The sequence below is a fragment of the Loxodonta africana genome, chromosome 6 (genome assembly GCF_030014295.1).
Source record: "Loxodonta africana isolate mLoxAfr1 chromosome 6, mLoxAfr1.hap2, whole genome shotgun sequence".
NCBI lineage: Eukaryota > Metazoa > Chordata > Mammalia > Proboscidea > Elephantidae > Loxodonta > Loxodonta africana.
Window position 1 is genome coordinate 130,339,668 of NC_087347.1, and position 72,089 is coordinate 130,411,756.

Genomic DNA, 72,089 nt, shown 5'->3' on the forward strand with positions numbered 1-72,089 from the left:
GTGTTTTATTTTGGACACCTACTGGAACCATCCTGTACTTTTTTTTTTTAATTAATGTTTGATACTGTCTGCTGTCTTTGGGACATTCAGTAGTTTTTTTTTTCTCATTTATTGGTTATAGATTTGTTTGTTGTGTCTTACTTTTTTGTTTTATTTGGTTATGTCTGAGCAGGTGGGCTGTGAGTTCTTTGTTCATTGTTCATCTGTGGGCATGATACTCTTCGCCTCCTTTTCCAGTGGACAGGGCCAATCACTGAGCTATGGTGCAGCAGGGTAGGTCCAGATGAAGCGGAGGGGCTGGGGGTTGTTTGTGGCATGTACAAGGGCTGACAGGGTGGGCTGGGAATCAGTGCAGGGCAGGTTCTGGTAGGCCATGCCTGTGCTGCTTGGAGTTGTGATGTTCAGCACATGGTGCAAGTAAGCAGGAAGAAGGGGGAGGTTGTGATATTTGGACATGTGCTGGGCATGGGAAAGACTAGAGAGAAGAGAAAGAAACAGGAGCCAAAAACAAACAAAGTGCTAAGGGAGCTTGCCATTGGAGTGGAGAGACGAGAAACCAAGAAATGGAGAAAAAAAAAAAAAAGAAAAAGGGAAGAAGGAAAAAAAAATTAGAAAAGAAAAGAAAAGCCTCCAGAGATCCCACTGGTGTGGCTGCGAAGACTGGGGAAGTGGCTCTCAGTCTATGCAGTACCGCGTGGCTGGAAGGGATAGAGACATCACACAGCACCAGGTATTCAGGAGACAGGAAAGAAGATGAGTATAAAGAGATGAGGAACTGAGAAATGAAGAAAGATAAAAAGTAAAAAGTGATGCCCCCAGGGATTTAACTTGCTTGGTTGTTTAGACCCAGAAAGTGGCTCCCAAGCTGTGCAGTACAGCCCAGCTAGCAGGGGATCCCAAGCCGTGAAAAGAAAACAAACAAAACAAAACAGAACAAAACAATAAAAAAAAAAAATCCCCGGGGATCCCACAAGCCTGGCGGCACATGCTGGTAAAGCAGTTCCCCAGTCAAGTGGCGCTTCACGGCCTTTCAAGAAGAAGCAAAGATGGCACATGGAGCCAGGTGTTTAAGGAAAGGGGGGAGGTGGTGAGAGGAACAGAAGAAATTCAAAGAAGTGGAAAAAAGCAGCATCAGCAACAAACAAGTGGCACTCAGGGAGCCGGCAAGTGTGGGCGGGGCAAATCCAAGTGGTGCAGGGTCAAAGTTGGTGCTTCCCAGTCAAAAGACTGCAGCTGGTGGGAAGCAGAGGAGGCCGAGAGGGCGGGAAGAAGTATGGGGGCAGGAAAGCATAAATTGCCAGTTACTTGGTGGTCTGTCTCCTGCTGGGAGCTCCATGAAGCTAATTTCCTGTACTCCCTGTCCATGGATCTCTGACATGAGTCCAAGATGGTGAGTCTGTGCTATATTAGCTCCCTGTTCTCTGTCAGTTTTTCAAATTTTTTTATCATGCTTTAAGTGAAAGTATACAATTCATGTCAGTTTCTCATACAAAAACTTATACACACATGGTTATGTGACCCTAGTTACTCTCCCTGTAACGTGACAGCACATTCCTCTTCTCCACCCTGTATTTCCTGTGTCCATTCAGCCAGCTCCTGTCCCCCTCTGCCTTCTCATCTCACCTCCAGACAGGAGCTGCCCACATAGTCTCATGTGTCTGCTTGAGCTAAGAAGCACACTCCTCATCAGTATCATTTTTTGTCTTACAGTCTAGTCTAATCTTTGTCTGAAGAGTTGGCTTTGGGCATAGTTTTAGTTCTGGGCTAACAGGGAGTCCTGGGGCCATGTCCTCTGAGGTGCCTCCAGTCTCAGTCAGACCATTAAGTCTGGTCTTTTTACTAGAATTTGAGGTCTGCATCTCACTTTTCTCCTGCTCCATCAGGGATCTCTGTTGTGTTTCCTTCAGGGCACTCATTGGTTGTAGCCAGGCATCATCTAGTTCTTCCAGCCTCAGGCTGATGGAGTCTCTGGTTCTGTGGCCCTTTCTGTCTCTTGGGCTCATATTTTCCTTGTGTCTTTGGTGTTCGTCATTCTCCTTTGCCCCAGGTGGGTTGAGACCAATTGATGCATCTTAGATGGCTGCTTGCTAGCTTTTAAGACCCCAGATGCCACTTACCAAAGTGGGATGTAGAACATTTTCTTAATACACTTTGTTAAGCCAGTTGAGCTGGATGTCCCCTGGAACCATGGTCCCCAGACTCCCATCCCTGCTACTCTGTCCTTGAAGTGTTTGGTTGTGTTTAGGAAACTTCTTTGCTTTTGGTTTAGTCCAGTTGTGCTGACTTCACCTGTATTGTGTGTTGTCCTTCCCTTCGCCTAAAATAATTCTCGTCTACTATCTAGCTATTGAATGCCTCTCCTTCCCTCCCCACCCTCGTAATCATCAAAGAATGTTTTTTTCTGTATTTAAAACTTTTCTTGATTTCTTATAATAGTTCATACAATATTTGTCCTTTTGCAACTGACTAATTTCACTCAGCATAATGCCTTACAGATTCCCCCATATTATGAGATGTTTCACGGATTCATCATTGTTCTTTATAGTTGTGTAGTATTCCATTGTGTAAATATGCCATAATTTGTCCATTCATCCATTGATTAGCACCTAGTTGTTTCCATCTTTTTGCTATTGTAAACAGTACTGCAGTGAACATGGATGTACATATATCTATTCGTGTGAGGGCTCTTATTTCTCTAGGATATAGTCCAACGACTGGGATTGCTGGATTGTGTGGTATTTCTAGCTTTTCAAGGAAGTGCCAAATCGATTTCCAAAGTGGTTGTACCATTTTACATTCCCACCAGCAATGTATAGGTGTTCCAGTCTCTCCACATCCTCTTCAACGTTTATTATTTTGTGTTTTTTGGATTAATGCTAGCCTAGTTGGGGTGAGATGGGGTGGCATAGTGATTAAGTGCTACGGCTGCTAACCAAGAGGTCAGCAGTTCAAATCCACCAGGCGCTCCTTGGAAACTCTATGGGGCAGTTCTACTCTGTCCTATAGGCTCACTATGAGCCGGAATTGACTCGATGGCAGTGGGTTTTTTTTTTTGTTTGTTTTAGTGGGGGTGAGATGGTATCTCATTGTAGTTTCAGTTTGCATTTCTCTAATAGCTATTTATTGTGAACATTTACTCATGTATCTCTTAGCCGCCTGAATATCTTCTTTAGTGAAGTGCCTGTTCATATCCTTTGCACATTTTTTAATTGGATTATTTGTCTCTTTGTTGTCAAGGTTTTACAGTATCTTATATATTTTAGAGATTAGTGCTGATCAGATTTGTCATAGTCAAATTTTTTTTCCCAGTCTGTAGATTGTCTTTTTACTCTTTTGATGAAGTCTTTGGATGAGCATAAGTGTTTGATTATCAGGAGCTCCCAGTTATCTAGTTTCTCTTCTCGTGTTTGTCCATTGTTAGTAGTGTTTTGTATACTGTTTACGGTGTGTATTAGGGCTCCTAGCATTGTCTCTATTTTTTCTTCCATGAGCTTTATTGTTTTAGATTTTATATTTAGGTCTTTGATCCATTTTGAGTTTGTTTTTGTGCATGGTGTAAGGTATAGGTCTTGTTTCATTTTTTTTGCAGGTGGATATCCAGTTACGCCAGCACCATTTGTTAAAGAGACTATCTTTTACTCAATTAATGGACTTTGGGCCTTTGTCGAATATTGGCTGCTCATAAGTGAATGGATTTATGTCTGGATTCTCAATTCTGTTCCACTGGTTTATGAATTTGTTGTTGTACCAGTACCAGGCCGTTTTGACTACCACGGCGATATAACAGGTTCTGAAATCAGGTAGTGCAAGGGCCTCTCACTTTGTTCTTTCTTCTTTTTCAGTAATGCTTTGCTTATCTGCAGCCTCATCTGTCAGTTTCTTATTCCAATCTGTGCTCGGCTGAGTTCTTTATCTCTTCATTTGATGTTTAGGGTTCCAGGATTGACGTTTATCTCAGCCAAGCTTATTGTTCCTCCCATAAGCCAAGACCTTTCCTGGCTCTCAGTTTTTTGTTTATGCTGAGCCCTTGGCTTGGGATGCTCTTCCCTAGCTCCTCCTCTTGGCTGGTATCTCTTCACCCTTCTGGTCTCAGGTTAAATGTCAACTCTCCAAAGAAGCCTTTTCTGATCACCCCCTCAAACTTGACCACTGCTCCTTGTGACAGTGACCTTCCTTCTCTGTGTAAGGAAGCTAGGTCTGAGTAGTTTACATCCCAGAGTAACATCTTCTCACTTAGGAAAGGACAACACATCAAATCTCAGACATCTTCATCTAGTGTGAGAGAGCAATTCAGATGAGTCCCTGTGTAATGGGTTGACTCAGCTGTACATAAAAAGATCCAAGAGTTGGCCCAGAAATGTGTGGCTAAGAAGACTAGGGAAGGCAGTCCTGGGCTAGAATCTAAGCTCTGCCACTTCCTTGTGTGACAAGCGGAAAAGGGAATTCTGGGAAACAGAATTTGACATAAACCATCCCTGATTGTTTATTTGACACAAACCATCCCTATTTCTGCCTACCTAAGCTGTCACATTAAACAGTCACTACAGTTAATTTCAACCAGTCTCCATGCGCCTATTGATAAGCCTGCTGAGGATGCCAAGTTGTGTGACAGTGACTGTTGTGTGACAGTGATCAAATCATCTAAGTGTTCTAAGCCTCAGTTTTCTCATGTATAAAATGGGGATAAAAAGAGCAGCCATCTGATAGGGCTTTTGTGGCATGGATTAGGTGGCATCATTGGTGAAAGGCTCTGTGGCTGTCCCTGGCACATAGAAGTACTCAATGCACTAGTGATCATTGCCATCCAGAGGTTCCAGGAAGACATGATTGATGGGGCATAGAGCTGTGGCCTGACCTAGTCCCTAGAAAATGTGTGTGAAAACAACTCGTGGTAGGGATGGAGTGTGGAGGAGGGTGAGCTGAACGGTCTAGAGGGTAGGACTGCATTTTAATCCTCAGGACTGGTTGGTGTTTCCAGAGAAGATAGGCTGAGGCAGCCAGCTGTGCAGGCACTAGTCACCAAGGACACCCCATCAACCCCCTTTGCCCTGACCCTCGCACTCTGAGCCTGGCAGTTATGATTCTTCCTTTACATGAGTAAATTGGTGTTGTGTTCATACATGTGTCACCTGTGAGTTTGGTTAATGTATCAGTCACTCAGGATTCAATCAGGGACACAGAATCACTGCTATCTATTCTATAAGGCATTTGACTTTATGTAACTATGGAAGCTAGTCAAATAGTCTCAGTAAATCTCTTGTCTTCTTTGATGCTGAAGTTGTATGTTCACAGGGCAGGCAGTTAGGAAGGGAAGGTGGATGTAAAGTGGGGGAGAACAAAGACAATCTAGAATCCACCGGAATGGATGGAAATCTACATCACTTGTCACTGCCTCCGATCTCCATGATGTGGGTGTCTTGCAGTAGAAGCTGGTACCCTTTGTCGCAGAGATAAATATACACCTGAGCTGAAGGAAGAGCCAGCAGAAGGTGAAGCAGTTGCAAATCCAGTGGCTGCCTAAAGCCAGCAAGGCAAGTCAGTTAATAAATGACATTGGTTAACTTCAAAACTGCCAGCCGTGACCTTACCAACGTAAAACACAAAATGGCTGCTGATTTAGTTTTGCCCTTCAAATCTGTGCAAAATATTTCTTGTTACCCATCTTAACCAGAAACATGCAGAAAAGGAAATTTTGGGAAACAGAATTTGACATAAACCATTCCTGATTCTGCCTATTCAGGCTGATGTGTTAAAAAGTCGGTACAGTTTATTTCAATCAGTCTCACTTCATATGCCTATTGGTAAGTCTTCTGAGGATGCCAAGTGTCTCAACTTGCAAAAAGGAGTGTCAGGTGTGAAGTTTATGTGATACACCAAGGCCTTGCTGCTCTGTGAGCTGGTTCCATCTTGTTTTCTTATAGTCATAACCCAATGCTCAGTGATTTGGCAAATGAGACCCTGGAATCACCACTAGTAATCAGTGAAAAGCAGGAGAATTGTTCTGAAGATGGGACAATGTCATTCTGATTTTCAGATGGAAGAAGGAAGTAGATTGCCCAAACATAAGCCAGTGAGTTGCAGTCATGATCTGTATGGTGGATTACTCAATCATTTTTGGTGCATTTTTGGGTAGGAAGAAGTGTACTGAGGCAGGAGTGAGACAAGGGTACAGGATGCAGCCAGCAGGACAATCAATGAGCCCAGTGGAATTTACTGATCCAGGTTAGCTTTTAGCCCAAGGGTGTGGGGAGTGGAGACTTCAATGCTGTAGCCATTTTGAGCATTGGCTTTGAGTGACGAGATTGGAGCCAAAGATGCCTGCCTGGGTTGAAGAGCTGGTATTGAGTGTAGGCTCAATTTCCTTCCAGATCTAGGGGTGGGGAGAATGGGCATCAGGAATTGAGTGAGAGGATTTGAGGTGAGGCTGCTGCCCCTGCTGGAGCCTGATGTGGAGAGCAGGAAAAAGGACAAAATGCTGCTGACATTAATAAACAGCGAAGCCATATTTCACCAATGTTTTATTTGCACAGCAGGGTAAGATCTTTCCCTAGTTTCATCACCTCACAGGACTGGGAGCAACAGGTTGGGCCTGGAGGCCTGACCTCAGCCTTTTGCTCCACAGATGGTTGCCCCACCCATCCTAGGAGGAACTTTCATGCATAAGAGTGCCTGTCCCATCCAAAACCAAGGTTACATTTTCTGAAACCAGGAAGATTTCCTTGCTGGTAATAGACCCATACTAAGACTTCTTGAGAACCGATCTCCTCCATCTGAGCCTCACGTGCACCTTGTGCATTCTCTTTCCTCCCCAGATCCAGAGGGTGGATTTCTGCAACACCCTCAGAATGGGTGAGACACTCACCAACTCAAAAATTGCTCTCTATGCTCTGGGTTAAGATCAGCCATCCTTTTCACATGAAGCCAGGTGGCACTCCTGCCTCTGGGTTTCGTGACACTTCCACCCCCAGCATACTCTCAGTAACACTTTTCTTCTTACTAGAGCTGATTCATTGAGGCCAAATTCTCAATGTACTGATTGGGAAGAAAACCCTTAATCTACTGATAAGAACATGAATGCCTGGTGAGGTAGAGATGTTTGTTTAAAGTTACAAAGCCTGTGGTTGGGCCTGGCCACTTGACCCTTGCCCTTTGCTCTGAAGCTGGACACCTAACCTATCCCAGGAAGGAATTTGATGTGTAGGAGTTCCCATCTTAACCAAAACTGGGAGTTAAGTTTTCCACTGTCAGGCAACTTTCCCTGCTGTTCCTTTCCTGATCAGTTTGACATCCATTTGAATGAATTGATTAATGAATTCAATCAAATAAGTTATCAAATCAGTGAAAAAACAAACAGTGAAAATACTTATTCATTTATTCACTTACTCAAAAAATATTAATTGAGCCCCAACTACCTGTTAAGCATGTCACTAGGAACTGGAGACATAGAAGGGTGGAAGACAGGGAAGACTCTGACCTTCAGAGAACTTACATTCTGAATTATGGTGCAGACAGACAACACCTAGCAGATGCAGTGTTATTTCATTTCAGTGGTGGTGACTCTACAAGGAGCAGTGGAGTGGGGAAGGCTTTGTGTAGTAGGAGTCTTCTGTGGTCTGGGAGGTTCGGTAAGGGCCTCTTAGAGAAACTAGGAGTTTAGCTGAGTAGGAATTATGTAGATGAAGGGGGCATAGAGGAAAAGAGTGGTGCAGGCATCTAAGGAATTAAAAATAGTCCAAGTGACATCACACAAAATGGCAGAGCAGGAAGCTCCAAGAAAGCAAAAGCAACAATTGAACTGGAAAGAATAATTGAAATAAACTATTTCGGAACTATGGAATCAGATTGGACATTTATAATAACCATAGGAATACCCGATGAAGCAACTGGTTGTTGATCTTGCCTAAGTGACCTAAGTGTACAAACCAGCCATCAACCCCATTCTTTGGTCCTGCGTTGGTGATGGGGATAGCAGCTAGCATTCCTGGAGTTTATGGCTGGTGCCAGGGCGTGCAGTGTGGACCTTGTCCTTCAAGGGTTTGGAGTTGTGCATTCAGGTTGGACTGGTGGTGCACTGAGGGATCAGTGCAGATACTTGCCATGATTTCAGGACTGCTGGCAGTAGCAGCTTCTCCTGGCAGCGTTTGTCAGAAGATTTAAAGGGCATGCACTCACCAACCCTACTTTTTTTTTTTTTGCTAAAGTCTATGTCAGATCACTGGATGGTTGTAGAGGAAACAAACAGAAACTCCAATGACCACACACAACTAGGAACATATACTTGAAAAATAGTTTGGAAAAACTGCTAAGCAAATAAATGATTGCAGCCTTCATTAAGTAACAACAGCAATCCCAGAGGAGTAGGAGAATTAGATTCTCATAGCTACCACACTATAATGCTCAGAATGTCTAATTCTCAACAAAAAATTATATAACATACAAAGAAAAGTATGCCCCATTCATAGGAAGAAAGAATTTGACATAAACCTTCCCTGCGGAAGCCCAGATATTGGAATTAACTGATCAACGATATTAAATTAACTGTCTTAAATATATTCAACGAGCTAAAAGAAACCATGGAAAATGAACAAAGAGTATGAGGATAATGATGAATGAACAAAATGAGAATATCAATAAAGAGATACAGATTATGAAAAGTAATCAAATAAAAATTCCAGAGCTGAAAAACACAATAACTGAAATAAAAAATTTACTAGAGGGATTCAACAGCAGATTGGAGCAGGTAGAAAAAGGATCAGCGAACCAGAAGATAAGACAATTGAAATTATTGAGTCTGAAGAGCAGAAAGAAAAAAGAATGAAGAAAAATGAACAGAGCCGTAGAGACCCATGGGACATCACCAAGAATACCAACATACATGATACTGGAGTATGAGAAGAAAAAGAAAGAGAAAGGGGAAGAAAAAAAAAATTGAAGACACAATGGTTGAAAACTCCCCAAATGTGATGACAAACATTAATCTACACAACAGAGAAGCCCAATAAACTCCAGGCAGGATAAACTCAAAAAGACCCACATCGAGAAATGTGTAGTCAAATTGTCAAAGCCCAAAGACGAAGAAAACAATTTGAAACCAGCAAGAGAGAATGACTTGTCATGTACAAAAGATCTTCAAAAAGATTAACAGCTAATTTCTCACCAGAAACTATGGAGGCCAGAAGGCAGTGGGATGTCAGAAAGTCCTGAAAGGTAAAGAAAAACAAAAGAAAAACAAAAAAACTGCTGTCAACTACGAAGTCTATATCTCGCAAAGCTATTCCTTAAAGAACAAAGGAGAAATTAAGAGATTTGCAGATAAATAAAAGCTGAGGGATTGCATTACCAGTAGACCTGCTGTACAAGTAATACTAAAGACAGCCTTTCAGGCAAAAATGAAAAGACGCTAGATAGTATATTGAAGCAATAGAAGAAATGAAGAACACTGGTAAAGGCAACTACATAGGTAAATATAAAAGCTAGTATTATTGTAGTTTTGGTTTGTAACTGCTCCTTTTTTTCCTATATGATGTAAAAGTCAAATGTATAAAAAAATATATAAAATGTTATGAACAATATATATTATATTTATATATACTAATGAGCACATAATATATAAAGATATAATCTGTGACAACTATATAAAGAGGGAGGAAGACATATAGGAACAGAATGTATACCCAAGTTGGTATTATTCAAGCTAGGTTGTAACACATATAAGATGTTATTTTTAATCTCCAAGGCAACCGCTAAGAACATAACTAGAAAATATAAGGAAAAAACAAGGGAATCAAAATGATACTAAAAAAATTCTTTCTGAATACAAAAAAGGCAGTAATGGAAGAATTATTGTTGTTAGGTGCCGTTGAGTCGGTTCCAACTCATAGCGACCCTATGCACAACAGAACGAAGCACTGCCCACTCCTGCACCATCCTTACAATCGTTGTTATGCTTGAGCTCATTGTTGCAGCCACTGTGTCAAGCTACCTCATTGAGGGTCTTCCTCTTTTCTGCTGACCCTGTACTCTGCCAAGCATGATGTCCTTCTCTAGGAACTGACCCCTCCTGACAACATGTCCAAAGTATGTAAGATGCAGTCTCACCATCCTTGCCTCTAAGGAGCATTCTGGACGCACTTCTTCCAAGACAGATTTGTTTGTTCTTTTGGCAGTCCATGGTATATTCAATATTCTTCACCAACGCCACAATTCAAAGGTGTCAACTCTTCTTCGGTCTTCCTTATTCATTGTCCAGCTTTCACACGCATATGATGTGACTGAAAATACCATGGCTTGGGTCAGGCGCACCTTAGTCTTCAGGGTGACTTCTTTGCTTGTCAACACTTTAAAGAGGTCCTTTGAAGCAGATTTGCCCAGTGCAACGCGTCTTTTGATTTCTTGACTGCTGCGTCCATGGCTGTTCATTGTGGATCCAAGTAAAATGAAATCCTTGACAACTTCAACCTTTTCTCTGTTTATCATGATGTTGCTTATTGGTCCAGTTGTGAGGATTTTTGTTTTCTTTATGTTGAGATGTAATGCATACTGAAGGCTGTGGTCTTTGATCTTCATTAGTAAGTGCTTCAACTCTTCTTCACTTTCAGGAAGCAGGGTTGTGTCATCTGCATAATGCAGGTTGTTAATGAGTCTTCCTCCAATCCTGATACCCCGTTCTTCATATAGGCCATTTCTTGGATTATTTGTTCAGCATACAGATTAAATAGGTATAGTGAAAGAATACAACCCTGACGCACGCCTTTCCTCACTTTAAACAAAGAGCTAAGTGGTAGAAGTAAATCCTTCTTTATTGGTAATTACTTTAAATGTAAATGGATTAAACTCACCTATTAAAAGTCATAGATAGGCAGCTTGTCAAAACAAACAAACGAAAAACAACCAAGGTTTGTCTATATGCTGTTTTCAAGAGACTCACTATAGATACAAAGATACATAAAGAGGTCAAAAGTAAAAGGGTAGAAGAAGACATTGCATGCAAATAGTAACTAAAAGTGAGCTGAAGTGACTATTTTGTTGCCATAAAAAATAGACTAAGGAGGTGGAGCCAAGATGTCGGAATAGACAGACCTTTCCGGCGGGCCCTTGTTACAACAAAAACCCAAAAAAAACAAGTGAAATGAGTATATTTGTGACAAGCTGGGAGCTCTGAGCTTCACAGGCAAGCTGAGAAAATGAATTGAGGGGCAGGGGGAGGAAAAGGCCTTTCAGAAGGAGAGGACTTACCAGACCTGAATTGCGGGGAGCCCTCAGGCACCACTCCCAGAGCGCAGCAGCTGTGGTCTGGTATTAGCGTTCAGCCACAGTTTCCTCAGGGAGAAGCAGCCAGCCACACAGCCTACTCACACCTCCAGAACCTGAGAAGAATGGTGCTCTTGGCAAAGCCAAGTACTTGCATATATTTTGCTGTCCCTCCCCCCAAGCTGGCTTCAGCAGCTGAAATCCCTGGGCCTGAGATAGGCACCTGGAGCCGTCCTCCCAACTGGGGAAAAGATAATTTTCTAGCTCCATTTACTGGGGGAGCTAAGGACAGAAGTGGCTCCTGTCCAGGCATAAACTGTCTGTGGGCTTTGAGCACCTTCTCCTTCTGCATGGACCTGTGTGGGCCTATTTTAGGAGAATAGGCCCTTGTGGGCAGACTCCAACTGTTTCAGCTGTGTGGTGGAGAGGCGGGTGTTTGACGTTCGACATTGCTTTGCCTATTAAACAAGGTCCTCGCCTAGCCACATCAGGGACCTAAGGACTGGTAGCTCCACTCAGGTCACCCAGCCACCTGTGACAGGGGTCCAAGGATAACTGGTACCTCCCAGTCCTTACAACCAAAAACATTGGGTGCCCATGGTGTGTCTGCAGAACCCACCAACCTGCACGCTATAGGGAACAGGGATGCACTTTCCTCACAGACACTCAGGGTCAGTTCTCAGCCCCCTCCTTTGTTTAGAGCATGACCCCCTGCTGCAATCAGATACCAGCATATATGCCAATCACCTCTGCCCCTCTAACACTGTAGGACAGAGCTTGTCCACACACATGATGATCAGCTACCTGGAAACCTGAGCTGAATTCATACAAGAAAAGTGAATGGACTCCTAGACTGATATACCTGATAACAGCTGTAGCCATTTGGGAACAGGACATCAGAGCTCCAAAGGCAAATATAATCAAGCTAGCTCACTCAAGCAACCCATAGGAGTATATCAAAACAAAACAAAGCAAGCAGCTATGAAACAGTAAGCAAGAATAAACTAATATAATAACTTATAGATGGCTCAGAGACAACAGTCAATATCAAGTCATATAAAGATTCAGACTATGATCACCTCAATAGGCTCTCAAAACAAAGAATCCAGGGATCTTCTAGATGAAAGTGCTTTCCTGGAATTACCGGAGCCAGAATACAAAAGTTTAATATACAGAACCCTTCAAGATATCAGGAAGAAAATGAGGCAATATGCAGAACAAGCCAAGGAACAGACAGATAAAGCAGTTGAAGAAATTAGAAAGATTATTCAGGAACATAATGAAAAGATTAATAAGCTAGAAAAATCCATAGACAGGCAGCAATCCGAAATTCAGAAGATTAACAATAAAATTACAGAAGAAGACAATAGAAAGTCAAAGGAGCAGAAATGAGCGAGTAGAAGCTAGAATTTCTGAACTCGAAGATTAATCACTTGGCACTAATATATTTGAAGAAAAATCAGATAATTAAAAACAATGAAGAAACATTAAGAATTACATGGGACTCCATCAAGAGAAATAACCTATGAGTGATTGGAGTACCAGAACAGGAAGGGGTAACAGAAAATACAGAGAGAATTGTTGAAGATTTGTTGGCAGAAAACTTCCCTGATATGGTGAAAGATGAGAAGATATCTATCCAAGATGCTCATTGAACTCCACATAAGGTAGATGTTAAAAGAAAGTCACCAAGACATATTATAATCAAACTTGCCAAAATCAAAGATAGAGAATTATAAGAGCAGCGAGGGATAAACAAAAAGTCACCTACAAAGAACAGCCAACAAGAATAAGCTCGGACTACTCGGCAGAAACCATGTAGGCAAGAAGGCAATGGGATGGCATATTTAAAAAACTGAAGGAAAAAAATTGCCTGCCAAGAATCCTATATACAGCAAAACTGTCTCTTAAATATGAAGGTGAAATTAAGACATTTCCAGATAAACACAAGTTTAGGGAACTTGTAAAAACCAAACCAAAACTACAAGAAATACTAAAGGGAGTTCTTTGGTTAGAAAATCAATAATATCAGGTATCAACCCAAGACTAGTACACTGGGCAGAGCAACCAGAAGTCAACCCAGATAGGGAGAACCAAAAAACAAAGCAAGATTATTAAAAAAAAAAAAAAAAGCCCCAAACAGGGTAACAGCAATGTTATTATATAAAAGAAGACAACATTAATAAAGAGGGACTAAGAAATGTAATCATACACCTTCCATATGAGGAGGGACATATGGCGAGACAAAGAAATAAAATTGGTTTTAAATTTAGAAAAATAGGGGTAAATAATAAAGTAACCACAAAGGAGACAAACTATCCTACTCATCAAAATAAAACACAAGAAAAAAATAGAGACTCATCAGAAAGAAAATCAAGAACAATAAATATGAGGAAAGGACAATATATAAAGATAATCTACTCAGTACATAGAATTAAGTGGGAAAAAGAAACTGTCAACAACACATAAAAAAAGACATCGAAATGAAAGCACTAAATTCATACCTATCCATAATTATCCTGAAAGTAAATGGACTAAATGCACCAATAAAGAGACAAAGAGTGGCAGAATGGGTCAAAAAACAAGATCCATCTATATGCTGCCTATAAGCGACACACCTTAGACTTAGAGACACAAACAAACTAAAACTCAAAGGATGGAAAAAAATATATCAAGCAAACAACAATCAAAAAAGAGCAGGAGTGGCAACATTAATTTCTGACAAAATAGACTTTAAAGTTAAATCCATCAGGATAAGGAAGGACACTAAATAATGATTAAAGGGACAATACACCAAGAATATATAACCATATTAAATATTTATGCACCCAATGACAGGGCTACAAGATACATAAAACAAACTATCAGCACTGAAAAGTGAGATAGACCGCTCCGAAACACCACTTTCGGTGAAGGACAGGACATCCAGAAAGAAGCTCAATAAAGACACGGAAGATTTAAATGCCACAATCAACCAATTTGACCTCATAGACGTATACAGAACACTCCACCCAAAAGCAACCAGGTATACTTTCTTTTCTAGTGCACATGGGACATTGTCTAGAATAGACCACATAGTAGGTCCTAAAGCAAGCCTTAGCAGAATCCAAAACATTGAAATATTACAAATATCACAAAGCATCTTCCCTGACCATAAAAGTGGAAATCAGTAACAGGAAAAGCAGGGAAAAGAAATCAAACACTTGGAAACTGAACAATACCCTGCTCAAAGAAGACTGGATTATAGTAGACATTAAGGATGGAATAAAGAAATTCAGAGAATCCAATGGGAATGAAAACACTTCCTATCAGAACGTTTGGGACACAGCAAAAGCGGTGCTCAGAGGTCAATTTATATCAATAAATGCACACATCCAAAAAGAAAGAAGAGCCAAAATCAAAGAATTATCCCTCCAACTTGAACAAATAGAAAGAGAGCAACAAAAGAAACCCACAGGCACCAGAAGAAAAACAAATAATAAAAATTAGAGCTGAGAGGCAGGGCCAAGATGGCGGACTAGGCAGACGCTACCTCGGATCCCTCTTGCAACAAAGACTCGGAAAAACAAGTGAATCGATCACATACATAACAATCTACGAACCCTGAACAACAAACACAGATTTAGAGACGGAAAACGAACTAATACGAGGAAGCAGCGATTGTTTTCAGAGCCTGGAGTCAGCGTACCAGTCAAGTACGGCACAAGCACAGAGAGCTGCTCCACCCCCCTGAACTAACACCGGGAGGGGGCCCAGCGGTTCGCGCGGGCGGCGTGGCGACACAGCTGGTGGGAGAAGTCCCCGGGAGGCAGTGACTGGTCTTGGAGTGGGGAGAGCAGCGTCCCAGCCGGGGAACCGTCCGGCCAGGATTTGGACTGGACGAAGGTACGGCATAAACACGGAGACCTGCTCCACCCCCCTGAACTAACCCCGGGAGGGGGCCCAGTTGGTTTGCTCGGGGGGCGTGGGACGCAGCCGGTAGGAGAAGTCCCCGGGAGGCAGCGACTGGTATTGGACTGGGGAGAGCAGCGTCCCAGCCGGGACACTCGGTCACGGCACAAGCACCGGGAGCGGATCCACTCACCTGAACTAACCCCGGGAGGGGGCCCATCCGGTTCGCAGGAGCGGCACGGCAACGCGGCTGGCGGGACGAGAAGTCCCCGGGAGGCAGCGACTGATTTTGGAGTCGAGAGTGCACCGTCCCAGCAGGGGAGCCTTGACCCTGGGCGTGGGGCTGGAAGCGGAGGATCTGACCGTGACTCCAGCGGCCCAGACCCTCCGGGGGCAATCTCCACACAGCCAGCATACATAGTCGACGCGCCCCGCAGGAATCTCTGATATAATAGTCATTCCAAGCAAGACAAGCAACTCTGGCTATATTCTGAGGTGCTACTCTCCTATCTCTCTGTTCCCTCCCCCACCCTCCCCAGGCAGCTCATTAACATCCGAATAGCCTAAGCCAGAGGGAGAACTCTGATAGGGATCTGACTGCATTTTTTTTTTAGCGGATTTTCTGGAAAAACTAGTTTCCCAGTGATGGCTCGGAGACAGCAATCCGTATCAAACCACTTAAAGAAGCAGACCATGACTGCTTCTCCAATCCCCCAAACAAAAGAATCAAAATCTTTCCCAAATGAAGATACAATCCTGGAATTATCAGGTACAGAATATAAAAAACTAATTTACAGAATGCTTAAAGACATCACAAATGAAATTAGGCTAACTGCAGAAAAAGCCAAGGAACACACTGATAAAACTGTTGAAGAACTCAAAAAGATTATTCAAGAACATAGTGGAAAAATTAAGAAGTTGCAAGAATCCATAGAGAGACAGCATGTAGAAATCCAAAAGATTAACAATAAAATTACAGAATTAGACAACACAATAGAAAGTCAGAGGAGCAGACTCGAGCAATTAGAATGTAGACTGGGACTTCTGGAGGACCAGGGAATCAACACCAACATAGCTGAAAAAAAATCAGATAAAAGAATTTAAAAAAATGAAGAACCCCTAAGAATCATGTGGGACTCTATCAAGAAGGATAACTTGCGAGTGATTGGAGTCCCAGAACAGGGAGGGGGGACAGAAAACACACAGAAAATAGTTGAAGAACTCCTGACACAAAACTTCCCTGACATCAGGAAAGACGAAAGGATATCTATCCAAGATGCTCATCGAACCCCATTTAAGATTGATCCAAAAAGAAAAACACCAAGACATATTACCATCAAACTCGCCAAAACCAAAGATAAACAAAATTTTAAAAGCAGCGAGGGAGAAAAGAAAGGTTTCCTTCAAGGGGGAATCAATAAGAATAAGTTCAGACTACTCAGCAGAAACCATGCAGGCAAGAAGGGAATGGGACAACATATACAGAACACTGAAGGAGAAAAACTGCCAGCCAAGGATCATATATCCAGCAAAACTCTCTCTGAAATATGAAGGCAAAAGTAAGATATTTACAGATAAACACAAGTTTAGAGAATTTGCAAAAACCAAACCAAAGCTACAAGAAATACTAAAGGATATTGTTTGGTCAGAAAACCAATAATATCAGATATTGGCACAACACGAGGACACGAAACAGAACGTCCTGATATCAACTCAAATAGGGAAATCACAAAAACAAACAAATTAAGATTAATTAAAAAAAATACACATAACAGGGAATCATGGAAGTCAATAGGTAAAAGACCACAATAATCTAAAAGAGGGACTAAATACAGGAGGCATTGAACTGCCAGATGGAGAGTGATACAAGGCGATATAGAACAATACAAGTTAGGTTTTTACTTACAGGGGTAAATAATAAGGTAACCACAAAGAGGTATAACAACTCTATAACTCAAGATAAAAGCCAAGAAAAACGTAACGACTCAACTAACATAAAGTCAAACACTATGAAAATGAGGATCTCACAATTTACTAAGAAAAACGTCTCAGCACAAAAAAGTATGTGGAAAAATGAAATTGTCAACAACACACATAAAAAGGCATCAAAATGACAGCACTAAAAACTTATTTATCTATAAATACGCTGAATGTAAATGGACTAAATGCACCAATAAAGAGACAGAGAGTCACAGACTGGATAAAGAAACACGATCCATTTATATGCTGCCTACAAGAGACACACCTTTGACTTAGAGACACAAACAAACTAAAACTCAAAGGATGGAAAAAAATATATCAAGCAAACAATAAGCAAAAAAGAAGAGGAGTAGCAATATTAATTTCTGACAAAATAGACTTTAGACTTAAATCCACCACAAAGGATAAAGAAGGACACTACATAATGATAAAAGGGACAATTGATCAGGAAGACATAACCATATTAAATATTTATGCACCCAATGACAGGGCTGCAAGATACATAAATCAAATTTTAACAGAATTGAAAAGTGAGATAGACCCCTCCACAATTATAGTAGGAGACTTCAACACACCACTTTCGGAGAAGGACAGGACATCCAGTAAGAAGCTCAATAGAGACGCGGAAGATCTACTTACAACAATCAACCAACTTGACCTCATTGACTTATACAGAACTCTCCACCCAACTGCTGCAAAGTATACTTTTTTTTCTAGTGCACATGGAACATTCTCTAGAATAGACCACATATTCGGTCATAAAACAAACCTTTGCAGAGTCCAAAACATCGAAATATTACAAAGCATCTTCTCAGACCACAAGGCAATAAGACTAGAAATCAATAACAGAAAAACTAGGGAAAAGAAATCAAATACTTGGAAACTGAACAATACCCTCCTGAAAAAAGACTGGGTTATAGAAGACATCAAGGAGAGAATAAGGAAATTCATAGAAAGCAACGAGAATGAAAATACTTCCTATCAAAACCTCTGGGACACAGCAAAAGCAGTGCTCAGAGGCCAATTTATATTGATAAATGCACACATACAAAAAGAAGAAAGAGCCAAAAGCAGAGAACTGTCCCTACAACTTGAACAAATAGAAAGTGAGCAACAAAAGAATCCATCAGGCACCAGAAGAAAACAAATAATAAAAATTAGAGCTGAACTAAATGAATTAGAGAACAGAAAAACAATTGAAAGAATTAACAAAGCCAAAAGCTGCTTCTTTGAAAAAATTAACAAAATTGATAAACCATTGGCTAGACTGACTAAAGAAATACAGGAAAGGAAACAAATAACCCGAATAAGAAACGAGAAGGACCACATCACAACAGAACCAAATGAAATTAAAAGAATCATTTCAGATTATTATGAAAAATTGTACTCTAACAAATTTGCAAACCTAGAAGAAATGGATGAATTCCTGGAAAAACACTATCTACCTAAAGTAATACATTCAGAAGTAGAACAACTAAATAGACCCATAACAAAAAAAGAGATTGAAACGGTAAACAAAAAACTCCCAACAAAAAAAAGCCCTGGCCCGGACGGCTTCACTGCAGAGTTCTACCAAACTTTCAGAGAAGAGTTAACACCACTACTTCTGAAGGTATTCCAAAGCATAGAAAATGATGGAATACTACCCAACTCATTCTATGAAGCCACCATCTCCCTGATACCAAAACCAGGTAAAGACATTACAAAAAAAGAAAATTATAGACCTATATCCCTCATGAACATAGATGCAAAAATCCTCAACAAAATTCTCGCCAAAATAAAGTTATCACTATTTGCAGATGACATGATTATATGCACAGAAAACCCTAAGGAATCCTCCAGAAAACGACTGAAACTAATAGAAGAGTTTGGCAGAGTCTCAGGTTATAAAATAAACATACAAAAATCACTTGGATTCCTCTACATCAACAAAAAGAACACCGAAGAGGAAATAACCAAATCAATACCATTCACAGTAGCCCCCAAGAAGATAAGATACTTAGGAATAAATCTTACCAAGGATGTAAAAGACCTATACAAAGAAAACTACAAAGCTCTACTACAAGAAATTCAAAAGGACATACTTAAGTGGAAAAACATACCTTGCTCATGGATAGGAAGACTTAACATAGTAAAAATGTCTATTCTACCAAAAGCCATCTATACATTTAATGCACTTCCGATCCAAATTCCAATGTCATATTTTAAGGGGATAGAGAAACAAATCACCAATTTCATATGGAAGGGAAAGAAGCCCTGGATAAGCAAAGCACTACTGAAAAAGAAGAAGAAAGTGGGAGGCCTCACTTTACCTGATTTCAGAACCTATTATACAGCCACAGTAATCAAAACAGCCTGGTACAGGTACAACAACAGGCACATAGACCAATGGAACAGAATTGAGAACCCAGATATAGATCCATCCACGTATGAGCAGCTGATATTTGACAAAGGCCCAGTGTCAGTTAATTGGGGAAAAGATAGTCTTTTTAACAAATGATGCCGGCATAACTGGATATCCATTTGCAAAAAAATGAAACAGGACCCATACCTGACACCATGCACAAAAACTAACTCCAAGTGGATCAAAGACTTAAACATAAAGACTAAAACGATAAAGATCATGGAAGAAAAAATAGGGACAACCCTAGGAGCCCTAATACAAGGCATAAACAGAATACAAAACATTACCAAAAATGATGAAGAGAAACCAGATAACTGGGAGCTCCTAAAAATCAAACACCTATGCTCATCTAAAGACTTCACCAAAAGAGTAAAAAGACCACCTACAGACTGGGAAAGAATTTTCAGCTATGACATCTCCGACCAGCGCCTGATCTCTAAAATCTACATGATTCTGTCAAAACTCAACCACAAAAAGACAAACAACCCAATCAAAAAGTGGGCAAAGGATATGAACACACGTTTCACTAAAGAAGATATTCAGGCAGCCAACAGATACATGAGAAAATGCTCTCGATCATTAGCCATTAGAGAAATGCAAATTAAAACTACGATGAGATTCCATCTCACACCAACAAGGCTGGCATTAATCCAAAAAACACAAAATAATAAATGTTGGAGAGGCTGCGGAGAGATTGGAACTCTTATACACTGCTGGTGGGAATGTAAAATGGTACAACCACTTTGGAAATCTATCTGGCGTTATCTTAAACAGTTAGAAATAGAACTACCATACAACCCAGAAATCCCACTCCTCGGAATATACCCTAGAGATACAAGAGCCTTCACACAAACAGATATATGCGCACCCATGTTTATTGCAGCTCTGTTTACAATAGCAAAAAGTTGGAAGCAACCAAGGTGTCCATCAACGGATGAATGGGTAAATAAATTGTGGTATATTCACACAATGGAATACTATGCATCGATAAAGAACAGTGACGAATCTGTGAAACATTTCATAACATGGAGGAACCTGGAAGACATTATGCTGAGTGAGATTAGTCAGAGGCAAAAGGACAAATATTGTATAAGACCACTATTATAAGATCTTGAGAAATAGTAAACCTGAGAAGAACACATACTTTTGTGGTTACGAGGGGGGGAGGGAGGGAGGGTGGGAGAGGGTTTTTTTATTGAATAATCAGTAGATAAGAACTGCTTTAGGTGGAGGGAAAGACAACACTCAATACATGGAAGGTCAGCTCAATTGGACTGGACCAAAAGCAAAGAAGTTTCCGGGATAAAATGAATGCTGCAAAGGTCAGCGGAGCAGGGGCGGGGGTCTGGGGAACATGGTTTGCGGGGACTTCTAAGTCAATTGGCAAAGTAATTCTATTATGAAAACATTCTGCATCCCACTTTGAAATGTGGCGTCTGGGGCCTTAAATGCTAACAAGCGGCCATCTAAGATGCATCAATTGGTCTCAACCCACCTGGAGCAAAGGAAAATGAAGAACACCAAGGCCACATGACAACTAAGAGCCCAAGAGACAGAAAGGGCCACATGAACCAGAGACCTACATCACCCTGAGACCAGAAGAACTAGTTGGTGCCCGGCCACAATCAATGACTGCCCTGACAGGGAGCACAGCAGAGGACCCCTGAAGGAGCAGGAGATCAGTGGGATGCAGACCCCCAATTGTCATAAAAAGACCAAACTTAATGGTCTGACTGAGACTAGAGGAATCCTGGCGGCCATGGTCCCCAGACCTTCTGTTGGCACAGGACGGGAACCATCCCCGAAGGCAACTCATCAGACATGAAAGGGACTTGTCAGCGGGTGGGAGGGAGACACTGATGAAGAGTGAGCTAATTATATCAGGTGGACACTTGAGATTGTGTTGGCAACTCTTGTCTGGAGGGGGGATGGGAGGATAGAGAGAGAGGGAAGCCGGCAAAATTCTCACGGAAGGAGAGACTGAAAGGGCTGACTCAACAGGGGGAGAGCGAGTGGGAGTATGGAGTAAGATGTATGTAAATTTATATGTGACAGACTGATTGGATTTGTAAACGTTCACTTGAAGCTTAATAAAAGTTAATAAAAAAAAAATTAGAGCTGAACTAAATGAAATAGAAAACAGAAAAACAATTGAAAGAACTAAGAAGACCAAAAGCTGGTTCTTTGAAAAAATCAACAAAATTGATAAACCACTGGCCAAACTGACAAAAGAAAAACAGGAGAGGAAGCAAATAACCTGAATAAGAAATGAGATGGGCGATATTAAACAGATCCAACTGAAATGAAAAGAATCATATCAGATTACTATGAAAAATTGTACTCTAACATATTTGAAAACCTAGAAGAAATGGATGAATTCCTAGAAACACACTACCTACCTAAACTAACACAAACAGAGGTGGAACAACTAAATAGACCCATAACAAAAGAAGAGATTGAAAAGGTAATCAAAAAACTCCTAACAAAAAAAAAAGCCCTGGTCCAGACGGCTTCGCTGCAGAGTTCTACCAAACTTTCAGAGCAGAGTTAACACCACTACTACTAAAGGTATTTCAGAGCATAGAAAAGAATGGAATACTACCAAACTCCTTCTATGAAGCCACCATATCCCTGATACCAAATCCAGGTAAAGACACCACAAGAAAAGAAAATTATAGACCTATATCCTTCATGAACATAGATGCAAAAATCCTCAACAAAATTCTAGCCAATAGAATTCAACAACATATGAAAAAAATAATTCATCATGACCAAGTGGGATTCATACCAGCTATGCAGGGATGGTTCGACATTAGGAAAACAATTAATGTAATCTACCACATAAATAAAACAAAAGACAAGAATCACATGATTTTATCAATTGATGCAGAAAAGGCATTTGACAAAGTTCAACACCCAGTCATGATAAAAACTCTCAGCAAAATAGCAATAGAAGGAAAATTCCTCAACATAATAAAGGGCATTTATACAAAGCCAACACCCAACATCACCATAAATGGAGAGAGCCTGAAAGCATTCCCATTGAGATCCAGAACCAGACAAGGATGCCCTTTATCACTGCTCTTATTCGACATTGTGTTGGAGGTCCTAGCCAGAGCAATTAGGCTAGATAAAGAAATAATGGGCATCCAGATTGGCAAGGAAGAAGTAAAAGTATCTCTATTTGCAGAGTGCAGAGAAAACCTAAGGAATCCTCCAGAAAGCTACTGAAACTAATAGAAGAGTTCAGCAGAGTATGGGGATACAAGATAAACATGCAAAAATCAGTTGGATTCCTCTACACTGTCAAAAAGAACATCGATGAGGAAATCACCAAATCAATGCCATTTACAGTAGCCCCCAAGAAGATAAAATACTTAGGAATAAATCTTACCAGAGGTACAAAAGACTTATACAAAGAAAAGTATAGTACACTTCTGCAAGAAACCAAAAGAGACTTACATAAGTGGAAAAACATACCTTGCTCATGGATAGAAAGACTTAACATTATAAAAATGTCTATTCTACCAGAAGCAATCTATACATTTAATGCAATTCCGATCCAAATCCCAACGACACTCTTTAATGAGGTGGAGAAACAAATCATCAACTTCATATAGAAGGGAAAGAGGCCCCAGATAAATAAGGCATTGCTGAAAAAGAAGAAGAAAGTGGGACGCCTTACTTTACCTGATTTTAGAACCTATTATCCAGCCATAGTAGTCAAAACAGCCTGGTGCTGGTACAAGAACAGATACATAGACTAATGGAACAGAATTGAGAATCCAGACATAAATCCATTCACATATGAGCAGTTGATATTTGACAAAGGCCCCAAAACAGTTAAATGGGGAAAAGAGAGTCTTTTTAACAAATGGTGCTGGCATAATTGGATATCCATCTGCAAAAAAATGAAACAAGACCCATACCCATACTCACTCCATGCACAAAAACGAGCTCAAAATGGATCAAAGACCTAAATGTAAAATCGAAAATGATAAAGTTCATGGTAGAAAAAATAGGGACAATGTTAGGAGCCCTAATACATGGCATAAACAGTATACAAAACATTCTTAAGAATGCAGAACAAAAAGTGGGTAACTGGGAGCTCCTAAAAATCAAACACCTGAGCTCATCCAAAGAGTTCACCAAAAGTGTAAAAAGACTACCCACAGAGTGGGAAAAAGTTTTTAGCTATGACATTTCAGGTCCGTGCCTGATCTCTAAAATCTACATGATGCTGTAAAACTCAGCTACAAAAAGACAAATAACCCACTTAAAAAATGGGCAGAAGATATTAATAGACACTTCACTAAAGAAGACATTCAGGTAGCTTACAGATACATGAGGAAATGTTCACGATCACTAGCCATTAGAGAACTGCAGATCAAAACTACAATGAGATTTCATCTCACTCCAACAAGACTGGCATTAATCCAAAAAACACAAAATAATAAATGTTGGAGAGGCTGTGGAGAGACTGAACACTTGCACACTACTGGTGGGAATGTAAAATGATACAAACACTTTAGAAATCGATTTGTCACTTCCTTAAAAAGCTAGAAATAGAGCTACCATACGATCCAGGAATCCCACTCCTCGGAATATATCCTAGAGAAATAAAAAAAAAAAATTTTTTTTTTTTTAGAAATGAGAGCCTTTAAATGAACAGATATATGCACACCCATGTTTACTGCAGCACTGTTTACAATAGCAAAAAGATGGAAGCAACCAAGGTGCCCATCAACAGATGAATGGTTAAATAAATTATGGTATATTCACACAATGGAATACTATGCATCAATATAGAACAGTGAGGAATCTGTGAAACATTTCATAACGGAGCAACCTGGAAGGCATTGTGCTGAGTGAAATTAGTTGCAAAAGGACAAATATTGTTTAAGGCCACTATTATAAGAACTTGAGAAATAGTTTAAACTGAGAAGAAAACATTCTTTCGTGGTTATGATAGGAGAGAGGGAGAGAGGGTGGGAGAGGGGTATTCACTAATTAGATAGTAGATAAAAACTACTTTAGGTGAAGGGAAAGACAACACACAATACAGGGGAGGTCAGCACAACTGGACTAAACCAAAAGCAGTTTCCGGGATAAACTGAATGCTTTGAAGGCCAGTGTAGCAGGGACAGTGGTTTGGGGACCATGGTTTCAGGGGACATCTAAGTCAATTGGCATAATAAAATCTATTAAGAAAACATTCTGCATCCACTTTGAAGAGTGGCATCTGGGGTCTTAAACGCTAGCAAGCAGCCATCTAAGATGCATCAATTGGCCTCAACCCACCTGGATCAAAAGAGAATGAAGAACACCAAGGACACAAAGTAATTACGAGCCCAAGAGACAGAAAAGGCCATATGAACCAGAGACTACATGAGCCTGAGGCCAGAAGAGCTAGATGGTGCCTGCAGATGACTGCTCTAACAGGGAACACAACAGAGAACCCCTGAGGGAGTAGGAGAGCATTGGGATGCAGATCCCAAATTCTCATTAAAAAACCAGGCTTAATGGTCTGACTGAGACTAGAAGGACCCCGGTGGTCATGGCCCCCAGACCCCCTGTTGGCTCAGGACAGGAACCATTTCCAAAGCCAACTCTTCATACATGGTTTGGTCTGGACAGTGGGTTGGCGAGGAATGCTGGTGAGGAGTGAGCTTCTTGGATCAGGTGGACACTTGAGACTATGTTGGCATCTTCTGCCTAGATGGGAGATGGGAATGTAGAGGGGGTTGGAGGCTGGTGAAACAGACACGAAAAGAGAGAGTGGAGGGAAAGAGCGGGCTGTCTCATTAGGGGGAGAGTAATTGGGAGTATGTGGCAAGGTGTATGTAAGTTTTTGGGTGAGAGACTGACTTGATTTGTAAACTTTCACTTAAAGCGCAATAAAAATTATAAAAAATAGACTAAGTAAAAACTTTACAAGAGACAAACAAGGACATTATGTATGGATAAAAAGTTCAAACCAGCAAGAAGATAGAACAATTACAAACATTATGCATCTAATAATGGAGTACAAAATATATGAAATAAACATTGACAGAAATGAAGGGAGAAATGACAGTTCTACAATAGTAGTTGGATACTTTAAATATTCCACTTTTAATAAAGGGTGGAATAACCAGACAGAATATCAATAAGGAAACAAAGAACTGGAAACACTATAAATTAGTTACCTACAGACATATACAGAAGACAGTATATGTTACAGCAATTACAGCATAACATATATTTTTCTCAAGTGTACACAAAACATTCTACAGGTCAGACAAAAAAACAAATTTTAACAAATTTAAAAAGATTGAATACAAAATATCTTTTCTGATTATAATGAATGAAATTAGAAATCAAAAGCAGAAGGAAAACTGAAAAATTCACATGTAGAAATTAAACAACATACTCCAAACAACCAATGGATCAAATGATCAGTCAAGCAAACAACAGAACAACCCAAAAGGGAAATTTCAAAATATCTTAAGACAAATGAAAACAAAGCATAATATATCAAAATTTATGGGATGCAGTGAGAACAGTACTAAGAGAGAAATTTATAGCTGTAAGTGGCTACATTAGAAAAGGTTTTAAATCAATAACCTAACTGGTTAAAAGCTTGGCTGCTAACCAAAAAGTCAGCAGTTTGAATCCACCAGACGCTCCTTGGAAATTCTATGGAGCAGTTCTACCCTATTGCATAGGGTAGCTATGAGTTGGAATCGCCTCAATGGCAAAGGCTAAGGTTATACCTTGAGGAGCTAGTTTTGGTTTGGTTTTTATGAAGTCCCTAAACTTCTGTTTATCTGGAAATGTCCTAATTTCACGTTCATATTTAAGAGACAGTTTTGCTGGATATATGATTTTTGGCTGGCAATTTTTTTCCTTCAATTTTTTAAATAAGTCATCCCATTGCCTTCTTGCCTGCATGGTTTCTGCCGAGTAGTCCGAGTTTATTCTTATTGGCTGTCCTTTGTAGGTGACTTTTCATTTATTCCTAGCCACTCTTAAAATTCTTTATCTTTGGTTTTGGCAAGTTTGATTATAATATGTCTTGGTGACTTTCTTTTAACATCTACCCTATGTAGAGTTCGTTGAGCTTCTTGGATAGATATCTTTTCATCTTTCACGATATCAGGGAAGTTTTCTGCCAACAAATCTTCAACAATTCTCTCTGTATTTTCTGTTACCCTTCCCTGTTCTGGTACTTCAGTCACTCATAAGTTATTTCTCTTGATGGAGTCCCACATGATTCTTAAGGTTTCTTCATTTTTTAAATTTTTTTATCTGATTTTTCTTCAAATAGTGCCAAGTGATTAATCTTCGAGTTCAGAAATTCTAGCTTCTACTTGCTCAATTCTGCTCCTCTGACTTTCTATTGAGTTGTCTACTTCTATAATTTTATTGTTAATCTTCTGAATTTCTGATTGCTGTCTGTTTATGGATTTTTCCAGCTTATTAAATTTTTCATTATGTTCCTGAATAAGCTTTCTAATTTCTTCTTTATCTGTGTGTTCCTTGGCTTGTTCTGCATATTGCCTCATTTCCTTCCTGATATCTTGAAGGGTTGTGTATATTAAACGTTTGTATTCTGGCTCTGGTAATTCCAGGAAGGCACTTTCATCTAGAAGATCCCTGGATTCTTTGAGAGCCTGTTGAGGTGATCATGGTCTGTTTCTTTATGTGACTTGATATCAACTATTGTCTCCGAGCCATCTATAAGTTATTTTATTAGTTTATGTTTGCTTAATGTGTTGTAGCTTCTTGCTTTGTTTTGTTTTGGTATGCCAACATGGGTTGCTTGAGCGAGCTAGCTTGATTATTCTTGCCTTTAGAGCTCTGATGTCCTGTTCCCAGATGGCTAGAGCTGTTATCAGGTATATCAGTCTAGGAGTCCATTCACTTTTCTTGTTTGAATTCAGCTCGGGTGTCCAGGTACCCGTTCATCAAGTATGTGGTACGGGCTATATCCTATAGTCTTAGAGGGGCAGGGGTGATTGGTGTAGGTATCAGCATCTAGTTGCAGCAGGGGGACACACTCTGAACAAGGCAGGGGGCTGAGAACCAACTCCCAAGTGTCTCTGAGGAAAGTGCGTCCCTGTTTCCTGGATCATGCAGGTGGGTGGGTTCTGCAGACACACCATGGGCACCCAATGTTTTTGGTTGTAGGGACTGGGAGGTACCAGTTATCCTTAGACCTCTCACGGGTGGCTGGGTGACCTGAGTGGAGCTACCAGTCCTTAGGCCCCTGATGTGGGTGAGGGCCCTGTTTAATAGGCAAAGCAATGTCAAACATCAAAGACCCACCTTTCCGTCACACAGCTGAAATGGTTGGAGTCTGCCAACAAGGGCCTCTTCTCCTGAAATAGGCCCACACAGGTACATACAGAGGGGAAAGGTGCTCAAAGTCCACAGACCATTTATGCCTGGACAGGAGCTGCTTATGTCCTGAGCTCTCCCAGCTAGCGGAGCTGGCAAATTATCTTTTCCCCCAAATGTATTTTTTTTTTCCTTCTCCAAGGCCAGGAGGATGGCTCTAGGCACTCATCAGTGCCTATCTCAGGCCCAGGGAATTCAGCTGCTGAAGCCAGCTTGGTAATGGGGGGGGGGGGCGCGGTAAAATATATGCAAGTTCTTAGCTTTTGCCAAGAGCGCCGTTCTTCTCAGACTCCGGAGGTGTGAGTAGGTTGTGTGGCTGGCTGCTTCTCCCTGAGGAAACTGTGGCAGAATGCTAGTACCAGCCCTCCATCGGGGCTCCAGGAATGGTGCTTGAGGGCTCCCTGTGATTCAGGTCTGGTAACTCCTCTCTGCTTCTGAACCATCTCTTCCTCCCCCTGCCCCTCAGTTCATTTTCGAAACTTGCCCTTGATGCTCAGGGCTCCTAGTTTGTCATAAGTATACTCGTTTCACTTGTTTTTTGGATCTTTGTTTTAAGGAGGGCTCGTCGGAAGTGTCTGTCTATTCCGCCATCTTGGCTCCACCTCAGCATTATCTATACCTCAAGGAACTAGAAAAAGAAAAGCAAACTAAACCCAACATTAGTAGAAAAAAGGAAATAATTACTATCATGAACCAAAAATACCAAACCCATTGCTGTTGAGTCAATTCTGACTCAAAGCGACCCTACAGGCCACAGTAGCCCCATAAGAGTTTCCAAGGAGCACCTGGTGGATTCGAACTGCTGACCTTTTGGTTATCAGCCATAGCACTTAGCCACTGAGCCATCAGGGTTTCCAATTAAGATCATAGTGGAGATAAATAAAATCAATAGAGGAAATGAATGAAATCAAAAGTTGGTTCTTTGAAAATATCAAGAAAATTGACAAACCTTTAGTTAGATTGACATAAAAAGAGAAAAAGAGGGAGAGAGAAAGAGAGAAGACTCAAATTGCTAAAATCTGAAATGAAAGTGGGAACATTACTAACAATTTTATAGAAATAAGGATTATAAGAGAATACTGTGATCAACTGTATGTCAACAAATAATATAACTTAGATGAAACAAATTCTACAAAAACACAAACTTCCAAAAGTGATTGAAGAAGAAATAGAAAATCTGAATATATCCATAACAGATAAGGAAATTGAATCAGTAATCAAAAACCTTCCAACAAAGAAAAGCCCAGGATCAGATAGCTTCACTGGTAAATTCTACCAAACATTTCAAGAGGAATTAGCTCCAATTTTTCTAAAATCTTCCAAAAAATAGAAGAGGAGAAAAAACAGTTTCTAACTCACCATACGAGGCCAACTTTATGGCCAGACAAGGACACCACATGAAAAGAAAACTACAGACAAGCATTGCTTTTGAATATAGATGCAAAAACCCGCAACAAGATACTAGCAAGCGAAATTCAGAAGCATATTAAAAAGAAATATATACCTGGCCAAGTTGGATTTATTCCCAGAATTCAAGATTGTTCAACATACAGAAATCAATCATGTAATACACCATATTAACAGAATGAAGGGAAAGAACCCACATGATCATCTCACTTGATGCAGAAACAGTGCTCTCCAAAATTCGACACCCTTTCATGATAAAAACAATCAACTAGGAATAAATGGGAATGTCCTCAACATAATAAAGGTTATATATGCAAAACCCACAGCTCATGTCTACCTGATTGTGAAGTCTGAAAGTTTTTTTTCCTAAGATCAGGAACAAGACAAAGATGCCCACTTTCACCACTTCTATTCAGCATAATACTGGAATTCTAACCAGATCAATTAAAAAAAAAATTTTTTTTTAATTGGGCAAGAAAAAAGAAATAAAATCTATCAGAGTTGGAAAGGAAGAAGTAAAATTTTCTCTTTTTGCAGATGACATGATCTTATACCTAGGAAACCCTAAAAATTTCATAAAAATCTTGTTAGAGCTAATAAATGAATTCAGCAAAGTTGCAGGACACAAAACAAACACATCAAAATTTTTGTATTTCTATGCATTAGCAATGAACAATCTTTTGTTCATTTACAATAGCGCCAAATAGGATAAAATACTAAGGAGTAAATTTAACCAAGGCAGTGAAAGGCCTGTACACTGAAAACTACAAAATATTGCTGAAAGAAGTTAAAGACATAAATAAATGGAAAGACATTCCATGTTCATGGATTGGAAGACTTGATATTGTTAAGATGTCATACTACCCAAAGCAATCTAAAGGTTCAAGGCGATCCCTATCAAAATTTCAAAAACCATTTTGTTTTCAGAAATGGAAAAGTGAATCTTTACATTCATATTGAAATGAAAGGGGCTCCAAGTAACTAAAACCATCTTGGAAAAAAAAGAACAAGGTTAGAGGACTTACATTTCCCAATTTACAAACTTACTACCTTTGAGTCAAATATGACTCATAGCAACCCCGTGTGACAGAGTAGAAGCTCCCCATAGGGTTTTCTTGGCTGTAATCTTTGCAGAAGCACATCACCAGGCCTATCTCCCATGTAGCCACTGGGTGTGTTTGAACTGCCGACATTTTAGTTAGCAGCTGAGTGCTTAACTGTTGCACCACCAGGGCTCCTTAAACTTACTGCTAAGCTATAGTAATCAAAACAGCGTGGTACTGGCATAAGGACAGACACAAAGACCGATGGAATAGGATTGAGATCCTAGAAATTAACTTTCACACATATAGTCAATGGAGTTTTTACAAGAGTGCCAAGACTATTCAGTGAGGGAAAGGGCAGTCTTTTCAACAAACGGTGCTGGAAAAACTGAATATTCTTATGTAAAAGAAAGAAGTCAAACCCTTATCTTTGAGTCATCTAGGGCTGCTATAGCAGAAATACCACAAGTGGGTGGCTTTAACACACTGAACTTTATTCTTTCACAGTCTAGAAGTCTGAATTCAGGGTACCAGCTCTGGGAGAAGGCTTTCTCTCTCTGTTGGCTCTAGGGGAAGGCCCTTGTCATCAATCTTCCCCAGTTGCGGAGCTTCTCAGCACAGGAACCCCAGGTCCAAAGGACACGCTATTCTCCTGGCTCTTGTTTCGTTGTGGTATGAGATACCCCTGTCTCTCTGCTTGCTTCTCTCTTTTATATCTCAAAAGAGATTGGCTTAAGACACAACCTAATATTGTAGATTGAGTCCTGTCTCATTAACATAACTGCCACTAATCACATCTCGCTAACATCATAGAGATAAGATTTACAACACCTAGGAAATTTTTTGGTGGGGGGAAATCAGATTAGATGACAAAATGGTGGAAAATCACACAATACTGGGAATCATGGCCTAGCAAAGTTGACAGATATTTTTGGGAGACACAATTCAATCCATGACCATCTTATATACATAAATCAACTCAAAACGGATCAAAGATCAAACTCTGAGAGCCAGAACTACAAAACTGTTATGTTCAGTGGGTACCTAGCTTCTGTTTGGGGTGATGAAAATTTCTAGAAATAGTGATGATAGTTACACAACATTATAAAGGTACTTAATGCCACTAAATTGTACACTTAAGCAGTGATGTTACTAAAGTTAGTGTCACCCAGTGTGGTAACTCAAGGTGTCAACCTGCCACCACCTGGACCCTGGGGTCATTTTGGTGTCACCCTCTCTGATAGTGTCAGGGGTGCAGTCTGCACCCCCTACACTCCCCTGGTGATGCCATTGCACTTAAAAATGATTAAAATGGTAAATTTTATGTTATGTATATTTTACCACAATGAAAAAAGTGAAAAAAAAAAAAAAACTCAGGATAGCTCAATTTTAGGCTAATTCTGGAGAAATGATAGCTGCGATATACTGTAATGAGAACAATACTAGCAAATACTTACCTAGCACTTACTAAGTGCCAAGTATTGCTCTAAGTCCTTTCTACATATTATCCGAATTATCATTCCAACCCTAAGATGCAGCTTCTGTCACTATTCCCATTTTACTGATGAGGAAATTGAGGAATAGGGGGTGAAAACTGAAACCATCAATAACCACAGCATAATGTCTATGTTAATATGACTTTACCATTCCACATTCAGCATTAACATTACTTTATTACTGAGGAAAATTCTTGCCCAGGAAGATGAACTTGTGTTATGAATTGAATTGTGTCCCAGCAAAATATATGTTGTAAACCCTACCCCCTAGTGGTTATAATCCCATTTGGAAATGGATTTTCTTTGTTACATTAATGAGACATTGTTAATGTAGGGTGTCTTAATAAGTCGATCTCTTTTGGGATATAAAACAGATTAAACAAGCAAGTTAGTGAGGAGAGATGGGGGAAGAGAGATGCCTAGCCACATGAAGACTGCACAGGAACAGAAGCTCAAAGAGACAAGGACTTTCTTCCAGAGCTGACAGAGAGAGAAAGCCTTCCCGTAGAGATGACACCCTGAATTCGGACTTCTAGCCCTCCTAACTGTGAGAAAATAAATGTCTGTCAGTCAAAGCCACTCACTTGTGGTATTTCTGTTATAGCAGCATTACATAACTAAGACAGCTTGCAAATAAGTTTGTTTTAGGAACTTTCTGAGAATTGTTTGTCTAAAAACAGACTACCCAACTTTCCCTCAAAAGTTTAAATTGCCCCTTCTAGGAAAAATAGATTGTTCAACTGGGCTCCTCAAAGGACTGTTTTACTCTTCAAGGCTTGCTTCACAACATCTCCTTGCTGTGTCCACCAAACCTAAATTACTATATTGTGAGTTTTTCCCAGTCCCAATTAGACCCCCTACATTGAAAGACCTACCTTGAACCAAACCACGAAACCTCATAAATATCCCTTCTTTGCCTTTCCCCTTCTGAGATGAGTCTGTAAGGCTGTGGCCCCTTCTCTGCAGTAGCAATAAACCTGGCTTTGCTTGATCAACGGGTTATTTTGCCCATCTCTTTGGGGTGTCAGCAGTCAACAGAGGTTCAGTAACTCATCCTGGGTCACAACTAGTAAGTAATGATGTGACTCTTGTAACCTAGCTCCAGTGCCTGTGCCTCTAACTGCTGTGCCAGAGGATCAGAGTTAGAAGAAGCTTCCAGTCCTCCAGTCCCATCCATTTCACCTCTGCCTGACCTTGCCTGGGATGGGTAGTCACTTCCTAGAGGCATTTATCCCATTGTTGGGGGGCAGTGCTTGAAGCAATGTGGCACAATAGAAAGGACAAAGACTCTGGGTGGGGACAAATTCATCTCACTCATTGACCATCTGTGTGACTTTGAGCAAGTGACCCAACCTCTTGAACTTTGTCTACAAAATGGACTCAATAGGGCACAACTCACACGGCTGTGGAGAAGATGGAAAAAGTCTAATGTTGATCAGGGAACCCTGGTGGTGTAGTGGTTAAGAGCTTGGGTGCTAATCAAAAGGTTGGCAGTTTGAATCCACCAGGTGCTCCTTGGAAACCCTATAAGGCAGTTCTATTCTGCCCCATAGGGTTGCTCTAAGTCAGAATTGACTCCAAGACAACTGTTTGTTTAAGTGTTGATCAATTGCCTGGCATGTAGTAGTAGCTTAATAAATTATATAGTTCAACAATGCTTGCTTACATGGAGTTTGATACCTGCTTTCCTGATCCTCTACTCTCACCCTCAATATTGTTTGTTGCTTTAACGAGCAAGGACTGGCCCCCAAAACTCAGAAAGTTCTGACTCCCCAAAAGAACCAAGTCCCTCTTCCTAGAGCCATGTTGTCAGTGAAGCTGGAGCAGTTACCTCCAGAGAGAAATGCCCTTTAGGCCCTTCCAGGCCTAAAGTTCTCTGTTTCTTTTGGAAATGGAAACATCACTGTTCCCGAAGAAGGCCTCATGGAACAGCGGAAGTAGCACTAGATGAGGAGCCAGGAGACACAGGGGTCAGGGTGCCTGATCTCTCTGAGTCTCAGTTTCTTCTTTTGGGAATTGAGGGAATAGACTCTGTGCAGTGCAATGAATTACCTAATATAGCTCTTCTAACCATAGTCTTTGTAACTTGCACACAATGATTGGGTGGGACTATGCAAATAAGGTGGTTGTGGCCCACCAAGGGGATTGGACAGCTTGCTGCTAATGCAGATAAGGTACATGGAACCTTGTTGGGATGGGACCATGCAAGTAAGGTGTATGGAACCCTAATGAGGGAATTGGTCAGTTTTGCCAGCCTGCTAGGTTTCAAACGAGCCATCCAGAGGTGAGAAGTGAAGGGGAAACTTACTTTCACCAAGAAATGAGAGCTAGGAGTGGAGCACATCCTTTAGACCTGGGATTCCTGTGCTGAGAACCTCCTATATCCATAAGACAAAGAGCTGTAATACTAGAGATGGCAAGAAAGGACAAGGAGCAGTGGCAGAGAAATGGCAACAGCAGAGGCAGCAGAGCCAGGAGAGCAGCTTGAGACAGTGCTGTGAGCTTCCCAGCCCACAGAGCGAGAAAGCTGAGTGCCTTTGGGCAGGTTTGCTGGTGGAATGGGGTGACTCCAAGCGCTTGTCAATGGAGCTGGACACTTTGAGGCTGAGGCTTACTGGTAGAGTGGGATGCTTCTGTGTGTCTTTTGGTGGAGCTGGGGAGCTTTGTAACCCTTGCCTGAGCATGGCAGAGGCCGGACCAGCCCAAGAGGCCTGAGGGATGAGGGCCAGGGAATAGGCCTGGCTGTGGGTACAGCCAAGAAACTGTCCCGACTAAAGAACTGTATCCTGAGCCTTTCCTGATTGTGAGTTGTAACCTGTTGCTTCCCTAATAAACCCCATAATTGTGAGTATTGTCTATGAGTTCTGTGTGGCTTTGCAAAAAATTGTCAAACCCAGCAGAGAGGTGGAGAATGCTGTGGGACAGACAACTAGTGTCAGAACAGGTGAGAGGGTTGGAGAGAGGAGCTATGTCTGATCTCTGCCTCGTGGGAATCAGCCTTGGGCCGACGCTGATGCTGATAGTGATTCTCTGTCCTCCTCACAAAGTTAGAGGAAGTCAGATGTCTCCATCACGCCATTTTTACACTCTCCATGGTCTCTGAGCGACCGTTCTATTGCCACCCTCCCAACACAACCACACCTACATGTTGTTGTTGTTGTTAGGTGCCATTGAGTTGGTTCTGACTCATAGTGACCCTATATACAACAGAGTGAAACAATGAGCAGACATCACTCCCTCTCCTTCACATCGCAGCCCTGCCTTCTTCCTGGGACCATTTTCCTTGTGTCTTAGCGTCAGTGTGATGTATAAAATCTCCTTCCTCTAACGGTGCCGTCCTCGCAATTTTGCTGGGATTGAGCCCATTGTTGCAGTCGCCATGTCAGTCCATCTCATTGAGGGTCTTCCTCTTTTTCACTGACCCTCTACTTTACCAAGCATGATGCCCTTCTCCAGGGACTGGACCCTCCTGGTGACATGTCCAAAGTACGTAAGACGAAGTCTCGCCACCTTGCTCCTAAGGAGCACTCTGGCTGTACTTCTTCTGAGCCAGATTACACAGGTTTTATTCTCATTTCCCAGTGAGAGGAAGGAGATTTTATACATCACACTGACACTAAGACACAAGGAAAGTGGTCCCAGGAAGAAGGCGGAGGTGGGATGTGGAGGGAGTGGTATCTGCTCTCACAGAAAATATGTCCTTAGGGAGTCGATAGTGCAAACTAGGCGGCAAATGTACAAGATGCTGTTCCTGTGGCCAGAAACAGGGGGAGGAGACAGTGACGAATCTCCACTGTCATGTCACAGCCACTCCTTCCAGGGGACCCTAGCTGCCCAAAAGACTCCTTCCTTTTGGCAGAAGGCTTTATGCATTTGGAGAACATGGGCTCTGTCGCTAGGCATGTCTGATGGTGCCATAGTCTCTACACAGTCATTTTTGGTAAAGGTAGTGCTCCTATCCCCCACTCCCAGACTACAAACATAAATGAAAGCATTTTGAATTTCCCAAGTCAGAGAAAAATACTGGTGCTTAGCTGCAAATAAACGTGATCTGTTTCATTCTGTTTAAATGTCTCTTTCATCAAGGAAATGCGATCCTAGTCAGTTAACACCATATGATGTTAATGACTTCTTCTCTTCCAGAATGGGCCTCCTGTTTGTATTTCTCAGTGGCTTGTCTTACTTCTGCTAAGGTTCTATCTCCTCAAGTTGCCTCTGTGTCTTTTGGGTGCCCCTCTCTCGTATAGCAGTTTCACCCAGAAGTCAGGGTATAAGGAGGAAAGCTTGCTATAGGATCTCTAGAGGGTTCCAATCTCAGTTTATGAACTAGCTTAACCTCTCTGATCCTTGGTCTGAGATATAATATCTACGAATTTTGTAGATTCTGAGGGTGTGCATGCCAGTGTGTACAGACATGTGCCCCCACTTTAGTGTGCCAGCTGATGGGAGCAAAGTTAGGGTTTGAATCTGCCTAATGGGAAAAGAATTTTCTCATGGAGTTATTTTGTGGATTGGAGTGATTTATATAACGCAGCTGGCACAGAGCCTGACAGTTGAATAATCTCTCAATAAATGAGAAATTAAAAAAGATAAACAGGAAAATTGATTTAGAAGAACAATGAACGCACACAAGTGGAATTTTCCATCGAAGACCAGACAATGGCAGGAGAAAGGGAACATGTGGGATCAGGACAGATGGCAGCCTTTCAGTGGGTAAAAATGACCACCTGCAGAGGAATACATCATAGCTGCTGGGGTGGGAATGCAGGAAGAGGGTGGAGGAAACTTCGCCTCAATTTTCAGGTTTCACATCTACTTTCCAACTTTCAGACTTCATGGAAAAGTCTGGAATGGTCTTTGGAAAAAAGTGCCTGGGTAAGTAATAACCTCACTAAAACTCATCTGCAAGAGGATTTTAATGTGTACTCCATACATTTACCTTTAAATGAGATAAAGTGACAAGTACCTGGCATATAGTAGAAATGACAGCAAGTGTCAGATGCCTTCGCTCCTGCACAGAGTCTCTGGTGGCCACAGAGTGGAGCCAGGACACATATGAAGTGTATTTCTCTGATGGTGGGGCTCAGTGTGACCACAGATAGGAGGTAGGGGGCAGGGCTGGATTATAGCGTGTGAGGGCCCTGAGCATTGATAATCTGTGCTGACCCCTCCTCTGTTTACTCACTCATTCGAAGGGGATATGTGAGTTATATAAATACATGTATGTATGTGTGTGTGTTAGCTATCCATGATGTGATTTCTTTTTAAATGCAACCATATTAGTGAATAAATGCAAAACTGGTGTATGCCATTTTAGCCAAATAAGATCAACTGGATTATAAAATTTTTAGTGGATGCAGGGTACTAAAATTTTTACTATATACCACATTTTCTACAAATAGAAAATTCCACATATTCTACAACAAAGCAAATGAGTTAGTGAGCTTAGTTGTTTCAACAATCAATGTAAAATCCTCTTGCTCTCCCACAATGAAAAACTGACTTTCGCCTGTTTTGCTTTAAATTGCTCATACTTCAATTCTGAGGCTTGTTGGATCCATTTGCATATTGGGTGAATGTAGCAAGCGTTAGAGTTGAAAACCCACTCCCACCTCTTGTTTATGAGAAAGAAACAATATACTCCCAAGAGACTCGCTGAGATAAGGAGTTTCAATTATACAGGAGGGGACTAGAGGAGATGATGTCAATACAGGTGTTGAAGTGGTAACCAAACCCAAACCAAATCCAGCACCGTCGAGTCGATTCCAACTCATAGTGACCCTATAGGACAGAGTAGAACTGCCCTATTGAGTTTCCAAGGAGTGCCTGGTGGATTCGAACTGCTGACCCTTTGGTTAGCAGTTGTAGCACCTAACCACTACACCACCAGTGTTTCCGTTGAAGTGGTAGGGGCCTCATAACTTAGACAACCATTGCATGTGCGTGCCCTTGTGATCCTGTGTGAATTTTATTTCCAGCAGGCACATTTTCATGCACTGGAGCCAGTATCAATTTCGTTTAGTGCCCGCCAGTTCCCTTCCACTGCGGCACTTGCTTTTCCTTCTGTCCTGACTGCTTGATATCTATCGAACTTTGCTTTGGACAACTGCTGCCCCTGTTTTGTTGATGCCCTAAGAACGTGCTTACCTGGTTTATCGAGTAATCTATCCCTGGTAGGAGAGCACATGGCATGTTTGGAGGGCAAAGAGTATGAGAGTCAGCCAAAGCTAGGATAGGGAGGTGCTGGTGATGACTGGTAGGGGAAGTGGGAACCATGGCAGGGCCCTGGACAAAGCCCTGCAGGGAGCTTTGTGTTCCCATCAAGTCTGCTCTAGAGGACATGCAAGATACACTTAAAAAAACCAAACCCATTGCCATCAAGTTGATTCTGACTCATAGAGACCCTAAAGGACAGTGTAGAACTGCCCCATAGGGTTTCCAAGAAACACCTGGTGGATTCAAATTGCTGACCTTTTGGTTAGCAGCTGTAGCTCTTAACCACTATGCCACCAGGGTTTCCAGCAAGAATATGCCCAGAGTGTTGAAATATGGCAATACACCAAGACTTTCCCACTCATCAGCATAAATGTTAATGACCTTTGCCCACTGGCCAAGAGGAGGGTCACCTCGGAGTCCTGCTGGTGAAATCTCCTAGAAACCTGTGGGTTTTGGGGGTCCGCATGTGTGCCTTTGCACATGTGCACACATATACACGCAGCTGTACTATTTTACATTTTCTCCGGCATTGTCTGAGAGATCCATTTGCTCTTCACCAGCACTTGGTATTGTATTTTTTTATTTCAGGCACTCTAGTAGGTGTGCGAAAGGAAGCCTGGGGTGCAATGGTTAAAGGCTTGGCTGTTAACCAAAAGGCCTGACGGTTTGAACCGACCCAGCAGCTTCTTGGGACAAACCCGATGGCGTCCAGTTGATTCCAACTCATGGCGACCCTATAGTACTGAGTAGAACTGTCTTATAGTGTTTCCAAGGAGCATTTGGTGGATTCCAACTGCTAACCTTTTGGTTAGCCGCTGAACTCTTAACCACTATGCCACTAGGGTTTCCTTTCTGGAGAACTGGTGATTTGCTCCCATAAGGATTGCAGCCTTGAAAACCCTGAGGCAGTTCTGCTCTGTCATATGGGGTTGCTATGAGTCAAAGTTGACTGGACAGGACCTGATAATAGGTGTCTAGTGGTATCCTGTAGTGGCTTTAATTTGCATTTCCCTAGTAGTTAGTAATGTTGAATATCTTTTCATATGCTTACTTGCCATCTATATATCCTCTTCTGTGAAATGTCCCTTCATGTCTTTTGCCCATTTTCTAATCGGATTCTTTTTTTTTCACAGTTGTTTTGAGAGTTCTTTATTCTGGATATTAGTTCTTTGACAGATGTGTTTGCAATTTTTCCCCCAGTCTTTTTATTCTCTTAGCAGACTCTTTGACAGAGCAAAAGTTTTCAGTTTTCACGAAGTCTAATTTATCAAATTTTCCTTTTATGAACTGTGCTTTTGGTGTAAGAATTCTTTACCTAGTTCTACATCCTGAAGATTTTCCTTTCTTTTTTTCTAAAAGTTTTATGTTTTACATTTAAGTACACGACCCATTTTGAGTTAATTTTTATAAAGTGTGAGTCTTAGGTAGAGGTTCATTTTTGCCTATGGATGTCCAATCGCTCTAGCACCATTTGTTGAAAAGGCACCTTACATGTTTTGAGTGTATTAATCATAGTTACTTTAAAATTTATTTCTGATAACACCAATATCTGGATCACAGGTAGCTTTGTTTTTATTGTCTTCTGTTTATCTTGATCCTATTTCTTAGGATGTCTGCTGATACCTGTCTCAAATCAATTATTGTAAATGGAATATTGTAGTGGCTGTAGATGATATTATTTTTGTCTAGAGGATAGTATTTACCCTAACCTCCAGCAGTGTGGAATAAGAACAGATCTCTTTAATTTTGTCAGGGGCTGAGCTGCTTTGAAGTTGAATTTCATGTTTTGTATGATATAGCTTTCCTAACCAATCCACTGCTACTACCAGTTGTTCTCGAGCTGAATCTGACTCAGGGTGACCCAATGTGTGTCAGAGTAGAACTGTGCTCCTTAGGGTTCCTGGGGTGTTTATCCAGGTTCTTCCTCCTGTGTCAGTCATGAACTCCAATTTTTATTTCCCCTGCATCCCAATTCTGGTAAATTGTGTTTCAGATATTTTCTTCTTGGTTTCTTTGTCTTTAGCCTTGTGCTGCCTAAGAGTGGGCAAGTGCCTTGAAGAGGAAATGGATGCCTGTGTATTTGTTTTACTTTCTTCCTTTAGGGATCCGGACTGCTTGTGTTCAGTCTCGGAGAGTGTGATCATTATGGTTGCACGTCAACTTGGCTCGGCCATGATTCTCAGTGGTTTGGCTGTTTTGATGTAGTTTGGCAGTTGTATAATAATGTAACCACCTCCATGATAAGATCTAATATAATGTGATCACCTCCATGATGGAATCTGCTGTGAGTAGCCAGTCAGTTGAAAGGAAGTTTCCTTGGGGGTGTGGCCTGCATCCAGTATAAGTGGACTTTCTGGCAAGGCTCGTGGGCTTTTGCTAGCTCTGAATCTTGCAGCTGGCTCCTGTTGATCTGACCTCTGATTCTTGGGACTCAAGCTAGCAGCTTGCTTGCCATTTTGCCTGCCAATCTTGGGATTTGTCAGTCTCCACAGCTTGTGAGCCAGGGGCCTACAGTCTGACCTATGGATCTGGGGTTCACCAGCTGGTGCAGCTACCTGAGTCACGAGAAGCTTCCAGCCTGACCCACAGGTTTGGGACTTTTCTAGTCTCTACAACCACACGAGCCATTTCCTTGACATAAATCTCTCTCTATGTATATTTATATGCTTCACTGGTTTTATTTCTCTAGAGAACCCAACCTAAGACAGCAAGCTAGAACTCCAATCTTTGTCTCTCAGCCCCATGATGTTGCTGAAAGCTCTATATCCACATATTGAGGTTATCATCAGCCCAGCCTCTTACCCTCTCAACCCAGCTCTGGAGGCTTGGCCTGTGACTAGGGGAAGGTGCTGCCAAACAAAAGGATCACCTAGGATAGCCTCCTTTCTCCCAGGCTGCTGGCCATTTGAGGCCTAGCTCTTCTGATGCCTCAAGACAGATTTGTGTCTTTGTGTGTGTGTATGTATTCTATCTAGCTTTTCTAGTTCCCTTAGCAGCAGTGTTGGTCTGCTACAGCTGCTCTGTAATAGCTGGAAGCAGAAGTCCTCCAGAGCCTGTATTTTACCAAGGTTTACCTAATTCCAATTTCCATGATTTTTCTACTGTAGCAGAAATCCATACCTAGTTTCCATGCAAATATGTCCGCAAATAATAAAAACCTGTTGATAAGAAGCGTACATTCAGGCACACAGACAAATTCATACTTCACATTCATTATATTCAGGGTTTTCTCTTTACTGCACGCATCAGAAAACAGCTGTCCTATGTGCTTTTGAGGTAACAGTCTAAGTCCCAATTTACAAATAAAAAACATCCTTGCCAGGAGAGTCTGGCTTTTCTAGACATGCAAAGAGTGGCATACATCTCCTGGAAATCCAGGGCAGCCCGGTGGTCTCTGGGTTGCTTATTCAGAATTGTTAAGGCCAGCCCTTGTGTGCTTGGAGTGCTTTAGGCTTTCTGAAAACACCTTGCACTCCATCACTCCTCCTCAACTTGTGAAGCAGGGAGGGTGGGCAGAGCAGGGTAGAATTAGGCATCTCCACTCCCATGTGAGGAGCTGTGTGAAGGGCCTGGTCTGCCTGATACCAGCCTGGGCTTCCTGCAGTACTGCTGTTCCTCACACCAGTAGCTGCTCTACTGCTTCCTGGGGCTCGCAAAGGCCTGTCAAGTCAGTGGGAGCTGCCATGGCCTCAAGGCTCCCCACACTCTAAGCTCTGCGGACCTTCCCTCCAGCTGTGGAGGAGGGGGAGTTTCCTGAGCTCTTCATAGCCTCTCGTACTTCTCTCCCTCTGTAGTGCTGAACCCTCAGTCAGAAATACTCCCCTTTCCTCCTGTGCCCCTCCCTGGCCGCTCATGCGTGTTTAAGACAACATCCCAGGGAAGCCTCCCTGGACTACCCAGGCTGGGTGCCAGGCTGGGACCTTCCACTCTCTGTGCTTCCCTGCATGGCTCTCCTGTTCTGGCTGCCTTTTTAGGTAGTCTAAGTCTGTCTCTGGTATACAGGGAGGGGCTTGCTGTTGGTGCGACTAGAGCCTGTTTTCTGATGCTCTTCTGCTCACTTCTTCTTTTGCAGGGGGCTTCACCTGGTCTCTCTCCTCCTCCATTCCACACTCTAAGATCACTGTGCTGGGCCCTCCTGTACTGGTCTAGGGTCTTGGGACTAGGTGAGGCTGCTGTGAATCTGTGAGTTTACCATTGCCTGGACCAGTAGTGGAAACCCTGGTGATGTAGTGGTTAAGAGCTACAACTGCGAGTTGGAATCAACTTGACGGCAGTCGAGTTTGGTTTTTTGGTTTTGGATCAGTAGGAGAGGGAAGTTTTTGGAGAGGGAGGGAGGCGGGCATTGGGGAGGCAAGGCTTGGCTGGTAGGGGGAGGAGGCAAGCCATTGGAAGAGGGTGAGATGATAGAAGAGTTGCCACCCCACACACATCTCAGGGCTGGCAGTGCCGTCCAGGTTCCAGCAGGAAGCAGGTGTCACAGTCTCATTAGAACACTATTTGGATGTTTTAATAAAGGGACCATTTACAAAGGCATCGGTGTGGGGAAACCACGGAGATCGTGTAGTCTTCCACAGCCTCAGAACTGCGGAGCTGTTACTACCCCAAGTCGGAAGGGGTCGGTGGGAAGAGTTACCAGATCCCAGAGATGAGTGAGAGCTTCCTGACTGGAGCTGTGACCTTGGCTCATTTGAAGGACACAGCCGGCTGACCCTGTCCCTGTGGACCAGAAGCAGGGAGTTCACCTTGACCTCCTGCCTGCTTGCCTCCATCCCTCTGAGCTCCTGTTGGGATCCTCCACAGGCTGGACCAGCCAGAAGCCAGAGGGCCAGGGACTCATGCTGAGACCATCTGCATAGGCTGGGAGCAGAGGGCAGAGGGTGGAGGGCAGGGCGGGAAAGGGATGGTGGGCACTCTGCTGATCTATGGGAGGGCATGGTATGCATAGGGTGGGGTCTGGAGCTTTGATGCCCAGATGGGTCTGGTCCCCCAGGAGGTCTGATGTATGATCTTCCTGAGCCTTGGTGCTCTACCCCACTCTAGACCTCCAGGAGGCCAGAGTTGGGGCCTCCAGGCCCTGCCGCCCTCAGGCATCCCAGAATGCAGACTCTAGTTTTCCTCACCTTGGGAGCCCTAGATTTTGGAAGTACCTTTTCTACCTTTTGATTCTTCTTCTTGTACCAGAACCAGTAAAATCTGGGCCAGGAGACAGGGAGGAGGTAGGTCAGTCAGAGAGTAGGTGTATCTTCCTTTTGGGGTGCTGGGGCTTGGAGAAGTCACTCACCCACCTCCAGCTATGGCTGCCAGGGGCAGAATGATTCCCATGCTTGTACCCCACTTGGCCATGGAGGTCCAGCCTGGGGACATAAAAGGTGAGAGCCAGGGGTTTAGAGAGCAATTGGGCAGGGTGGGCTCAGAGAGAAAGTCACACACTCATTCTTCCATTCTTTTATTAATTCGTTCACTCATTTGCAGGCACTTACTGAGCACCTAATGGAAACCCTGGTGGCTTAGTGGTTAAGTGCTAAGGCAGCTAACCAAAAGGTCTGCAGTTTGGATCCACCAGGTGCTCCTTGGAAACTCTGTGGGACAGTTCTGTTGTGTCCTATAGAGTCACTATGAGTCCGAATAGACTTCATGGCAACAATTTAAGTTTGGTTTTTGACTGAGCATCTGTTGTGTGTCAGGCACCAGAGTAGGTGGTGGTGGCATCGAGGATACATAAGACATGGCCCTGCTCTCTGGGAGGAAGACAAGCAAACAATTATGGAGTGGTGTGAAAGTGAGGCATGGTAGGAGCAGTCATGGGCGGGGTAGTGAGCCTCCATGGGGAGTGGGAGCAGCTCAGGGAGCAAGACCTCTGAGCTGGACTTCAAAATACAAATAAGACTCAGTTCAGCAGTTGGTCAAAGGGCAAACATGAAGCTGCCTGTATGTTCAGAATGTCGACAGCTCAATGGGGCCAGGGAGTCAAGGGAAGGGTCAGAGACGACCAAGGGCTAAACAGTGTGGGCTTTGTCTGGGGGCAGTAGGCAGCCACTGAGGGTTATATACAGGTAGTGACATGGGTAGGTTTGCTCCTTGAGAGCAGAGTGCAGAGTGAGATGTGGCCAGGAAGGACAGGTGACAGGCAGACCAATTAGGAGAGGCTGCCATAATCCAGGTGAGAGATGAGGAGGTCTGAGGAAGAGCTGTGGAAGTTGAAATATAGTGCACATTGAGGAATTATTTAGCAAAGCCTGGTGATTTAATGTGCCAAGTAAGGGAGAGGGAGATTCCTGCTCTAGGAGGTTGAGGCTTGAATAGGGCCATTATGCTGAGCTGGGCCCTGGAAGAGGAGCAGGTTGGGGGTGTAGATGAGTTTGGGCAGTTTCCAGGTGTGCGGATTTTCAATACACAAGGGACCTCTGGGGATAAGCCCTTGAGGCAGATGACCCTACGGTTCTGAAGCTGGACGGTGGAAATCCTGAGATCCTGGAAGTCCCATCTTCACCCAGGTGAGGATGAAGAATAAAAGAGCTTGGTACCAGGCAGAGGCATTGGGGTGGGGGAGGCTGGGGGTGAGGTGGTAGCCACTGACCTGGGCAGAGGGTGGGATCGTGGCAGGAAAGGTAGTGTTTCTTGCAGTTGATACAATTGGTAACCTCCATATGGGGGCGTAGGTCTACAAGGGAGGGAAGGTAGGCATCTTAGGGGGAGCCAGGCACCCTCATCCCCCGCCCTGGCCAGGTGCCCACAGTACTCACCACAGGACTTGTTGCAGACTGCCCGGGAGGGCGAGATGGTAGAGAGACTGAGGAGCTGAAGAGGCAGACAGAGCTGGGAGGGGGTGGGGGTATGAGCAAGGAGAAGGTGTGGAAGGGCTGGGCAGGAGGAGTTAACTGTCAGGGGCTCCTCGGAGGGGTCCAGGGCAGCTAGAGTAGGGCTCAAGAGAGGAGGGGGGCTGCAGACTTGACTCTGTACTCCTTGGGGCTCCAGGGAGGCTGAAGGTCAGGTGTGGACAGGGGCCAGCCCCACCTCTCACCCTTCTCCTTCAGTGCCTCTGATATCTTGTTCAGTCTCTCAGAAAAGAGCTTCTTGAAGGTGTCAATCTCATCCAAAAGTACTAGTTTATCTGGGAGAGGTAAGAGGGACAGGGACCTGTTATCCACGCTTCATAGGTGAAACCAACTCTATAGCTTGCTCACAGTAGCACTTAATACCCGATTTTTTAGGCAGAGAGTCAATAGGGTACATAGACAGTAGAGCTGCATCCACCCCACCTTCACAACCCTCACACCACATGGCCAGCTAGCTCCTCAGGGAATGGCTAGGAGGACAGGCTGTGCCAACCAAACTCCAGGGCCCTGGGGCACGTGGCTTCCTCACCATCTCGTGATTTCTTAATGGCTAGGTCTATGTTATTGAATAATTTGGCTGCTTCTTCTTCCAAGTGGTCACGATCTGAGGATGTGACATGGGTACAGAGGGCAGTCAGGGAAGGAGACCCCAGCTGGAGTGAAGGGGGCTGCCCTTGTCCTGGCCTCCTCAGTGGGCCTCACCAAGGTACCAGGGGTTGCTGATGTCATGCTCCTCCATGAAGAGTGTGTGCAGGCTTTGTGAGAGCTCGGCAGGTGGCCCTGGCGTGCCCCAGAGAACCTGCAGGTCGTAGTCCACCAATGCGGGCAGCTCGGGCCAACAGCGGAAGCAGCTCTCCCCATCGGCGGTGGGCAGCAGACAGCCAAGCAGAAAGAACAGCATCTTCTGGGCACTTCCCTCTGTGCCCTCACCACCCTGCCTGCAGTTCCATGTGGAACTCTGGTGCCTGTTCCCTCGGGAACTGCATTCTGTTTCCAGAACAAAAGTACATTCCGGAGGGAAAAGTGAGTGCCACCTGCAGTGTCCCCCATGAGCTCAGGCTTTGGTACACAGGTCTGACACTCAGTGTCCTCTTTGAGAAATGAAGTCACTCGACCCTCTAGAGGGTTGCTGTGAAGGTCAATGAGTGGGGCTGTACCGGCCTCTCGTCAGTGTTCAGCATCAGGACCTCATCTGCCTTGAATGGACTGGCTTGGCCAGACTGACTGTGAGTTCTGAAGAGCATGGCGCAGTGAGAGCGTCAGTATGTGAAGACAGCCTTCACGTTTTTCCACGTATGAGTGGAAACGTGCAAATGGAAACTCATTTTTCGTGGAGCATATAAACTGTTGAGCCTGGTGGTAGTTCTGTGGTAGGAATCTCACCTGTCATGTGGGAGACCCAGGCTTGACTGCTGACCAATGCACCTCATGATCTGTCAGTGGAGGTTTGCCTGTGCTAGGATGCTGAACAGGTTTCAGTGGAGCTTCCAGACTAAAACAGACTAGGAAATAAGACCTGGTGATCTACCTCTGAAAATTAACCAATAAAAACTGTATGGGTCACAACAGTCTGATCTGCAACTAATCTTGATGATGGAACAGGACAGGGCAGTGTTTTGTTCTTTTGTGCTTGGGGTCTCCATGAGTTGGGGGCCGACTGGATAGCAGCTAACAACAATAACGATATAAACTGACAGTTGCCTGTGCCTGACCAAGTCAGAGGGGCTTAGACAACTCCCACCACAGTGTAGACAGAGAGTGTAGACAGAACTCCAGCCAGCAGTATGTGGAAATGCAGAGAGAGAAGCCATCTTTGGGGCAGCAGTTTTTTTGTGCAACGTGTGTTGAAGAAAAGCAAAACTCCCAACTTTTTAGGAAGCAGCAAGCCAGCTGAGTCCTCACTGCCTTGGCTGGCAGCTTTGCCCTTCTGGCAGTGCTTCTAGTCAGTGTTCAGTGCTATGCTTGGTGATGCAGCCAGAGATCACCAGGTACCCGAGGAATGCTCTCAATGTGAAAATGAGACAGAAACAATGGCTAGAATTCAAGATAAAAACAGACAAAACCCATGGGGAAAGGGAAGGATACAGGTATACTATGGGAAGCAGGAAAAAAAAAAAAAAAACCTACTATCATTAAACAGAAAAAAATACTGCTTTCCTCAGATAAGAAGAGGGTGCTAAGTGAAAGAAAAATTGAGAGAATAATTATGAGTCTTCAGAGATTTAAAATATGATAGCAGGAATTTTAAAATTCTGTAGAAGTTTTTTTTTTTTTATAGAAGTGAGGAGGAGATAAAGAAATCTCCCAGGCAGAAGTACAAAGAGATAGAGACAGAAAGAAAAGATAATTAAACTAGATAATCAATCCAGGAGGTCCAACATCTACTAATAGACATTCCAGAAAGAAAGAACAGAGAAAATTGAGGGAAGGAAATTATTTACAACGGAAGTTGGGTAGGAATTACATACAAAGATGAACTCTATTGTACATGGAGAGGGGCACGGAGGGCAGGCATCAAGGTTTGCTAGAAGAAACAGCAGTTGAGTTGGTAAATTCCGGCCTGCACTAGTCCACAGGGCTTTGAGATGACGGGGGAGCATCTGAGGACCGCTGAGCTGTTCGTTATTCTACCACTGGGTTTGGTCAGAGTCAGGGTTAAGGAATAAGTACATCCACTTTGCTTGCCCTTCTCTACTCGAGCAATGATGGGGAAAAGAAATCCTGATTTCCCAGAATCCAGGCTGGAGAAGGGAGGTGCTCCCTCCCTGATGCTCTGGGTAAGGCTCCGAGCCACGTAGATAGCCTGCTGCTTGCTATGTTCTCCCTAATCTCACCATCACCTCCAAGGTTGCCACACCCAGCGTGTGTGTGGGAGGACAGAACAGGGAGCAAACGGATGTGAAACAAGAACAATTTTTTAGATCCGAAAGACATCAGTTTCCAGATTGAAAGGGCCCCACCAAGAAGGCATTCAGTTCTAGGAATTAGAAAAATCACACCAAAGAATAGAGGAGAAATAAACCATGAACCAAGGACCGGTGAACAGAATGTCAACAGGTGGCTCAAGAGCAATGTTGGAAGTTAGAAGAAAGTAGCAGAGCAATACCTTCACATTCTAAGAGAAAGTCATTTCCAACTTAGAATTCTGTACTCAGTAAACATCAATCAAGGATGAAGAAAGAATAACGATATCTCAGGCAAGATTTAAAATTTACTTTGTTTTTTCCATCTTAGAGCTCATTGACCTCCGTGACAGCCCACTTTTATCAGAAAGCTGTTGGAGGATGTACTACAACTAAATGAGAGACTCAAGCAAGAAAGATGATGACGTGGAAGTCACTAAACAGACCCTAGCTGGGCAGGGAGGTGAGGAGAACCTGCATGGTGATGATCAAGGGAAGCCCTAGGAGGACAGCAGTCCAAATTGTTTGGCTCTCCTTGAGCTGAACAGGGCCTGGAACTGGTGGCCTAGGTCAGCAGGGCATTGGGTCACTTTCCTGGTTTTCTTTGGTCTTATTTACTTTTTTGTAATTTTCACTGGCAGGTATGATCTTACCTTAAATGAGGAATGGTAAGGTCCAAGTTTTGTGTTTTGGTCTTTGGGGTGAAATAATCAGAGCAATTCTAGAACCTTAATTGTACTCATGAGAAACCTGTACGTAGACCAAAAGGCAGTCGTTTGAACAGAACAAGGGGATACTGCCTGGTTGAAAGTCAGGAAAGGTGTACGTCAGGGTTGTATCCTTTCATCACACTTATTTGATCTATATGCTGAGAAAATAATCCAAGAAGCTGGACTATATGAAGCAGAAGAGGGCATCAGGATTGGAGGAAAACTCATTAACAACCTGCATTATGAAGATGACACAGCTTTGCTTGCTGAAATTGAAGAGGTCTTGAAGCATTTACTGATGAAGTTCAGAGACCACAGCCTTCAGTATGAATTATACTTCAACATAAGGAAAACAAAAATCCTCACAACTGGACCAATAAGCAACTTCATGATAAATGGATAAAAGATAGAACTTGTTGAGGATTTTGTTTTACTTGGATCCACAATCAACCCCCATGTAAGCAGCAGTCAAGAAATCAAAGGATGCATTGCACTGGGCAAATCTGCTGCAAAAAAACTTCTTTAGAGTGTTAAAAAGCAAAGATGTCACCTTGAAGACTAAGGTGATCCTGGTCCAAGCCAAGGTGTTTTCAATCGCCTCACATGCACAATAAATAAGGAAGACTGAAGAAGAATTGATGCTTCTGAATTACGGTGTTGGTGAAGAATATTGAATATACCATGGACTGCCAAAAGAATGAACAAATCTGTCTTGTAAGAAGTACAGCCAGAATGCTCCTTAGAAGCAAGGATGGAGAGACTACATCTCAAATACTTTGGACATGTTATTAGGAGGGAGCAGTCCCTAGAGAAGGACATCATGCTTTGTAAAGTACAGCATCAGTGAAAAAGAGGAAGACCCTCAACAAGATGGATTGACAGTGGCTGCAACAATGCGCTCAAGCATAACGATTGTGAGGATGGCACAGGACCGGGCAATGTTTCATTCTGTTGTACATAGGGTCACTATGAGTTGGAACTGACCTGATGGCACCTAACAACAACAACAACAGTCAGAGCAAATACTTTCACTCTAGATCATCAGGCAATCCTCACTTAGGTAAAGGGAGTTTTCTGCAGGATGTAGTCAGTGTGGTAGAATTCTGCTCTGAAGTTTAGGGCTAAAGCCCTACAGTGTGCTAGAGTCTTCTTTCTCCTTGATTTATGCTTTCCTTTGGGAAATTTGTGAGGAGGGCAGGATTCAGGTGTGATTGTGTCCCTGGTCCAATTTCATCTCAATTTACCCCCACATCCTTAGTATCTATTGGCTAAAGTGGCATTTGAACATAGACTTACAGAGACTTCTGGCTGGAGAGCCTTAAAAATGCAACCCACTGCCTATTGTTGGTAGCTCTGCAGCCATTAGTTTTCCAGGTATAGCTTTTTGTCCTGATTTCTCCTCTGATTTTTAATTTTTTAAATGATGTGTAGTTTGGGGAACAAATTAGAAGTCTAAATAATAAAGGCATCCCTATTCGTGTCTAGATACCTCAAGGTGTTAGAATCTTCTTCCTTGTGTTGAGATCACATCCATCTTGCTGGGTCCCCAGTCACCTAGGCATATCCAGCACCCCTGTCACAGGACACCTCATCTGTTTGAAGATGGAAATAAAGCTGGTTCTTCTGAGGCGAACATCTTCTCTCCAGACCAAGAATTCCTTCAGATTTTCACTTTACAACTTGGTATCACATCTCCCCCACATTCTGATTGCTCTCCTCTCACACCATTTCTCCCTGCATTTAGCAGAAGCAGAATTCACAACTGGTGGCCTTTGGTGTTGGCAAGGTTTGTGTTTGATACACTCCTGTTTCCCCTACCAGAACAGATTTCCTCCTTGTCAAGAATCAATTAGAGAGATTCTTCTACTCTCTGCTGCTGCATAACAAATTAGCACAAACTCAGCAGCTTGAGACAACACTTGTTTACTCTCTCATGATGTCAATAGGCCAGAGGTTTGGGCGCAGATGAGTTGGGTTCTCTGTTCAGGATCTCACAAGGCTGAAATCATGCTATGGCCTGGGCTGTGTGCATGTCTGGAGCTTGGATTTCTTTTTCAAGCTCCCGTGGTAGTTGGCAGAACCTTGTGATTCTGAGACTGAGGTCCTACTCTTGCTGACTCTCAGCCGGGGTACTAGAGGCCCCTCTCAGTTCCTTGCCAGGTGATTCCCTTCAGAGGTGCTCTCGTGCTTTGAATCTCTTCCTGGAGGAAGGACCCAGTTCTTTTCCAGGGCCTACCTGGTTAAATCAGGTCCACCCAGGATAACCTCTCTTTTGATCAACTCAAAGCAGACTGATTTGGGAACTTAATAACATCTGTAAAATCCCTCACCTTTGTTATATCACATAGCCTAATCACAGGAATGAAATTCATCATATTCACAGTGCCACCCACACTCAAGGGGGGATGGGAAACTTGGGGACCATCTAAGAATTTTGCCGGTCACACTGCTAAACTCCAAATATCTACCTATTAAGCCTCTCATTTTGTTAGAAGTCTCTCTCCTTTAGTCACCCATTTGAGTCTAGAAGTTGTGTCTCCCTAAAGTTTTTCCATCACCCATTTGTCAGTTTGTCATACCGCAGTGGCTTGCATGTTGCTGTGATGATGGAAGCTATGCCACTGCTATTTCAAATACCAGCAGGGTCACCCATGGTGAACAGGTTTCAGCGGAGCTTCTGGAATAAGACAGACTAGGAAGAAAAATTAGCCAGTGAAAATTTTACGTATCACAACAGAACATTGTTCAATTTGCTTGCTTTGAACACATCATCAGGAGGGATCAATCACTAGAGGAGGACATCATGTTTGGTGAAATAGAAGGCCAGCAAGGGCAAGGGAGACCCTTGGTGGGATGGATTGGCACAGTGGCCACAACGATGGACTCAAACATGCTGATGAGTATGAGAATGATGGAGGACCAGGCAATATTTTATTCTGGTGTACACGAGGTCACCGTAAGTTGGAGTCGACTTGATGGCAGCTAACAACAACAAAGCCCCTTTGTAGGAAAATAATTTAGTTGGAGACACAGCACATAAACTCATTATTACTAATTGACATTTTGGCATGAGTTCACCTGGATCCAGGCTTTGTAATGCTTCTGCACTTGGTGGGGTATCCTGGAATCTTCTGGGGGGCCCTTGAGTCCCAGGCACAAGCTTTTGCTTCACAGGAGCTGAATTGTGGGGATGTTAGGACAATGAGAGTGAGAGATCTAGGGGCAGGTGAAGCATTACAAGGCATCTGCCTCTACAAAGAGCACGACCAGACTAACTTACTTGGTTGGCAAGACCATCTTGCAGGTCATTGGCCTTTAAATCCTGCCCATTTGTTATAATGAACCTTAGTTGAAAGGGCGTTTGATAAATCCAAAAGGTTGGTATCTGGTTGGTCAATGCCTTTACGTGGAGTTGGATTTAGTTGTTTGAATTCTTAATAAAAAAAATTACAACAACAAAAAGTCCTCTCCAAGTGACCCATCATAAATGAAATATTCATTTCATTTTCTTTCTAGTTAAAACTTATGCCTTGAAATATTTTGTTGTATCTACTTAGAATGATCAATGGGGGCCCCAGGGGGATTTCTACTGCAAGATTTGTTGGCAGAGAACATTAAAATTGCATGAATTCACTCATGTAATTTTAATGACCATCAGAAAATTTTGACTGGAATCTGGGGGAATTTAAAGTGAAATGCTTCTTCTGCGAAATGTTGAAGCATGGTACTTCAGTGCCCGAGAAGGAAAGGTCAGAGATCAGTAGGACACTTCCTGGCCACCCCTGCTGCTCGGCTGAGGGTCTGCAAATGAGGAGCGCTCATGGTGGGAGGCACTGTGGCCGCCCCACTTCTGCTGCACAAGAACTTTGTGGGGCCAAAGCTGGGTGTGGCCGTGACCAGGTCTCAGTGTGGCTGTCTACTCTTCCTTGGGGTGGGAGGGATCTGATGAAAGTCCAAGTCCCAGGCTTGTGTCCTGTATACTGGTGCTCTTCACCCACACTCACTTCCCCTTCCTCCCAAGCTTTGTCCCACTTTATGGTCACTGAGCTCAGCTCCTGCCTCTGTGGAGCCTCCTCAGTTCTCTCTCCCAACAGTGAGTTCCAAGTCCTCTGAGCTCTGTGACAGCCCACTTTTGTGGTTTTTCAGTAGGCAATTAGTCTTGTGTTGATTTGTAACAGGCTTTCTACTGTTGTTTTAAAATGCCATTAAAGCCTCATGAAACCTGTGCTTTCCTCAGACCTTACCAGCCTGGTTCTGAAACTGGGGTCAGAATCACAATGGTATTTCTGTGGGTTGTCTCTTCTTTACAAGGTCTCAGTTCCCATGGCCCCTGTACCACCATTAGCTGAGCAGTGCTCAGGAGATGTCCTCATGGGCCCAGGAGTGCAGCTCCTGCTGCTGACAGGGACTTCTGTCTTCTCTGTGGACAGGGGCTCCCCCACCACATCCCACCCTATGTTCTCTACCAGGGATGCAAGGGATGCTGGGACTCCTGATTGCCCTTCTGTAACCCTTGAGCTCTAAAGACTGCCCTGGAGAAGAAGGGAAATGGTCCTTTTAATGCCAGCATCCTGCAACTCCATGGTGGTTCTGAGGCCCTACTCTCAGTACTTACCACTTGTTCTCTTTTGATGGATATGGGCAGGGTTCTTGAACCAGGTGTGTTTATCTCCTCTTTGACCCTTACAGTGAGTGCTTCTTCAGGAGGTGTCCAGGCATGGACCAGTAATGTGAAATTTGTCTCCAAAAATGGAGAGTGCCCAGTGACCAATATGCGAAGGAGCGTATTAAGGAGACTTACATATGAGGGCAAGTCTTGGGTGGCAGCAGGACCAGAGCAGATCCTCCACAGTCGGAGGGCAGCTGTTTTACAGTGGTGGACAATAGTGGCTCCGTTCCAGGGGCTTGCATAAGAAGGCAGACTGTAGTGAACTAGCGGACCACATGGGGGTGCCCGTGTTCAGCCTTACAAAGCCTGTTTCCCCTTCAGTCTACCCTCTGACGCCGACGTTTACAATCGGGCATGTTCTCCCTCTTGTGCCACAGTACTAGAGACTGCATTCCCTCTTCTCTAGGAACGGATATAGAGGTGGATTTGGCCAGGTGCCATTTGGTGCCCTTGCATATGCAGGAGACAGAGAAAGTTACTCTGCCCAGAACAGGGGGAAGCCTTCTCTGATAAGGAGAAGGAACTGCGAGAGAGAAGATGACTCAATTCCCAGCCTTCTTATCAGAGAATGCTCTGGCCCAAGGCGTTTATTTAGGTAGCTGGATGGGAGGCGTAGAGACAGACCATTCCCTGAACATGAGGCTCCTTTGGGACCTTTACAGAAGTCTCGCAGCTAGATCATGATGCTAATGTCAATGTGATAGCTCTATGGCTGTATTTATGCCAGCCCAAAGTGGTGTAAAAGGGATGAGGCTCTAGCTCTCGAATGGAGTATTTATTTTTCTTAGGGAAGCAAGGTCAGAGGGAAGCCTTCAGCATTGGGTGGCCCCACCCCATTGTGGATGCAGCGGGTTGGTGGTGTAGGATTTGCTCAGGGCAAGCCAGAGTGACAACAGGGGAAGAGGGCGTGCTTCCCTGCTCTGACAAGCTATCCATTGAGGCTGCCATGGTCAATGCCTGAGGTCAAGAGCATGTGGCCAATGCTAAGGAATGTGGGTGTCTTTGAAGAACAAAGGGGACCCCTGAGTGACTTTGCCAACATTCTCCTCTGCTAGTATCTGTTTGCCATGTCTGGGAAGAGTAAGGCTCAGGCCTCCAACACACATGCCTTGGGGCTAGTGATGCTGCAGAGGATCTAGAGCTTTCTGGTACAATCTGGTGACAGCTCCTCTGTCCAGACAGGCAAGGCTCTGCATAGTGATCCCTGGTTGGGGCAAGGTGGTACGGCAATTAGGCCACTGTAATGGAGTTTTACTGGAGTTAGCAGCATTCAGCTCCTGAATCTTGCTAATTACACCTCCTCTCTTCCAGCGTGTGGCAGATGGTGCTCTCCCAAAGAAGAATGCAGCAGCCTTTCCCATCCACATCCTCTTCTACAATGTGACTGGCCACTCCTCCATCAAGAGGTGGAGTTGATCCTCCTCTGTTTGACCTGGGTTGGTCTTAGTGACTTGACTGTAACTAACAGAACACAGGACAAACAACACTTTTTGATTTACAAGGCTTGGTCAGAAAAGGTCTTGCAGTCCTTTTTTCCACTGTCACTATTGGAAGTTTTCCACTCTGGATGCTGGCTCTTGGAACTCTCCCCTTTGGAACCCTGCCACCATGCTGGGAGGAAGTCCAAGTCACATGAAGAGGCCGTGTGGAGGAGCTCTGGTCTACTGTCCCCTGCGAGTCCACCCTGAGTCATACATACAGGCCAGATGATTCGAGCCCCAACCATTCAACCTTCCAAGTTAAGACATCATGGAACAGAGAAAAGCCACTCCCTGGACTGGGCTGTTTACACAGCAGGAGATAACTGGAACATGGGGCTTTATGCAGCAAATACACTAAGACTAGCCATCAGCAGGAAAAAGAACCCCGTCTTATGAATGGTGCATGTAGTTGAGTGCTCTCAGCAAAGAGAGCTTGGTCAGGATATGAGAGCCAAGTGGTGGTGGTTTATTCTTGCCTGCAAGTCCCTTGTCCCCGGCCCTCATGTGTGAGGAGCAGTGACTAGTGGACTCGGATTAGGCAGAGCCCATCAGCCACACAGGGGATCATGGGCCCAGACCCCCATTTGAATGGACATTGTGACCAGTCCCATCTCCTCACCGCTGTCCAAGAAGCAAGAGAGGCGGAGAGAAAAGGAAGGCTGGGTTCATTATAACAATCCCTTCTTGAGGGAAAGGTTGACAAAAGAAGACTGTGCATGCAGACCTTTGCTGAATTTGCTCTGATGTTTCTTTGCTGTGATCTTGGCCAGTTTCTTCATGTCTCTGAGCCTCAGTTCCTTCATCTTTAAAATGGGGTAATTACACCACCGTCTGCTGGAGATGTTGTGAAGATGTATGCCGAGTGCTTAACACAATGTAGATACTCAGTGTTAAATTCTTTCCCTTCTCTTTGTAAGAACCCAGATACAGCTGACCCATTTGCCAGATAACGGTAGCTAAGCCCTGGTGGCATAGTGGTTAAGTGCTATGGCTGCTAACCAAAGGGTCTGCAGTTCAAATCCTCCAGGTGCTCCTTGGAAACTCTATGGGGCAGCTCTACTCTGTCCTATAGGGTTGCTTTGAGTTGGAATCGACTCGATGGCACTGGGTTTGGTTTTTTTTTTTTTTTTTTTGGAAGGCTTAGTAAGCACGTACCATGTCCCAGTTGCTGCGTTTAAAGCACAGATGGCATCAGACATGCATAATCAATGGTAATCCTCCTGCTGGAGACCCATGTCCTGTGGTGCTAGAGAATATAGTCAGTTGCAAGGGAGCCTGTAAAGTGTCTGGCCAGGTTGCAAAGAGGCCCATCGGTGGCCTTCTTGGCATCTTCATTAGATACAAGGTATCAGGCAGAAGCACTGAGCTTCCTCCTATTGGGAGTTGCACACATTTGTACCCACAGCCCTTTGTGTGCACTCAGAGTGTGTTCTCACTTCACAGCCAGCCACACAGATCACACTGCAGCTGACTGCCACTGGCTTTTGCATCTGGGGACAGTCATTTAAGCATTCACAGCAGCAGGACATTGGAAATCAAACACTCTGCACCAGAACAAATGGCCATCTACTGAGCATCGGAGGCTGGGAAAAGTGGGGCTGCTGTGGGCTCGGTGCCATGGAGACTTTTCTGGGGTCCAAGGCGAGGACTTACTACAGAGGGGAAGTCCACACCCACAGCTGCTAGGTGAGCTTTCCCAAATGCTGAGCTCTTCAAAGCCTCTGTGGCCTGCCCACTTGTCTGTGAAACACCGTTTATTTGGTGTTTTCTGCTTGCCAAGGGCTGTGTAAGGAACCCTCCAGAGATGATGGGATGTGACATCTTCCAACAGCCCTGGGCGTGGTGTGCCTTCTCCAGGACTTGCTGTGAAGATAACTTGTGGACAGAACTGAATGTGGCACTCGACACAGTGTCTGCTCAGGGTAGATACTCAGTTAGGGGCAGTTGTTGTTGTTGCTGCTGCTGTTGCTCGGTTTGGGCCATTGGCTCCGCAGCCAGCTGGAGGGAGGAGAGGAAAGCCCTGGCCAGAGGCCCTGCTGGCCGGTGAGGTGTGTGCTCTCTCAGAGGCTGCTGCCAGCCCCTGCTTCCTGGCCTCCCATGTTTCCTGAGCGATTCTCCCCTGCCTGCACTCCAGCCTTATTCTCCTCTCCCCACTCAGGGAGTCAGCACAACTGTGGCACTGGTTTTCTGATGGGAGGTTCCCAGCATGGTGGTGAGCAAGGAGGATCTAGTTTGGGGTGCCTCCACTCTCAGCTTGCTAGCATTTCTGTGCCTCTCCCCTCTCCCCACAGCCTGCGCCAAAAGCTGATGTGCCCTCACCACCTTCTTAGCCACAACTGACTCTTGGGAAAAAATCTGCCCTCTGTCACTCACATAGGCACAAGTGTGTGTCCAACCTGGGGGGTACCTGACTTGCTGGCTGTGGAGTAAGGGGCCTTACTCTACATCGTCAGCATCAGGGGACTGGATTCTGCTTTATTCTGAGCACCTGCTGTGTGTGGGCTTTATGCACATGTTCATTCCATCTCTATAGTTATGTATCAGTCAGGGTAGGCAAGGCTCGCTGCAGTAACACACACCCCTGAATCCCAGTGGCTTAACAAAACTACAAAGGCTTATTCGTCTTTTATATCACTTGTCTATGATGGGCTGATAGATGTCTCTGCTGATCACAGACCCTCAGAGACTGGGCTGGAGGAGTACCCCTCATTCAGACATTGCTGACCACCATGCCAAAGGGAGACGAGAGTGTTGGAGGGCTTGCTGGGCTAGTCAAGACTCTGACTGGGAAGGGACAGATGTTGCCCCCACTCAGATCTAGTCATACGGCCTCTCCCAATCTCAAAGATGTTTCTCACAGGGTGCCTGGAGACAGCAATTTTCCTGAGGATTAGGACAGGGGAGACGTGGCCATGTTGGATGATCAATCTGCGAGGGAAATGTAAGCATGTCTGTCCCTTTGATGGGTGGGGGTGGGGAATGCACAGGGGCCAGGAGTTGCACCTGCAGGCCAACGGGGAGGAAAGAGTGGATAAAGCCCAGGTCTTTCTGACTCGAAGATTCATGTGCTGGTTGAATAATTTTATCCTTCCAGCTTGTGAATCTTTATCATCAAACACCGTTTATAAGACTATACATCTTAAAAGGGCTTTGAACCCACACAAAGCTCTAGGCTAGAGCACTGTCATGTCCTTAGGTGATCCAAAGAAGACAAGCTTGGGAGCAGCCATTGGCCATGGTCTCTTCCTTTACCTGGCGTCCCCTCCCACTGAACTCTTGTAGTAAGGGGCAGTTGAGACAGGTGAAGAAAGGGCCAGGGTCCTGTTTGTGGGGCCCACTGCATGGGTGACCTCATGTGAGTAGGTGTTCCTGTCCTTGTTTTATACATGCAGAAACCAGGGCAGAGGGGGCAGGACCTGTCAGGGCCACACAGCTAGGAGCCACGGGGTGACACAGAATCTAAACCATTCTGAGCCTTTCAGCTATCCCACTTGTTCTGGAGGGACTTATGCTGGGAAGATTTCAGAATATTTAATCCCCTAGGAGGCACTGGGGGGCACTGGTGGTTCAGTGGTAGAATTCTCACCTTCCATGTGGAAGATGAGCATTCCATTCCTAGTCAATGCATCTCCTGTGCAGCCACCACCTGTCTGTCAGTGGAGGTTTGCATGTTGCTGTACGCTGAACAGTTCTGAAAGGAGCTTCTAAACTAAGACTAAAACTGACTAGGAAGAAAGGGCTGGCAATCTCCTTTCAAAATCAGCCAGTGAAAATCCTATGGATTACAATGGTACAATCCATAATAGATCAGAGGACGACACCGGACTGGGTAGGGTTTTATTTCATTGTTCATGGGGTCGACATGAGTCAGGGGCCAACTTGATGGCAGCTAACAACAACAACAACAGGAGGTGCTTAGTGCCAAATAAGCACTGCTGGCTGTGTTGGCAGTCTCTGTTCTGAGTGCCTGGGGTACAGCCTGGTTATACCCATCGGGGGTGAGAGGCAGTGTCCATGGCCAAGAGGTAGACTAGGTGCTGGAGCTCCTATGGGTCATGAGAGGACTGGAGAATGGGGATGTGGGGTGTCAGGGAGCCAGGCCTCTCTGAGGCCCCTTCTCTGTGGGCTGTGTGGAGTTCAAGGCTGGGGCCACTGTCACTGAAGACCCCTCTGCGGAAAGGAGGTCCCATCTGGCAGAGCCAGGCCTGGAGGGATTGAATGGCTACATCTGAATTATGTTCCTTTGTCTTCTCCCTCTCTAGCATTCTCATCTGTGTCTCCAACTCCAGACATGCTCTGTAGGGGCAAAGGACTATGCTCCTTGGAGCATGGTCACTCCTGCCCCTTCCTTTCTCACCCAACTTCAGACTGAGGCAGACTCATGGAAAGGGGAGGAAGGAGAGGATGGGAACAGGAATTACAGAGCTTTGTAGACATCATTGTCTGCAGTCTTCAAACCATGTGAAGTTCTATTTCCTTTTTCAAGATGGGGAAACTGAGGTTTAGAGAGATTACAGTGGCTTATCCAAGGCCACTCAATTGGTAAGGGGCAGAGCAAGGCAGTGACTCCAGATTCTGTTTGCATGCCCCAGCTCTGGGAGAAGAGGGAGGTCCAGAGGTTTGGTGGCCCCGTGGGTGTAGGGCAGCATTCTGCCCAGGTCCTGGTGACCCCCCCCAGTGGTGCAGCCATGAGGACATGAGGCCCAGTGGGGAAGAACAGCCTTCCTAAGAAGGGATGAAATGTCAGTGAGCCTGCCTGTCTCAGCTTGGGGTGATGGTGGGAGGCCCCCAAAGTGGGCAGAGCAGGGACATCCAATGCAGGGAGAAGAACGGGGCTCCCCCAGCCTCAAGGGAACATGGTTCTCTGCTAGGTAAACTTCCGCAGGGATGAGGATGGAGGATGACTTTCCTGGGACACAAAGGATCTGCAGCATTCCTTTGGGCTTTGATTTAAGGACCTTCTGGCTTTGGTCCAGGACGATTGGCTTGAGGACCTTGACTCCCATGCACTTCCTTTAACAGGCTTCAGTGCTCACTGAAGCAAAGTGCAGAAAAACTCCCCATCAGTGCCTGGTGATGTGGCTCAGAATTGGGCCCTGCAGGATTATTAGAGCCGTCCATCTTAATTATACTGAAAATCGCTTGTGTACTTTACATAATAACACTTCATTTACAAGTTTCCAGAGCTGAGCTGAGCCCAGCAGGGCTCTGGCTGTCTGGGTGAAGTATGAGTGGGATGCTTGCTTCAAGTCATGCTTCTTTATGCTCCCTTCCTGGGTGGGATGATAGCTGGGTGTTCAATTTCCCCTTTCCTGTTGGGTCGTGGGCTCAGGTTCAGCCGTGGGGACAGAGCCCTACCGAATGCCAGCACAGCCCAGGTGCCTTACACCTGCAGCTTGTATAACCCATAGGGTGACCCTGTAAGGTCCATGTGGTTATTGACATTTTACAAATGAGAAAACAGAGGCTCAGTGAGGTAAGGAACTTGCCCAAAGGCAAGACATGGTGGACTAAGAAGAACTTCTCTTCTGCTCTCCGTTAGTGTGTCTACAGATGCCGCTTCCCTTCCCCCCAGCATTCCACTTTCATTTCAGTGGTTTTGGGAAGGAAATTATCCTCTCACCTAACTCAGCCCTCTTGATATAGCCCCAGAAAGCACACACACCACACATGCACACACACACATGCCCACACATACATGCAACACACACGCACACACATACCTACATGTACACACATGCACCTATGCACACACATGCACACACACACACACACACACACACACACTTTGTCTCTCACCCACGAGCCCCTCCCCTGTCCTGTACAGTCCTGGATGTCTCCATCAGAGTGTCATTACATAGGGCTAAGGCTGGGCCTTCACTTCCTGTTCATATGGGACCAACCCTGAATATAACACTAAACTGAATGTGAGCTATTCAAGGAGACTGTTCTTTCAGAGCTGTCTCAGCAGCTTGATCCCCTCCAGTCAGGTAGCTGCTGAGACAGGCCTCGGGGAGTAGACACAGGGGGCTTCAGCTGTGGGCTGCCCAGGCCTGGAGCAGCTCTCCAGGGGTTCAGGCCTAAGGGGGAACCCCTCTTGGGATCTGGAGACTACTGACTGAGTCTTAAAAGTAGATGTCTAAGGCCAGATATGAGGAGTCAGAAGAAAATATAGACCACACTGAGCGTATGCCACCATGGCCACATCCATGTGCACAAGGGGATGGGAATGCTACCTCTGAATCATGAAGAAAGGGTGAAGGAGGGGCAGTGGGCAATCTCCTGCAGGGGATGAAAGTGTGGGATGGGGGCGGGGGAGGAGAGGAGGAAAGGTGCAAAAGAATAAGGGCTTGCCTGTGGGTGGAGCCCTGGTGGCACAATGGGTAAGAGCTTGGCTGCTAACCAAAATGTCAGCAGTTAGATCTACTAGCTGCTCCTTGGAAACCCTATGGGGCAGTTCTCCTCTGTCCTGTCGGGTTACTATGAGTCACAATCGACTTGATTGCAATGAGTTTGTTTGTTTTTGGTTTTCTGTGAGTGGTTTAGGGTGTCTTGAGAAGAAGGAGGTAGGTGGTGGGAGATGAGCCTGAAGAGTATGACAGGGCCAGATTCTGGAGCTCAGGCAGGATTGACTGCCGATTGAAAAGGGCCACCTAAAGGTGCAGATAGGGGAGGGGCCTGGGCAGTCTCGGTGAGTGGAGCGGGCTTCCACTTGTGGCTGACAGGGGCTCCTGCACGCTGGGGTCCAGGCAAAGGAGATGAGGCCAACAGAGGAATGCTGCGGGGGAGGGGTAGGGGTACAACCTGCTAGGTCATGATCCCTTGGCTAAGGAGCTGGGAGGTGGCAGGTGAGGCTTGGGGTGATGGGCCTGGCAGGACACTGGAGTTACCAAGCCCCCAGCTCCCAGCTGTGACAGTGGGTTGGGAACTGGAGGAGTCAGTGGCATGTGGCGGGGGGATCCTGTCCACAGGCCCTTTGGTGGTGCCGCCCACTTGCTGCTGGACTGGGGGCCCGAGCAGTCAGCGTTGGCTGCCGGCTGAGGACACAGGGTGACATCTCGGAGACACCGGAGGCCTCAACCTCTCTGGACCTGGTCTTGCTCTGTGGTTCAGTGCAAGGGACCCAGGGATTAGATTACACTGCTGTGGAAGTAGTTTCCAGCACAGACCTCCAAGTGGTGCTGTGGACTTGGCCTTGACATCTCCACTTGCCCCACCCCAGCCATCCCTGGGGAGCAGCAGGAGCAGCGGTTAGTGAGTGAGCTGCCTTCAGAGCCCAAGCCTAGCCAGCTGCCTTACTGCTGCTGAAGCCAGGGGAGAGTGAGTGCCTGGCAGAGATTGCTCTTGAAGATTGAGATGTTTCTCGTGCATGCTCCAGCCCACTGCCCATCTGATGGTGGTGCTGTGTGTTGAGGGAGTGGGCGTAGGGGGGATCCAGGCCAGCTTCTGGCATCAAGGTGGAAGCTCCAGGCTTTGATCTCCTCAGCCCAGAACCCCCAAGGCACTGGCCCCTCTACTGGGGAGGGGACAAGCCTGTGCTCCTGGAAGGAGGAGCTGTTTGCTGGATGCCCTCTAGGCCCCTGGCCCTCAGCTCAAGTCACCTCTGGGAGCTGTGAGTTTTGTTTTTTGGTTCTCATATGAAGAATCTGAGGTCCAGTGGACCCTCTGGATGTATGCGTGGCAGAGCTGGAGGGACATGCTGGGTTGGCAGAAAGCCCATGCACTTCTGCCAGCACTCACAGCCTCCTGGGCCCTGCAGCCTCCTCTTTCCAGCACCTTCCCCTACTTGGAGGCTGGAAATGAGGTCAGAGCCTTCCTAGAGAGGTTGGCTGTAGGCGGAGGTGGTGGAGCCCTGCAGGCTCCTGGGCATGAGGCTGAGATCCTCCTTTAGGAGCCTGGGTTTCCCTGTTGTCTGTGAAGAGGGTGCTGTGAGCCAGATGACATGCCCCGTCCTCATGTTTCCCTGTCAGACTCCATCCACCGGTCTGTACAGCCTCCACCAGTAGGAACCTGCAATAGGAGTTGTTGTTTTAAGCAGCCACTACACTCTTCCTTGGCTGTGATTGCTACACACCTCCCTATAGTTGACCTCTGTCCTCACCTTCAGAAGCCCTGGTGGCAAAGTGGTTAAGCGCTCGGCTGCTGACCGAAAGGTTGGCAGTTTGAATCTACCAGCTGCTCCACGGGAGAAATATGTGACAGTCAGCTTCTGTAATCACATTCTGAACTAATCAAGTATTTTATGTTTCCATGAGCAGCACCAGGCTTTTCAGGCATTTTCAAATGCTGTTTCTTTGGTTGGAATTTCTCTCCTTGCTCTTCTTCTGAATAAACTCCTATAAATCCTTCAAAACTCAGCATCGCATCCTTCAGGAGGGCTACCCCGAGCTGCCTTCTTCCCAGGCGGGGAGGAATACAAGTGCGTTTTCATTATTTAGCCTTAATCTCCCCCAGAGCTACGGTGGCTTTGGGTGTCCCTTACCCTCTGGACAGGAGTAGGACTGGCCTGGCTAGAGCCACATGACATTTCTCAGCTTCTGTTGCCACCATCTCTGCCTTCTATCACCCTTGGTGCTAGGTCTGTGAGTGCAGGGTTTTCTGAGAAAAGCTCCTGGAATTGGAAGACTCCTATTCTTACCCTGACATTCATTTTCCAGATGCTGGGAAGTTCAGGCCAACTCCTCTTGTGCTATGGCACTCAATTTACCTATAAGTCAAATGGGAGCAGTATGTCTGCTCTCTAGGGCTGGCGGGGACAGGGCAGAGTGTGGGGTCCCAGTATATGGTGCTGGGTTCCAGTGAGCATGCTGCTGCATGGGGAAAAATGTCCTCAGCTGGGGGGAGGAGGTTGGGGACAATCCCAGGGAAATAGTCCCAGAAAGGCAGTGCCTCTTGGGCCCTGGTGGGCTTGCCAGGGATTCTGGACCCTCTTTACTCTACACCAGGCCCCTGGAGGACAGCAGCCTCTTGAAACATGTGTTGAAAAAGACCTGTCCTGGGAACAGATAGGCTCTTCTGGGCTTCCCTTTGGGAGGGGGTACACGGGCAAACCTGCCTGACCAGGAGCTCCACTTCTCAGAGTTAGACTCTAACACCACCTTTATGTCCTTTAGTTGTTTTCCTTCCTGTCCTGGCACATGGCACCAGCATCGCCTGGTCTGCTGATGGATACTCTGCCTGGTGAGCACCAAAGAGCTACCACTGGACCAGGGGGCCATGGTCTGGGAAGAAAAGGGGAGGTCTTCAATCTTTTTAGGGCCTCAGAAGGAAGGCTTTCTGTGTTTAGATGCTGAGCCAACCAGAAAAAAAAAAAAAAAAATTGTCTCTACACTGAGGCAAAGACCTCACGGTGGGCATGGCCCTCTTGCCTCTCTCCCCCTACTGTTGTGGGATGGGGTTGTCCTGGTGATAAGAGGGAGATGAGGCTGACCTGGACAGGCTTTGTGGACAGCTTCACAGGGAGTGACAGGGCCAGGTGAGAAATTTGGGGGCATAGTGGAAAGAATAGAGGCTTTGTTGTGGCTGATTACACCTGGCTTATAGACCACCTCTGCCAATGACTTTGGGTACATCATTTTACCTCTCTGGGTCTCAATTTTTCTCATCTGTAAAAACAGAAATGGCAACATCTGCCAAGGAGATTCTATCAGGATTGATGGTATATGTACATATGGAGCCCAAATGTAAGTGTGCAGCTGTTAATGAAAAGGTTAATAGCTAGAATCCACCAGCTGCTCCTTGGAAACTCTATGGGGTGGCTCTATTCTGTCCTATAGGGTTGCTATGAGTTAGAATTGACTTGATGGCAACGGGTTTTTTTGGCATATAGGCTCACTGTAAGTCGGAATCAGCTCTACAGCAATGCGCTTTTTTTTTTTTTTTTTACATACATATACATATAGTGCTTTAGGTGAAAGTTTACAGAGCAAATCAGTTTCTCACTAAACAATTAATACAAAAATTGTTTTGTGACATTGGTTCCCAGCCCTGTAATGTGTCAGCACTCTCTCCTCCTTGACCTTGGAAAAACTGTGGTGAAATGTGCACTGCCTCTGAAAACTTCTGCCCAGAGGTGACATGCACTTTAACTAATTTTTTATTGCTTCAAGAAGGTCATGTGGCCTCACCTGATTTTGGTGGGAACAGGTGATACAGTCCTTCCACACTCCTAGAAGATTGGAGAACTGGGATAATATTTGTGAACAGCCATAGAGACCAACATCTGGATTGAGGGCAGGATTCCAGAGACTCAGAACATCCTGGAAAGAATGTGAGGAGTCCCCCAAGGCAGAGGTGGTCCAAGAGCCCAGCCCAGAGAGTAGGTTGGGAGGTGCAGTTGGAGAGGCTGACCATTCCACCAACAAAGAGGTTGGGGGAGAGTGGCCATTAATTCCAGAGATCTGGGAGCCAAGGTAGGTGCCTTCACTTGAAAATTCAAGATTGCATTTTATTTCCATTTTAATGAGATTTTTATGAGTTAGAAGAGATGAATTTGAATCCCAGGAGTGTAATGGACCAGCAAGATCACAGACACAGTATTGAATCCAATGAACCATGAAAAGTTTAGTAAATTAATTTAAGAAAATAATGAGCTATTATTTTTTTTTGCCTTTGGATTAAAAATTCTAAAATGTCTTAAAAAGGTAATGGCAATTCTCATTCATGGAAAATAACAATGACAACAGAAATCCCCCAAACTCTTTCTTGTGTTTGCTTTAGGAAGCTCACTGGTGAAAGGAATACCTGCAGTGGGGGAGGAGGGATTGCCTCCAGAATTCTCCCATGTGGTCAAACTCCTGAACCTCCCATTCTGGAGCCCACAGTTGCTGGATCACAGCTCTGCTCCCAGTGTGAACCAGGGGTATGTGGCCAGAATGGCTCTTTGTTGGGGTTGGAGTTCATGGAAAGTTGACCAGCCACCAAAGGGAGCCACAGCACCCTGCTCTCAGGATATATGGATACATAAAATCTCAGGTTGATAGGGTAAAGATGTGTTCAGGATCTGGAGTTCAGGAAGCAACCCCCTCTGACTAGAATCCCATGGTAATTTTCACACTGTACGTCATCACAAGGTCATATTTTGGCACTTGTGGACTCGCTCTGATTTTCTTTAGTTTCAGCTTGAACTTGCATATGAGCAATTGATGGCCTGTTCCACAGTCGGCCCCTGGCCTTGTTCTGGCTGATGATATTGAGCTTTTCCATCTTCTCTTTCTGCAGATGTAGTCAATTTGATTTCTGTGTGTTCCATCTGGTGAGGTCCATGTGTACAGTCGCCGTTTATGTTGGTGAAAGAAGGTATTTGCAATGAAGAAGTCATTGGTCTTGCAAAATTCTATCATTCGATCTCAGCATTGTTTCTATCACCAAGGCCATATTTTCCAACTACTGATCCTTCTTCTTTGTTTCCAACTTTCGCATTCCAATCGCCAGTAATTATCAATGCATCTGGATTGCGTGTTTGATCGATTTCAGACTGCAGCAGCTGATAAAAATCTTCTACTTCTTCATCTTTGGCCCTAGTGGTTGGTGCATAAATTTGAATAATAGTTGTATTAACTGGTCTTCCTTGTAGATGTGTGGATATTATCCTATCACTGACAGCGTTGTACTTCAGGGTAGATCTTGAAATGTTCTTTTTGATGATGAATGCAACACCATTCCTTTTCGAGTTGTCATTCCCAGCATAGTAGACTATATGATTGTCTGATTAAAAATGGCCAATACCAGTACATTTCAGCTCACTAACACCTAGGATATCGATGTTTATGAGTTCCATTTCATTTTTGAAGATTTCCAATTTTCCTAGATTCATACTTCGTACATTCCAGGTTCTGATTAATTGGATGTTTGCAGCTGTTTCTTCTCATTTTGAGTCGTGCTGCAACAGCAAATGAAGGTCCCGAAAGGTTTACTCCATCCACGTTATTAAGGTCAACTCTACTTTGAGGAGGCAGCTCTCCCCCAGTCATCTTTTGAGTGCCTTCCAACCTGGGGGGCTCATCTTCCAGCACTATATCATAAGGTTTTCACTGGCTAATGCTTTTCAGAAGTAGACCGCCTGGTCCTTCTTCCTAGTCTGTCTTAGTCTGGAAGCTCAGCTGATACCTGTCCTCCATGGGCGACCCTGCTGGTATCTGAATACCGGTGGCATAGTTTCCAGCATCACAGCAACACACAAGCCCCCACAGTATGACAAACGGACAGACACGTGGGGGATTTGACGCATTGAACACTAGTGACTGAAGACCAGGCGAGTTGTGGAATAACATCAAGGACATCATCCATGAAAAAAGCCAGAGGTCATTGAAAAGACAGGAAAGAAAGAAAAGACCAAGACGGATGTCAGAGGAAACTTGCTCTCCAACATCGAGCGGCTAAAGCAAAAGGAAGAATTGATGAAGTAAAAGAACTGAACAGAAGATTTCAAAGGGCGTCTCGAGAAGACAAAGTAAAGTATTATAATGACATGTGCAAAGAGCTGGAGATGGAAAACCAAAAGGGAATAACATGCTCAGTGTTTCTCAAGCTCAAAGAACTGAAGAAAAATTTCAAGCCTCAAGTTGCAATAGTGAAGGATTCTATGGGGAAAATATTAAACGATGCAGGAAGCATCAAAAGAAGATGGAAAGAATACACAGAGTCATTATACCAAAAAGAATTAGTCGATGTTCAACCATTTCAAGAGGTGGCATATGATCAGGAACCGATCGTACTGAAGGAAGAATTCCAAGCTGCTCTGAAGGCATTGATGAAAGCAAGGCTCCAGGAATTGATGGAATATCAATTGAGATGTATCAACAAACAGATGCAGTGCTGGAGGTGCTGGCTTGTCTATGCCAAGAAATATGGAAGACAGCTTCCTGGCCAACTGAGTGGAAGAGATCTATATTTATGCCTATTCCCAAGAAAGGTGATCCAACCAAATGTGGAAATTATAGACCAATATCATTAATATCACATGCAAGCAAAATTTTGCTGAAGATCATTCAAAAATGGCTGCAGCAGTATACTAACAAGGGAAATTCCAGAAATTTAAGCCGGATTCAGAAGAGGACCTGGAACCAGGGATATCATTGCTGGTGTTAGATGGATCCTGGCTGAAAGCAGAGAATACCAGAAGGATGTTTACCTGTGTTCTATTGACTATGCAAAGGCTTTCAACCGTGTGGATCATAGCAAATTATGGATAACATTGCGAAGAATGGGAATTCCAGAACACTTAATTGTGCTAATGAGGAAACTTTACATAGATCAAGAGGCGGTTGTTCGGACAGAACAAAGGGATACTGATTGGTTTAAAGTCAAGAAAGGTGTGCGTCAGGGTTGTATCCTTTCACCATACCTATCCAATCTGTATGCTGAGCAAATAATCCAAGAAGCTGGACTATATGAAGAAGAATGGGGCATCAGGATTGGAGGAAGACTCATTAACAACTTGCGTTATGCAGATGACAACCTTGCTTGTCGAAAGTGAAGAGGACTTGAAGCTCTTACTAAAGAAAATCGAAGGCCACAGCTTTCAGTATGGATTGCACCTCAACATAAAGAAAACAAAAATCCTCACAACTGGACCAACGAGCAACATCATGATAAACGGAGAAAGGGTTGAATTTGTCAAGGATTTCATTTTACTTGGATCCACAATCAACAGCCATGGAAGCAGCAGTCAAGAAATCAAAAGATGCTGCAAAGGACCTCTTTAAAGTGTTGAAGAGCAAAGATGTCACCTTGAAGACTAAGGTGCGCCTGACCCAAGCCATGGTATTTTCAATCGCATCATATGCATGCGGAAGCTGAACAATGAATAAGGAAGACCGAAGAAGAGTTGATGCCTTTGAATTGTGGAGCTGGCGAAGCATATTGAATATCCCATGGACTGCCAAAAGAATGAACAAATCCTTCTTGGAAGAAGTACAACCAGAATGCTCCTTAGAAGCCAGGATGGCGAGACTGCGTCTTACATACTTTGGACATGTTGTCAGGAGGGATCAGTCCCTGGAGAAGGACATCATGCTTGGCAAGTACAGGGCCAGCAGAAAAGAGAAGGACCCTCAAGGAGGTGGATTGACACAGTGGCTGCAACAATGAGCTCAAGCATAACAACGATTGTTAGGATGGCGCAGGACAGGGCAGTGTTTCACTCTGTTGTTCATGGGGTCGCTATAAGTCGGAGCCTAAGAACAACAAGTGCTAGACAGGAGTCCCTGGGTAATGTGACTGAAAGATCGGAGGTGAGAGTCCACCCAGAGGCACCTTGGAAGAAGGGCCTGGTGAACCACTTGTGGAAAAAGCAGCCATTGTAAACCCTGTGAAACATTCTTCTACGTTAACACACACGGGATTGCCATGAGTAAGGTTTGACTTGAGGCAAGTTGTACTGATACGTGTTAGACAGTATGGATCACACCTGAATATGAAGAACATGAAAATCCTCACAAGTGGACTGATAAACAACACCACGATAAGAGGTAAAGAAACTGAAGCTTTCAACAATTTCATTCTATTTGGATCAATAATCATCATCTATGGAAGAAGCAGTCAAGAAATCAAAATGACACAGTGCATTGGGCAAATCTGCTGCAAAAGACCTCTTTAAAGTTTTAAAAAGAAAAAATATCACTTCGGTGACTAAGCTGACCCAAGCCATGGTCTTTTCAATTGCCTCACATGCATGTGAAAGTTGGACAATGAAAAAGGAAGACAAAAGAAGAGTTGATGTGTCTGAACTGTGATGTTGAAGAAGAATATTGAATATACTGTGGGCTGCCAGAAGAACGAACAAATCAGTTTTAGAAGAAATACAACAAGAACACTCCTCAGAAGTGAGGATGGTGAGACTTTGACTCACTTACTTTGGATACATCATCAGGAAAGACCAATCACTAGAAAAAGACGTCATGTTTGGTAAAGTAGAGGGCCAACAAAAGTGAGGGAAACCCCCAACGAGATGCAGTGACATGAAAGCCACAACAAGGGACTCAAACATACCAATGATCATGAAGATGACACAGGACCAGGGAATGTTTTGTTCTGTTATATATAAAGTCACCATGAATCAGACCAACTGAATGTCAACTAACAAAACAACAACAATGTAGTAGACACTCTACAGATGCAAGCTCATTTAATTAAATCAACAAGCAAACTGTGATGTAATTATGGAGGTTATTTGTTGTTGTTAGCTGCCATCAAGTCGGTTCCAACTCATAGCTACCCTACGTGCAACAGAAATGAAATGGTCCTGTGCCATCCTCACAATTGTTGCTATGCTTGAGCCCATTGTTGAAGCCACTGTGTCAATCCATCTCGTTGAGGGACTTCTTTTTTTTTTTTCCATAGGTAAGGAAAAACATACAACTTTATTGGTGAGTCTCATTTTAAATTCAGGACCATACTCCTCAAGTGAACACAGTAACGCTGCTCAGAAATCATACTATATTCCCCTAGCCCAGGGGTTGGCAAAAGTTTTCTGTAAAGAGCCAGACAGTAAATATTTTCTGCTTTGTGGGCCATATGGTCTGTGTTGAAACTCCTCAATTTTGCTATTTTAGTGAGAAAGCAGCCTTGGACATGTGTAAACAAGTGAGTGTGGCTGTGTGTTGGTAACACTTTATTTATGGACACTGAGATTGAATTTTATGTAAGTTTTACATGCCACAAAGTATTTTTCTTCTTTTGATTTCTTCCCAGCCATTTAAAAATGTAAAGATTATTCTGAGCTCCCAGCCCACACAACAATAAGTGGTGGGCAGAATTTGGCCCGGGGGCTGTCACTGCAGTCCTTACTGCAGAATGTTCCCTCTCCCATACCCTATAAGACTATTTCGTTCCTTTTCTTTGCACACCTCCAACGTCTTTTCTCTCAGCCTTATTCTTGCCTAAGAACTTTGCTTTCCATTTCCCTGAGAAAACTGGAGCACTCAGAGGAGAAGTTTCACTGACCCCACCATATCATCACCCACCTGCTCTCATCTGCCTCCACTTTTCTGACCACTCACTACATGTGCTCTGGATCCTCTTTTTTACTCAAGTGAATCACACCAGCGTTTCTTGCCCTGCTCCTGGATCCTTCCGCTAAGCAGTCAACTGTGTTGCCGTTTCTCCCGTGTTAAAACACAAACAAAATTATCTTCATCACACTTGCCTCAGCAGATACCATACTGTTTCTCTGCTCCCCTTTGCATTAAAACTCTTAGACTTTCCTGTACGCAGTGTCTCCAATACCTCCTTTGTTATCCTCCCTCTTTAAAATTTGGTATTTTTCCATTTTTTAGTTGAGGAAGATTTTACAAGAAGTAAAATAGGCAGTAAATATACGGTTCAATAGTTTTGACAAATGTGTACTCCCAGTATCTAACACCCAGATCAGGATACAGAATTTTTCCATCATCCCTGAAAGTTACCTTTAACCCTTTTAAACCAAGGTAACCAATGTTTTGATTTCTATCACTATAGGTTAGTTTTGCATGTTCTTAAACTTTGTATGAATGGAATATGTCTGGTTTCTTTTGTTTAAAAATGTTTCTAAGATTTGATTCATTCACATATAAATGGTTCATCCTTTTAGTTTCTCTGGGCATTATCCTTCTGTATAAACATTTTATTTGTTTATCCGTTCTCCTGTTGATGGGCTTTTTTTTTTTTTTTCCAATTCTGAGCAATTATAAATAAAGCTGCTATGAATATTTGTATGCATGTTTTCTTGTGGACTTACATTTTCATTTCTCTTGGTTAAATTCCTAGGTATGGGGTTGGTGTGTGTTTAACTTCATCATGAACTGCCCGTTTTCCAAGTGTTTGCGTCATTTTGCCCTCTATCACTCAACGTGTAAGAGTCCCAGTTGCTCTACATCCTCATCAACACTTGGTGTTACCAGCCTTTTAAATTTTAGCCTTTCTAGTAGGCGTGTTACGGCATCTCATTGCGTTTTCCTGATGATGATGTTGAGTACCTTTTCATGTACGTATTGTTTATTTGTCTTCTTTTTCTCATTAAAAAAAAGAATTGGATTGTCTGTCTTTCTTATGATTTGTAGGAGTTCTTTATATATTTTGAATATAAGTTTTTAGTTTAATACATGTGTTCCAGTTATTATCTCTCGGTCTGTGGCTTGTCTTTTCTGTTTTGTAATAGTGTCTTTTGACGAGCAAACTCACTACTGTCAGTTGATTCCGACTCACAGCGATCCTACAAGTCAGAGTAGAGCTGCCCTATATGGCCTCCAAGGCTGTCACTCTTTAAGGAAGCAGACTGCCAATATCTTTCTCCCGTGGAGTGGCTAGTGGGTTCGAACTGCTGACCTTTCAGTCAGGAGCCAAGTACTTTGATCACTGTGCCACCAGGGCTCCTCTCTTGAGGAGCAGAAGACTTTAAATTTGGTGAAGCCTAACTTACCTATTTTTTATCCTTCTATAGTT

The 72,089-nt window shown here is 44.0% G+C and overlaps 1 protein-coding gene across 1 annotated transcript; it reads right to left on the bottom strand.

Moving 5' to 3' along the window:
• Window positions 1–15,174: 15,174 nt before the first annotated feature.
• TEX51 (testis expressed 51) lies at window positions 15,175–45,806 on the bottom strand. Its single transcript, XM_064287458.1, has 9 exons — window positions 45,608–45,806; window positions 45,435–45,509; window positions 45,091–45,180; window positions 44,813–44,830; window positions 44,647–44,730; window positions 43,351–43,423; window positions 43,190–43,262; window positions 15,335–15,484; window positions 15,175–15,255 (listed from the first exon to the last, which is right to left on the bottom strand). Exons 1-9 carry the CDS (start codon window positions 45,804–45,806, stop codon window positions 15,175–15,177), a joined length of 843 nt encoding a protein of 280 aa, XP_064143528.1.
• Between the last annotated feature and the right edge of the window lie 26,283 nt (window positions 45,807–72,089).

Coding starts and splice junctions, on each gene's coding strand:
- TEX51 (XM_064287458.1), bottom strand. CDS start 45,806: ATGCTGTTCTTTCTGCTTGGCTGTCTGCTGCCCACCGCCGATGGGGAG. Junction 43,263..43,350: donor GCAGCCATAGCTGGAGGTGG/GTGAGTGACTTC, acceptor CTCCTGGCCCAG/ATTTTACTGGTTCTGGTACA. Junction 15,485..43,189: donor CAAAATCTAGGGCTCCCAAG/GTGAGGAAAACT, acceptor CTCCGCTTCCAG/CCCCACGCCCAGGGTCAAGG.